This window comes from Rattus norvegicus, chromosome 1 (assembly GCF_036323735.1).
Source record: "Rattus norvegicus strain BN/NHsdMcwi chromosome 1, GRCr8, whole genome shotgun sequence".
In the NCBI taxonomy this organism is placed as follows: domain Eukaryota; kingdom Metazoa; phylum Chordata; class Mammalia; order Rodentia; family Muridae; genus Rattus; species Rattus norvegicus.
Window position 1 is genome coordinate 80,082,265 of NC_086019.1, and position 72,089 is coordinate 80,154,353.

Sequence of the window (72,089 nt, forward strand, 5' to 3'; positions counted from 1 at the left end):
AGACCCCATATAAACAACAATGCCAACCACCCAGAGCTTCCGGGGACTAATCCACTACCCAAAGATTATACATGGACTGGCCCTTGGCACCAACTGCATAGGGAACAATGAATAGCCTAGTAAGAGCAGCAGTGGAAAGGGAAGCCCTTGGTCCTGCCAAGACTGAACCCCCAGTGAATGTGATTGTTGCGGGGAGGGCGATAATGGGGGGAATATGGGGAGGGGAACACCCATATGGAAGAGGACGGGATGTTGGCCTGGAAACCAGGAAAGTGAATAACAATTGAAATGTAAAAAAGAAACACCCAAGTTAATAAAGATGGAGAAAAAAGTGTGTGTGTGTGTTTGTGTGTGTGTGTGTGTGTGTGTGTGTGTGTGTGCGCGCGCGCGCGCACAGTATGTTACAAGAGTGCTTGTATGTGTGTTCAAGTACAGCTGCAAGTGAGAGTCATACAGTGATTATGGAGTTAGACCGAGAGACAGGTTTGAAAAACCTAACATGGGTGTAGGAATAGATATCAGATAATCATCATGGACAGTACATTCTTTGCACAGTTGACACAAATGCTCAGGCCCATAAAAATATTAACTAGGCAGTTGAGATACCACTTGGACCTCAAGGGACCCAGTCAACAGTTCTCTGCCCCCAAATCCTGTGGGAAGGAGAGCTAAAGCTTCAGATGGACAGACATGCATGGGAAGCAAGAAGAGACTACACTCTACCCACATTTCTGACTCCAGAGGAAAACACCTAATGCTATCTGGGACCCTGGTGAATGGGGGCTCGGGGAAAAGGCAGCACAGACCCTACTGTTTGCTGCCCTCATGGAGAGCGAAAAAGCAGCGACCCATGAGCAACTTGAACCCCGGGACAACAGGTAAGACATATTTTTATGCTCCAAGCGACCTGCCTGGTGGACTCAGGACACAAAGATGCAAAATTCCTCTGGGACCAGACACTTCCGGATTTTAGATGGAGCCCCAACCTCGCTAATCCTGGTCCACAGCTCACTGCTCCCAAACACCTTGGGAGAGAGATCTCATCACCCAGACAGGTGGGCACTCCTGAGACTGCAGAGTGGGAGAGACCACAAATACTGCCAACCCAAGCCCACATCTCTGGCCCAAGAGGAAACTGTACAGGGCCTCAGGGAACCAGAAGATAGGGGCAGTAGAGCAGCAGGTCCCTTGCAGTCTAGACACTGCCGAGACCTGAAGGGACTTGGTCAACAGTTCTCTGCACCCAAATCCTGTGGTAGGGAGAGCTAAACCTTCAGAGGGGCAGACATGCCTGGGAATCCAGAAGAGACTATACTGTGCAAACATTTCTGACTCCAGAGGAAAACACCTAACGTCATCTGGGACCTTGGTGCATGGAGGTTCAGGGAAAAGGCAGCACAGGCCCTCCTGGTTGCCACCCTCACCGAGAGCATAAGGGCAGCCTCCCACAAGCAACTTGAGCCCCAGAACCACAGGTAAGACAAACTTTTATGCTCCAAGCGACCTGCATGGTGAACTCAGGACACAGGACCATAGGAACAGCTAAGACAAGTAGACAGGAAAGACTACACGCCTGAAAGCAGAGCACTCTGTTCCCCTAACTGGCTGAAAGGAAACATTAAAACTGGTCTACAGCACTCCTGACACACAGGCCTATAGGATGGTCTAGCCACTGTCAGAAATAGCAGATCAAGGTAACACCACAGACAAGCTGATGGCAAGAGGCAAGCGTAGGAACCCAAGCAACAGAAACCAAGACTACATGGAATCAGCAGAGCCCAATCCTCCCACCAAAGCAAACACTGAATATCCAAACACACCAGAAAAGCAAGATCTAGATTTAAAATCAAATTTGATCATGATGCTGGAGGACTTCAAGAAAGACATGAAGAACTCCCTTAGAGAAACGCAGGGAAACATAAATAAACAAGTAGAAGCCTATAGAGAGGAATCACAAAAATCCCTGAAAGAATTCCAGGAAAACAAAATCAAACAAGTGAAGGAATTTAAAATGGAAATAGAAGCAATAAAGAAAGCACAAAAGGAAACAACCCTGGATACAGAAAACCAAAGGAAGAGACAAGAAGCCATAGATACAAGCATCACAAACAGAATACAAGAGATAGAAAAGAGAATCTCAGAGCAGGAGATTTCATAGAAATCATCAACACAATGGTCAAAGATAATGTAAAAGGGAAAAAGATACTGGTCCACAACATACAGGAAATTCAGGACTCAATGAGAAGATCAAACCTAAGGATAATAGGTATAGAATAGAGTGAAGACTCCCAGCTAAAAGGACCAGTAAATATCTTCAACAAAATGATAGAAGAAACTTCCCTACCCTAAAGAAAGAGATGCCCCTTAACATAAAGAAGGCTAGAGATCTTCAAATACATTGAACCAGAAAAGAAAATCCTCCTGTCACATAATACTCAAAACACAAAATACACAAAACAAAGAAAGAATATTAAAAGCAGTAAGGGAAAAAGGTCAAGTAACATATAAAGGCAGACCTATAAAACTTATTCCAGACTTCTTACCAGAGACTGTGAAAGCCAGAAGATCCTGGACAGATGTCATAGAGACCCTAAGAGAACACAAATGCCCTCCTATGTTACTGTATCCAGCAAAACTCTCAATAAATGTAGATGGAGAAACCAAGATATTCCATGACAAAACCAAATTTATACAATATCTTTCTACAAATCCAGCCCTACAAGTATAATAAATGGTAAAGCCCAACATAAGGAGGCAAACTATACCCTAGAAAAAGCAAGAAACTAATCATCTTGGCAACAAAACAAAGAGAAGAAAAGCAAGCAAACATAACCTCACATCCAAATATGATTATAACAGGAAGCAATAATCACTATTCCTTAATATCTCTCAACATCAGTAGTCTCAACTCCGCAATAAAGAGACATAGATTAACAAACTGGATATGCAATGAGGACCCTGCATTCTGATGCCTCCAGGAAACACACCTCAGAGACAAAGACAGGCACTAGCGCAGTGTGAAAGGATGAAAAACAATTTTCCATGAAGATGGTCTGAAACAGCAAGCTGGAGTAGCCATTCTAATATCGAATAAAATCGATTTTCAACTAAAAGTCATCAAAAAATATGAGAAAGGACACTTCATATTCATCAAAGGAAAAACCCACCAAGATGAACTCTCAATCCTAAATATCTATGCTCCAAAGACAAGGGCACCTACACACATAAGTCAAAACACACATTGCACCTCACACGATAATAGTAGGATATTTCAACACCCCACTCTCATCAATGGACAGATCATGGGAACAGAAATTAAACAGAGAGGTAGACAGACTAAAAACAGTCATGGACCAAATGTACTTAACAGATATTTATAGAACATTCTATCCTAAAACAAAAGGATATACCTTCTTCTCACCACCTCATGGTACTTCCTCCAAAATTGACCATATAATTGGTCATAAAACAGGCCTCAACAGATACAGAAAAATAGAAATAATCCTATGCGTCCTATCAGACCCCCTCAGGCTAAAGTAGTTTTTCAATAACAATAAGGAAAGAACGCCCACATATACATTGAAGTTGAAAAATGCTCTACTCAATGATAACCTTGTCAAGGAAGAAATAAAGGAAGAAATTAAAGATTTCCTAGAATTTAATGAAAATGAATGTACAACATACCCAAACTTATGAGACACAATACAAGCTATGCTCATAGGAAAACTCATAGCTCTGAGTGGCAGCAGAAAGATACAGAAGAGAACATATATGAGCAACTTGACAGCACACCTAAAAGCACCAGAACAAAAAGAAGCAAATACACCCAGGAGGGTAGAAGGCAGGAAATAATCAAACTCAGAGATGAAATCAACCAAGTAGAAACAAAAAGGACCATCCGATGAATCAACAGAACCAAAAATTGTTCTTTGAGAAAATCAACAAAATAGATAAACCTATAACCAGACTAACGAGAGGACACAGAGTGTGTGTCCAAATTAACAAAGTCAGAAACATAAGGAAGACATAAACTACCAAATCAGAGGAAATTCAAAAAATCTTCAGATCCTACTACAAAAGCCTATATTCAACAAAACTTGAATATCTGCAGGAAATGGACAATTTCCTAGACAGATACCAGATACAAAAGTTAAATCAGGAACAGATAAACCATTTAAACAACCCCAGAACTCCTAAAGAAATAGAAGCAGTCATTAAAGATCTCTCAACAAAAATGAGCCCAGGTCCAGGTGGGTTCAGTGCAGAATTCTATCAGACCTTCATAGAAGACCTCATAGCAATACTATCCAAATTATTCCACAAAATTGTAATTGACTGAGTGCTACTGAAATCCTTCTCTGAAGCTACAATTACTCTTATACCTAAACCACGCAAAGACCCAACGAAGAAAGAGTACTTCAGACCAATTTCCCTTATGAATATTGACACAAAAATACTCTGTAAAATTCTGGCAAACAGAATCCAAGAGCACATCAAAACAATCATCCACCATGATCAAGTCGGCTTCATTCCAGGCATGCAGGGGTGGTTTAATACACGGAAAACCATCAATGTGATCCATTATATAAACAAACTGAAAGAACAAAACCACGTGATCATTCATTAGATGCTGAGAAAGCATTTGACAAAATTCAACACCCCTTCATGATAAAAGTCCTAGAAAAATTACAAATTCAAAGTCCATATCAAAACATAGTGAAAGCCATATACTGAAAATCAGTAGCTAACATTACACTGAATCGAGAGAAACTTGAAGCAATCCCACTAAAATCAGGGACTTGACAAGGCTGCACACTCTCTCCAACTTATTCAACACAGTCCTTGATGTTCTGGACAGAGCAATTGGAAAACAAAAGAAGATCAAAGGGATACAGATTGGAAAAGAAGAAGTCAAAATATAACTATTTCTAGATGATAGTATATTTAAGGGATCTCAAGAGATCCACCAGAAAACTACTAAACCTGATAAACACCTTCAGCAAAGTGGCTGGGTATAAAATTAGCTCAAATAAATCAGTAGCCTTCCTCTACATAAAAGATAAACAAGCCAAGAAGGAAATTAGGGAAACAACACCCTTCATAATAGTCCCAAATAATATAAAATTCCTCTGTGTGACTTTAACCAAGGAAGTATAAGATCTGTATGATAAGAACTTGAAGCCTGTCAAGAAAAATGAAGAAGACCTTTGAAGATAGAAAAATCTCCCATGCTCATGGATTGGCAAGAATAATATAATAAAAATGGATATTTTACCAAAAACAATCTATGGATTCAATGCATTCCCCATCAAAATACCAATCCAATTCTTCAGAGAGTTAGACATAACAATTTGCAAACACATCTAGAATAACAAAAAACCTAGGATAGCTTAAAATATCCTCAACAATAAAAGGACTTCCTGGGGAATCACTATCGCTGAACTCAAAGAGTATTACAAAGCAATAGTGATAAAAACTGCATGGTATTGGTACAGAGACAGATGGGTAGACCAGTGGAATAGAATTGAAAACCCAGAAATGAACCCACAAACCTATGGCCACTTGATTTTTGACAAAGAAGCCAAATCCAAACAATGGAAAAAAGATAGCATTTTCAGTAAATGGTGCTGGTTCAACTGGACGTCAGCATGTAGGAGAATGCAGATCGATCCATGCCTATCACCCTGTACAAAGCTTGAGTCTAAGTGGATCAAGGGCCTCCACATCAAACCAGATACACTCAAACTAATAGAAGAAAAGGTGAGGAAGCATCTTGAACACATGGGCACTGGAGAAAATTTCCTGAACAAAACATCAATGGCTTATACTCTAAGATCAAGAATCAACAATTAGGATCTCATAAAATTGCAAAGCTTAAATAAGGCAAAGGCCATTGTTGTTAGGACAAAATGACAACCAAAAAATTGGGAAAAAATCTTTACCAATCCTTCAACTGATAGAAGGCCTATATCAAAAATATACAAAGAACTCAAGAAGTTAGACCGCAGGGAGACAAATAACCCTACAAAATTGGGGTTCAAATCTAAACAAAGAATTCATAGCTGAGGAATGCCAAATTGCTGAGAAACAACTAAAGAAATGTTCAACATCTTTAGTCCTAGGGGAAATGCAAATTAAAACCAAATTGAGATTTCACCTCACATGAGGGAGAATGGCTAAGATCAAAAACTGAGGTGACAGCAAATGCTGGAGAGGATGTGGATAAAGAGGAACACTTCTCCATTTTTGTTGGGATTGCAGACTGGTACAACCATTCTGGAAAACAGTCTGGAGGTTCCTCAGTAAATTGGACATTGAACTACCTGAGGACCCATCTTGGGCATATACCTAAAAGATGCCCCAACATATAACAAAGACATGTGCCTCACTATGTTCATAGCAGCCTTATTTATAATAGCCAGAAGCTGGAAAGAACCCAGATGCCCTTCAACAGAGGAATGGATACAGAAAATATGGAACATCTACACAATGGAATATTACTCAGCTATCAAAACAGTGACTTTATGAAATTCATAGGCACATGAATGGAACTGGAAAATATCATCCTGAGTGAGGTATTCCAATCACAGAAAAAAACACATTGTATGGACTCATTGATAAATGGCTTTTAGCCCAAATGCTTGAATTACCCTAGATGCACAGAACACATGAAACTCAAGAAGGATGACCAAAATGTGAATGTTTCACTCCTTATTTAGAAGGGGAACAAGAATACCCTTGGGAGGGTATAGGGAAGAAAAGTTTAGAACAGAGGCAGAAGGAACACCCATTCAGAGCCTGCGCGACATGCAGCCCATACATGCACAGCCACCCAGTTAGATAAGATGTATGAAGCAAAAAGTGCAGGCCAGATCGATCCATGCTTGTCACCCTGTACAAAGCTTAAGTCCAAGTGGATCAAGGACCTCCACATCAAACCAGATACACTCAAACTAATAAAAGAAAAACTAGGGAAGCATCTGCAACACATGGGCACTGGAAAAAATTTCCTGAACAAAACACCAATGGCCTATGCTCTAAGATCAAGAATCGACAAATGGGATCTCATAAAACTGCAAAGCTTCTGTAAGGCAAAGGACACTGTGATTAGGACAAAATAACAACCAACAGATTGGGAAAAGATCTTTACCAATCCTACAACAGATAGAGGCCTTATATCCAAAATATACAAAGAACTCAAGAAGTTAGACCTCAGGGAGACAAATAACCCTATTAAAAATGGGGTTCAGAGCTAAACAAAGAATTCACAGCTGAGGAATGCCGAATGGCTGAGAAACACCTAAAGAAATGTTCAACATCTTTAGTCATAAGGGAAATGCAAATCAAAACAACCCTGAGATTTCACCTCACACCAGTGAGAATGGCTAAGATCAAAAACTCAGGTTACAGCAGATGCTGGCGAGGATGCGGAGAAAGAGGAACATTCCTCCATTGTTGGTGGGATTGCAGACTGGTACAACCATTCTGGAAATCAGTCTGGAGGTTCCTCAGAAAATTGGACATTGAACTGCCTGAGGATCCAGCTATACCTCTCTTGGGCATATACCCAAAAGATGCCCCAACATATAAAAAGACACATGCTCCACTATGTTCATCGCAGCCTTATTTATAATAGCCAGAAGCTGGAAAGAACCCAGATGCCCTTCAACAGAGCAATGGATACAGAAATGTGGTACATCTACACAATGGAATATTACTCAGCTATCAAAAACAATGAATTTATGAAATTCATAGGCAAATGATTGGAACTGGAAAATATCATCCTGAGTGAGGTAACCCAATCACAGAAAAACACACATGGTATGCACTCATTGATAAGTGGCTATTAGCCCAAATGCTTGAGTTACCCTAGATGGGTAGAACAAATGAAACTCAAGACGGATGATCAAAATGTGAATGCTTCACTCCTTCTTTAAAAGGGGAACAAGAATACCCTTTTGAGAGAATAGAGAGGGAAAGATTAAAACAGACACAGAAGGAACACCCATTCAGAGCCTGCCCCACATGTGGCCCATACATATACAGCCATCCAATTAGACAAGATGGATGAAGCAAAGAAGTGCAGACCGACAGGAGCTGGATGTAGATCGCTCCTGAGAGACACAGCCAGAATACAGCAAACACAGAGGCAAATGCCAGCAGCAAACCACTGAACTGAGAATAGGACCCCCGTTGAAGGAATCAGAGAAAGAACTGGAAGAGGTTGAAGGGGCTCAAGGCCCCATATATACAACAATGCCAAGCATCCAGAGCTGCCAGTGACTAAGCCACTACCTAAAGACTATATATAAATGGACTGACCCTGGACTCTGACCTCATAGGTAGCAATGAATATCCTAGTAAGAGCACCAGTGGAAGGGGAAGCCCTGGGTCCTGCTAAGACTGAACCCCCAGTGAACTTGATTTTTGGGGGGAGGGCAGCAATGGAGGGAGGTTGTGGAGGGGAACACCCATAAGGAAGGGGAGGGGAGAGGGGGATGTTTGCCCTGAAACCGGGAAAGGGAATAACACTTGAAATGTATGTAAGACATACTCAAGTTAATAATAATAATAATAAAATAGTGCAGGCCAACAGGAACCGGATGTAGATCTCTCCTGAGAGACACAGCCAGAATACAGCAAATACATAGGCGAATGCCAGCAGCAAACCACTGAACTGAGAACGTGACCCCCATTGAAGGAATCTTAGAAAGGACTGAAAGAGCTTGAAAGGGCTTGAGACAGCATGTGAACAACAATGCCAAGCAACCATAGCTTCCAGGACTAAGCCACTACCCGTAGAGTATACATGGACTGACCCTGGGCTCCAACCTCAGAGGTAGCAATGAATAGTGTAGTAAGAGTACCAGTGGAAGGGGAAGCCCATGGTCCTGCCAAAACTGAACCCCCAGTGAATGTGATTATTGGGGGGAGGGTGGTAATGAGGGTATGATGGCAAGGGGAACACCCATATAGAAGAGGAGGGGAGGGTTTAGGTTGATGCTGGCCTGGAAACCGGGAAGGGGTATAACAATCAAAATGTAAATAAGAAATACTCAAGTTAATAAAGATGGAAAAAAGAACAACAACAACAACAACAAAAAGAACATTCATAACAGCCTGTAAAGGTGCATTGTGGCATCGTAACATCAGCTTCCATGTTCTCTTTTGTCGGTGGCTTCTCCTGTCCCTGCTTTCTTTTCATCATTTCTGTTCCAGTCTCCTTCCCTTCCCTCAAACTTTTCTCCTATCCATCTTTCCTTCTCATCCAATGACCGCCTCATTCTATCTTATACCTGCCTTACCTTTGACATCATTTCACATAGATGTTCATTCAGTTATTGCCCTAGAACATGCCACCAGTAATCATACTAATTCAAACCTTCAGCCCATACCTTGTTTTCTACATAATGTACCTTATATACTGCTCCTATTCTGTATTGTACGTATACCTGCATTTTGCATTGAGTAGTCTGAAATAAATTGTATATCATATGCCAAAAAAACCCCAAAAACAAAAAAACATTAACTAATAATTGCTTTCCATAAATGCATTTTGACAGATAAACCTAAATAAAACCTGGAAGTACGTTATCATTCTCTCCAAATGTTCCAAGATTCAGTGAAATTGAAGTATTGTTTTGCTTATTATCTTTCTTTATGTAATTTATTAAAGTTATTTTAATCTCTTTTTACATTCCTGATATTATTCCCATTCCAGTCCATCTTCTAACTCTTCCACATCCCATATCTCCTGACCATTCTCAAGGACCTCCCCACCCCACCCACATCCCACCCCTCACCAGACTTCCCCATTCCTAGGGGCCTTGAGTTACTTGAGGGTAAGGCTCATCAGCTCAGACTGAGTCAGCCCCAGAAGTTCTCTGCTGTATATGACCTCTTCTCAGCTGTCTACTCTGTATAGTTGGTGGTTCTTTGTCTGAGAGGTCTCAGGATCCAGATAAATTGAGACTGCTCTTTCTCCTGTATCATTGCCCTCCCCTCCTCAAGTTCTTTCATTTTTTTTCACTAACTAATATAACCACAGGTGTCAGTAGCTTTTGTCCATTGGTTGAGTATAAATATCTGAATCTGACTGCTTATTGTGTCTTTCAGCAGGCCGTCCTGATAGGCCCCTTTTTTTTCAGAACACCATGTCCTCAGTAATAGTGTAAAGCGTTGGGGTTCCCTCTTGAACAGGATAGTACTTTTGACCTGTGACTGGATCAAGTTTTCCTCAGGGTCCTCTCCATATTTGTCACTGCAATTCTTTCAGACGACAATAATTATGAGCCAGAGTTTTTGAATGTGGAGTTTTTATATTTTTGCCTTCTTTGTCAAAGATCTACTGTCTCTAAGTATTGGTTTCATTTCTGGGTCTTCAATTCTATTCCATTGATCAGTGAGTTCATCTCTCTACCAATACCATGAAGCTTTTATAACTATTGCTCCATGGTATAGTTTGAGGACAGGGATGGTGATTCCCCACCAGTTCTTTTATTGTAAGGAATTGTTTTGACTATTCTGGAATTTTTGCATTTCCAGATGAATTTGAGAATTGCTTTTTGATTTCTTTGAAAAATATTGTTTGGATTTTTGATGGAGATTACAATTATCTATAAATTGCACTTGGGAGGGGCACCCTTTTTTTACTGCTAATTCTGCTGATTCACAAGCATGGGAGATCTCCCCATTTTCTGACACCTTCTTCAATTTCCTTCTTGAGATACTTGAAGTTATTGTCATACAGATCTTTCACTTGTTTGTTTCAAGTTACCCACAATTTCCAGAGCACTTAGTGTTATAATACTTTTTTTCTCTTAACTGCTTGCCCAGTGCCCCATTGGTTGTATTTTACCATCATTTTCCTCGAATTCCTGTAAGTCTTTAATTTTGTTCTTTATTTTTTCCTAACTATGCTATCATTGAGTAGAGCATTTTATAGTTTCCACTTGTAGGTAGGATTTCTGTTGTTTTTGTTCTTATTGAAGACCAGCCCTAATCCATGGTGATCTGATAGGATGCATGGGATTATTTCTATCTTATTGTATCTATTGTGTTTGGTAAGTGGACCATTAAATGGTCAATTGTAGAGATGGTACCACGAGTTGCTGAGAGGAAGGAATATTCTTCTGTTTTGTAGATAACTTTTAAATCCATTTGGTTTATAACCACTCTTAGTTTCACACTGTCTCTGTTTAGTTTCTGTTTCAAAAACCTGTGTTAATAGCAATGGGTTGTTGAAGTCCACCTCCATACATGTTTGGTGTTCAATGTGTGTTTTGAGCTTTAGTAAAGTTTCTTTATGAATGTGGTTGCCCTTGCATTTGTGGCATAAATGTTCAGTATTAAGATATTCTTTTGGTAGATTTTCCTGTGATGAATATGTAGTGTCTCTTCTGATCTCACTTGACAACTTTTGGTAGAAATACTATTTTAGTGGATATTAAGATAGCAACTCCAGCCCATTCCATGGAAGCATTTCCTTGGAAGATATTTTTCTAGGCTTTTACTTTGAGATACTGACTCCCTTTGCTATTGAGGTGTGTTTTTTGTATGCATCAAAATGATGGAGTCTGTTTGTATATCCAGTCTGTTATCTTATAACTTCTGATAGGTGAGTTGAATTCATTAATATTGAGAGATATTAAAGATAGGTAATTGTTAGTTCCTGTTATGTTTCTTTTGTAGATGGCATTATTTGCATGTTACAAAAATTATTTTAACTTAATTAACTTAAATCCTTCTCACTGACCTTCTCCCAGTTAACCCCTACAAAAATATTTTTTGCTTTTTCTATCTGATACTTAGTGATTGTGTGTCTTCCCCTGGGTATCCCTCTACCCTAACACTTTAAGTCTCTAATTCTAGGGCTCTGTTCTCCCAGTGAGACGTGAAAAGTTTCCCTAACCATAAGAAAATATCCCAGGCAATACTTTTTGTCTCACTTACTTACAACAATAGCATAAAGGATTATGATGGCCAATTCTGACTTCCAAAGAGCGATACCTCCATTATTGCACATAGCATAAAACTGCAAAATCAATAATACACCTACCAGGAATTAAAAAGAAAATATTTCCATTGAATTATACAAGGCACAGAAAACAACTGACTTTCTTTTCTTTCTTTCTTCTTTTTTTCCTTTTTCTATTTAGATAAAATACTTGTTTTTTAATTAAATAGCCTGATTAAACTTTTTTCCTACCTCTTGTTTTCCCAGGTCCTTCACACATCCTTCCTCAAAACTATAATGCTATCTACCATTAGAAAACTCTCTTCAATGGGACATCTCTAGAATATTGTATATTAATGTAAAATATGTTAAAATAAAACAGATATAACACATATGTATTGGACAAAATAAGTAAAGGAGCCCAAAATAAGCCATGAATTCCAGAGATTCATATGTTCAAACACTTACAAATATCATTAAAAAATTTAACTTATAACAAATAATACATTTGCAAAGAATTTTAGGTTAATATATATAGAATGTAATTTATTTTCACTCAAGAATATGGGGGGAAAGATCTTGGGGTTGATAGCTTAGAAGAGGGGACAATTAGTAGAATTTAAATTGAATAAGTAAAAAAAAAATAAATTATTACAAAAATAGAAATTGTTACTCTATTAGTGATGGGACAAGAGTCTACATCAACTTTCAGATTTTGCTCTCCAATTATAACAAACTCATGAATTATTTTTCCTGTTGCCTTGATATCTTTCTTGCTCTCTCCCTCTCTCCCTCTCTTCCTCCCTCCATCTCTCTCTCTCTCTCTCTCTCTCTCTCTCTCTCTCTCTCTCTTGTGTGTTTGTGTTTGTGTGTGTGTGTGTGTGTGTGTGTGTATTTCTATTTATTTAGAAATCCAGGCTTTCTTGGTGTCCTAAATCAACTCTAGCTCTCGCATTTTTCTATTTCCTTTCTATGGTGTTTCCTGAAGCCTGAATAAAATGTTATGCCCATACACCCATCCCCCATCTCCCTTCTTCATGCTTCTGTGAGACTCTCCCACTACCACTTACCCAATTTCACAACAAAACTTTGGCTTTCCCCTATACTGTGGAAATGAGCATTCATAGGACCAAAAATGTCTCCTTCTATTGAGGCCACACAGTGCCCTCCTCTGCTACATACGTGACTATAGCATGGTTCCCTCAGTGTGTACTCTTTGGTTTGTGGTTTAGACCCTGAGAGCTCCAGGGAGGTCTGGTTGGTTTATATTGTTGTTCTTCCTATCAGGGTGCAAACCCCTCCAGCTCCTTCAGTCTTTTCTCTAACTACTGCACTGGGGTCCCATGCTCAGTTCAAAGTTGGATGAAAGCATCCAACTCTGTATTTATCAGGCTCCAGCAGAACATCTCAGGAAACAGCCATCAGGCTCCCCTCAGCATGCAAATTTGACATCTACGAAAATAACTGGATTTGGTGGCTGCATATGGGATGGATTTCCAGGTGGAGCAGTCTTTGAATGACCTTTTCTTCAGCATCTGCTTCATTCTTTGTTGCTGTATTTCCTCCTGTGAATATTTGCTTCTCCCTTTTAAGGACTGAAGCATCCACATTTTATTCTTTCTTCCTCCCAAGCTTCATATAGTATGTTAATTGTTTTTTGGGTGTTCCGATCTTTTGGGCTAATAGCCACTTATCAGTTAATGCATACCACCTCCTTTTTCTTTCTTTCTTTTTTTTTGTGTGTGACTGAGTTACCTAACTGAGAATGATATTTGCTCATTCCATGCACTTGCCTAATAATTCCATGAAGTCATTGTTTTTAATAGCTGAGTAGTATTCCATTTTGTATATGTAACAAATTTTCTCTATCCATCCCTATTTGAAGAAAATATGGGAGCTTTCCAGCTTCTGATTATTATAAATAAGGCTGCTATAAAAACAGTGGAGCATGTGTCCTTGTTATACATTGGAACATTTTTGGGTATATGCCCAGGAGAACATTTTGGGTATATCTGGGTTCTCAGATAGTACTATGTCACATATTCTGATGAACAGAAAACTGATTTCCAGAGTGGTTGTACCAACTTGCTATACCACCAACAATGGAGGAGTGTACCTCTTTCTCCACATACTTGTCAGTATCTACTGTCACTTGAGTTTTTGATCTCAGCCATTCTGACTGGTGTTAGCTGGTATCAGGTTTGTTTGTATTTGCATTTCCCTGATTACTATGGATACTGAACATTTCTTTAGGTACTTCTCAGCCTTTTGATATTCCTCAGTTGAGAGTTCTTTGTTAAGCTCTATAACCTCTTTTAATAGGATTATTAGGTTATCTGGTATCTAACTTCTTGAGTTATTTGAATATATTAGACATTAGCCCTCTATGAGATGTAGGATCTTTTCACAATCTGTTCATTGCTGTTTTGTCCTATTAACAGTGTTCTTTGCCTTGCAGAAGCTTTGCAAATTTATAATGTTCCATTTGTTGATACTTTATCTTAAAGTATAAGTCACTGGTGTTCTGCTCAGGAACTTTTTCCCCTGAATATATGCTGTGAGTATAATCTGAAGAACAAAATTTTGAAATTTGCCATTTTAAACATATTAATATACAGACTCAGTGTTAACTGTAACAGAAACTAAATGCCATTCCTTGTACAGAGAAACCATTCTCAAAATGAATGTTAGTACAAATTACACTGCATAATCAAAGCAATCCTGAATAAAAATAGTAATGAAGAGGATATCACATATCTGTTTCCTGTGACATACTGAACAAAATGACCAAAACTAGGAAAATACTAGCACAAACATGGTTTTAAGTATATTGAATAAAAATCTTCAAATGAAAATCTAAAATATGGTCTAGAATTTAAGTTGCCCTGCTTTATAGAACTGCTGGGATATGCCTGTGCTCCAGAAGCAGAGACACACTGTACCATGATAACTCATATAACATAGTTGTTATATGTCTACTTCATTTTACTTCCAGGGGTATGGAATGAGAACATGTAGAATAACTGAAAGCATAACTAAATAGCCAAATGAATACAGCTCTCCCAAAATTGCTGTGACTCAAGCATAAACTAGAAGTTGTGTAATGATATAAGCAACATCAGAATGCCTAGAAGAAGTTCTGTATGTCCCTCATCTGTATTGATCCTAATATAGCAATATAGTATCCTATAATATAGGACAAACTACATCATAATGACACATGTGATGAGAAAATTCATGTTTGATGACTCAAAGTATAGATTACTGTTTTCATTCAGCTTTCACCCTTGTAATATTAACATAAGGAAAAATAAAATAATAAATACTAATATTAAAAGAAAAATAAATGAACATTTTTAAAAGTATAAAAAAGTGAAAAAAGTAAAATATTATATATACAGTTTGAAAGTGGAATAAGTGTTAACATTAAAATTAAAATATCCATTGTTTTGGTTCTTGGTCATGAGGTTGAAAGAACATGAATAAAATTCAGCATTCTCTGCCCACTTGTAGTTACTGTATTCATTTTTCACAATAAAATAGACAAAGAATTACTAATATAACTATGAGATGTCTATAATAAATTTAAATCCATTTTTGAAGAGCTGTAAAGCACACATTTTACTATGAATCATTTTCACTCTACAATTTATATCATTCTCCAACATCACTCTTGTTGAAATTCAACATGAAGTACAGGATGTTCAAGAGAAAGATTAAAAAAAACTACAGTGAGCTTCTTCACATGAATACAAAATCTAAAACCTTGGAGAGTATATTGGGTATGGAGATCATTATATCAAATGGACAATATATATATATATATATATATATATATATATATATATATATATATATATATATATATATATCCCCTTCCACTGGAGTATTCACTTGAGTGATAGTTTTCTTAAAGTTTGTTATATTTTCTGAAGAATGCCTGTTACCCTCTGTATTTGGGATCTGTCCCCAAAGTCCAAATAAAGGTGAAACTTTGGAGTTTGGAAAATATATTTGAAGAAATATAAATAAACTTTTTATTCTTGTGCCATCATTTATACACCAATAAATTGAGGCCCCTAGGAAGAAGAGGCTTCACTGGACAACTGGTTACCAGGTCAGAGTCAACAAGTTGTGGGTTTGTAAAATCCTTTGGAAATTATGTGAGTAGATTGTATCAGAGTATCCAGTGCTACAAAAGAAATTATAACTGTCAACTAAAGTATGAAAACAAGAGCTCATGTGGATTCACAGTGTGTTCTATTCACAAATATAAATGAGGTAGCATTAGCAGGGTATGTATAGCATCCAAGCAATACTGTTCACTCTACTTTCTTCTTCAGATTCTGTAAGTTTATTTATGATTTTCTAAGTTGATTTGCAGGTCCATATTCTCTTGACGATGTCCTTACACTCTGACACATAAGCTTTTTCTCTTCCGTGTGCTGTAGGGAACATGAAGTGAAGAATGTAACCGAGACCTCACATTTAAAGTTATTTGTTCCAAGATCTAGTTCCCTTTGTAATGTCTGCTTTCTGAATGTGTTCCTTTCTAATCAAGGGTAAGCTTACCTGATCATTGTTCAATAATTCACTGACCGATGAATTTAGCAGAATGTCATCTGATTTAGTTTATATCACCAATGTATTTGTGAAAGTCCACAAATATTTTATTTTCTTTTAGGTCTCTTGTCTATCAAGTTTCTCATAGTCTCTAAAGCAGTATCAAACAAATGTTCCATTGATGAAATGGAATTAAGACTATTCACATATCATTTTATTTCCATCCCCCAAACACTTTATCACCATTATAAAATATTTTGTAGGCAACACAATAATATCTTGGTAAAAAAAGGAGACAAATCAATCAATTAAATAAAATTAAAGACCAAGACATAAAATATATAACCTATGCAAACTTCATTTTTGAAAAAACAATTCAAAAGTGTACAGTGGGTAAAAAAGCTCCTTCAACATATGGTGCCAATCTAACTGGGGATATCCATGTAGAATAATGAAAATAAATCCATGTTTATCACCTTTTATAGAGGTCAAGAAAAATAGATCAAGGACCTCAAGATGAAACCAGTTAATCTAATAGACAAGAAAATGGTAGAGGACCTTGAATAAATTGGCATAGGGGACATTTTCTTGTACAGAACACAATGGTACAAGCTTTATGATGAAATATTGACAACTAGCACAACATGAAAGTGACAGTCTTTGGAAAAGCAGAGGAAATTGACAATAGTACAGAGCAGCAGATTATAGATTGGGAAATGATCTTCCCTATCCAGAAATCTGACACAGGGTTATTATCCAATATATAGAAAGAACTCAAGATGATAGACTGCACAAAAAAATAGTCTAATTTAAAGACAGATATTTTCCAACAGAGTATTCTCTAATGTCCTAGAAGATCTTAACTACAGTCGATGCCAAGAAGAGAATGCTGACAAGAGCCTGTTATAACTGTCTCCTGAGAGCTTCTGATAGAGCCTAATAATTGCAGAGTCACATTCTCCCAAACAAACAATGGACTCAGCATGGGGTCCCCAATGCAGAACTCAGAGAAAGGACTGAGGGAGCTGAAGAGGTTTTCAAAACCATAGGAAAAAAGGCAATATCAACCTATCATTCCCCTTGGAGTTCCCATAAACTAAACCACCAAACAAATAATATATATAGAGGACCCATGGCTCCACCTGCATATGGAGCAGAGAATGGCCTTGTTGGAATTCAATGAGAGGATAGATCCTTGGACCTGTGAAGGTTTGTTGCCCTATAGTAGGGAAATGCCAAAGCATGGAAGTGGGAGTAGATATGTGCCTGGGGGGCACCCTCATAAGCAGGGGTAAGGATAAGATATAGGGTGTCCAGAAACGAATCTTGGAAAGAGGATATCATTTAAAATGTAAGTAAATAAAATATAAAATAAAAAAGAAATATTCAACATCATTATTTACCAGGGAAAGGCAAATCAAAATGGTGACATCAGATTATAACTTTTGTTCCTAGGAAGGGTTAATATCAAAAACACATATTACAGTACATTCTGGGAAGAATGTGGTAAAAGAGGAACACTGCTCCATTGCTGTTGCAATTGCAAAATGTTATAAGCACACTAGAAATCAATCTTCTTCTTCGTTAGAAATAGTTCCACCTTGACACCCTAGGTACAGTTTTATATGTACACATATATACATATAACACATATATATATATGCATATACATATATGTATACACATATACATATGTGTGTGTGTATGTGTGTGTTTCTACCTATAACACTCCTGGACATACACCCAAATGATGTTGCACTATAGAAAAAGTATACATCCTGTATGTTCATACCAGCCTTGTTTGTAAAATTTAGAAACTGGAAACATCCCAAATGTTAATTGACTGATGGACAAAAAAATGCTATTCACTGACAAAATGGACATTATTGAGCTTTTAAATATGATAGCATCATTAATATTTTAGTAAATATATGAAACTAGAAAATATTACCATGAGTGTTTTAACACAGGCAAAAAAGTACATCCCTGGTGTGTACTCACTGAGAAGTGGGTATTAGCAAAAGTTACAAAACACACATGGTTCAACATTAGAGCTTTTGAAGATTAACAAGGAGGAAGGTCAAAGTATGGAGACTTCAATAAACCTTACAAGGAGAGACAAAATAATCATGTGAGGGAGAGGAATGAATGACCTTGAGAGAAGAAGGGGAAAAGGATCAAAGTTGGAAAGAAAGGAAGCCCAGAAAGCCAGAAAAACTAGTGGAAATCTGCAGCACTTTGGAGTAGAATAGGGGGATTCCTATTTGTTAGAAACCCCCAGGACTCAATGAAGATGACCTTAGCTGAAATAACCAACTGTGCAGATGGAATCTGAAGAGACTACTTCCAGTAAAGAGACATGGCTCCCAGTTGATGCATGAACCTCCTCAGTAATCTTCTAAATTTTTGACCAAGAAATGATTCATTCTAAAAGAAATGCAGGGAAAAACTGGTGTAAAAATTAAAGGACAGGTCTTTTTTGATCACTTGTCCTATTTGGGATTAATCACCTGGGCACTAAACGCTGATGCTATTACTGATCCCAAGTAGTGCTTGCAGAAAGGAGCCTAGTGAAGCTGTCCTTTGAGAAGCTCTACCAGAAGGTCACTGGGACAGACACAAATTCTTAGAGCTCAGCATTGAACTGAGGTCAGAGACCCCTGTGGAAGAGTTATGGTTAGGACTGAAGAGACTGAAGGGGATTGTCACCCCAGAGGAAAAGCTACATATGGTATCAACTAACCAGTATCTCTGAGATTTCCTAGAGACTAAGACACCAACAAGAGAGTATACTTGCACTGGACTATGGACACTAGCAAATTTTAATCAGGACTGCCTTATCTTGGATCAGTAGGACAGATTTGCCTAATCTTGAAGAAACTTGATGTCCCACCAAAGGTAGATGCTTGTGTGTATGAGGTGGGTAGATGGTTGGGAGAGTTTCCTCTCCAAAGACAGGTAAAGATGGTGAGCGGAAGTATTGGGAAGGGGAGAAATATTAAGAATGTAAGTATATAAAAATTTTTTAAAACATTTATTTTCTTCAATGCTTTTTAAAAATAATTTTCTTGATGTTTGAATATATGGGGATATCTGTAGTAGAATTTCTGTACTCTACAAGAGATATTTGGTCCTTCTTTTTTATTTTGCTTTAATGCTTTGTGTCTAGACATAGAGGATGAAAATGATTAAAATTCTATTTGCTGACATCTGTTTCTTTCAGTGTTGAATGGGTGTTATATTTCTTCATTTATGCTTTTGCCCTTGATTCTTGGAGAGCTTTAACAACGTGCTAAGTCTGATAAGAAATTGTTTACTGACCTGAGAGGTTTGGATACTGCACAGGCCATTTAAAAACAAGTTTTGAGGCATTAGAATGTGACACTTAAGTGTGGCAATAGACTAAGTATCTGAAATTGTTCCAAAGCAGAAGGAGAAAATCCTGTTGCAGTAGGATTTTTTATTTATTCACTGTTGTTTGAATAATGTAAAAAAGTGCATGGAAGTCTTCCACCCATGAATGTCAACTATTTCAATGGGTAAAAAAAGGAGTTTTGATTTATCCTATCATTTTCTCAGCACAGGCCCTTTGTTTTCATAATAATCTGTGTCAGATGACATTGAGGTGTTACATTAGCCAAAACCATCCAATGTAATAAAATGGTGCTGGTTCAAATGGAGGTCAGCATGTAGAAGAATGAAGATCAATCCATTCTTATCACCCTATATAAAGAAAAAGTCCAAGTGGATCAAGGACCTCCACATCAAAACAGATACACTCAAACTAATAGAAGAAAATGGGAGGAAGAATCTCAAACACATGGGCACTGGAGAAAATTTCCTGAAGAAAACACCAATAGCTTATGCTCTAAGATCAAGAATCGACAAATGGGATCTCATAAAACTACAAAGCTTCTGGAACACAAAGGACACTGTCATTAGGACAAAACAGCAACCAACAGATTGGGAAAAGATACTTAACAATCCTACAACTGATAGAGGACTTATATCAAAAATATACAAAGAACTCATGAAGTTAGACTGCAGGGAGACAAATAAGTCTATTAAAAATGGGGTTCAGAGCTAAACAAAGAATTCACAGCTGAGGAATACCAAATGGCTGAGAAGCACCTAAAGAAATGTTCAACATCTTTAGTCATAAGGGAAATGCAAATCAAAACAACCCTGAGATTCTACCACACACCAGTGAGAATGACTAAGATCAAAAACTAAGGTGACAGTAAATGCTGTCGAGGATGTGGAGAAAGAGGAACACTCCACCATTGTTGGTGGGATTGCTGACAGGTACAATCATTCTGGAAATCAGTCTTGACGTTCCTCAGAAAATTGGACATTGAACTACCTGAGGACCCAGCTATACCTTTCTTAGGCATATACCCAAAACATGCCCGAACTTATAACAAAGACACATGCTCCAATATGTTCATAGCAGCCTTACTTATAATAGCCAGAAGCTGGAAAGAACCCAGATGCCCTTCAACAGAGAAATAGAAAGAAAAAATGTGGTACATCTACACAGAGGAATACTACTCCGCTATCAAAAACAATGACTTTATGAAATTCATAGGCAAATGGATGTAACTGGAAAATATCATCCTGAGTGAGGTAACCCAATCACAGAAAAGCACACATGGTATGCACTCATTGATAAGTGGCTATTTGCCCACATGCTTCAGTTACCCTAAATGCACAGAACACATGAAACTCAAGAATGACCAAAATGCAAATGCTTCACTCCTTCTTTGAAGGGGAACAAGAATACCCTTGGCAGGGAATAGGCAGGCAAAGTTTAGAACACAGGCAGAAGGAACGACAATTCACACTCTGCCCCATGTGTGGCCCATACAGATACAGTCACCCGATTAAATAAGATAGATGAAGCAAAGGAGTGCACGCTGATAGGAACCGGATGTAGATATCGCCTGAGAGACACAGCCCCAAAATGGCAAATACATAGGCAAATGCCAGCCGAAAATCACATAACTGAGAACCGGACACCTGTTGAAGGATTAAGAGAAAGAACTGAAAGAGCTTGAAGGAGTTCGAGACCCCATATGAACAACAATGCCAACCAACCAGAGCTTCCAGGGACTAAGCTACTACCCAAAGACTATACATGGACTGACCCTGGGCTCCAACCTCATAGGTAGCAATGAATAGACTAGTAAGAGCACCAGTGGAAGGGGAAGCCCTTGGCCCTGGGAAGACTGAACCCCCAGTGAATGTGACTGCTGGGGGTAGGGCAGTAATGGGGTGAGGATGGGGAGGGGAACACACATATAGAAGGGGATGTGTAGGGTTTAGGGTGTTTTTGCCTGGAAACCAGGAAAGGGAATAACAATGGAAATATAAATAAGAAAGACCCAATTTAATAATTATGGAGGGGAAACAAAAGAAATATTCAACATCTTTAGTCATAAGGGAAATGCAAATCAAAACAACCCTGAGATTCACTTCACACCAGTCAGAATGGCTAAGATCAAAAACTCCAGCGACATCAGATGCTGGCGAGGATGTGGATAAAGAGGAACACTCCTCCATTGTTGATGGGATTGCAGATTGGTACAACCATTCTGGAAATCAGTCCGGAGGTTCCTCAGAAAATTGGACATTGAACTACCTGAGGACCCAGCTATACCACTCTTGGGCATATACCCAAAACATGCCCGAACATATAACAAAGTCACATGCTCCACTATGTTCATAGCAGCCTTACTTATAATAACCTGAAGCTGGAAAGAACCCAAATGCCCTTCAACAGAGAAATAGACACAGAAAATGTGGTACATCTATGCAGTGGAATATTACTCAGCTATCAAAAACAATGACTTGATGAAATCCATAGGCAAATGGATGGAACTGGAAAATATCATCCTGAGTGTGGTAACAGATACACAAGTAACATTTGACAGCATTTTTAAGAATAGTGAAAACTGTTATGTATGTATTAATGTATGTATGTATGTATATATGTATGTATGTATGTATGTATGTATGTATGTATGTATGTGTGCATGCATGAATGAATAGGCTCTGGTCATCCCTTACTGCTTTAAAATAGTTTGATAATGATATCCAACAGGACAGGCAACATCACTATAAATATACTAATTCCAAAGATAGGGAATAATTATGTATGCAATATCACATGCACAATTTGAGTGTTTCTGGCCACAGAAAATTTTTGCACTGAGTGCTCAGGCTTCATGTCTGCCTGTGCATTCTCTTCAGTTCATGAAATTTTTTTTCATGTTGGCACAAGAAACTCTAATCACATAAAGAAAACCATAATTTTGCATGTTTTAGAATGTGGTACTGTGGGCTGAGATACATAAAGGTAAAATGGGAGTGAGGGATAAAATTGGACAGATAATGGTAAGAGAGTGATAATGAGGGGAAAGAAAGAGAGAGAGAGAGAGAGAGAGAGAGAAAAGAGAAGAGAAGAGAGAGAAGAGGGAGGGAGAGAGAGAGACCTGATAAATATCATTTGGAAAATTACTGCCGTATTACCAGCTTGTTCACTGCAGAGAATCTGATCACCACTTTTTCTTGACCTTGATTTAATACAAAATATAATTATCCTCATGTATCCAGGACTAAAGACGACATCCTAATTCCAAAATCACTAAACTTTCATAGCTAATACAACTCATCCATGGGTGAGGCGATAAGTTCTTACATATTAAACATTCACCTGAAATGGTAAGGAAGTTAGTGGAATGTGTTTTGCAGTTTATTTTTGCTTTATGTTTTTTAAGTTTAAGGGAAATATGTGCAATTTTCTTTCTAATATATATGTTTTTAAAGAAACACGCCATCCTTTGTTTGTCAAGAAAATTAATTCAACGTCTCGTGTAAAAGAAAAAAAAGGTTTTCCTAATGACAAACTTCCTTAATGCTTATTCAGTGGTGGTGGTCCACATAGGAGAATAAAATATCCAAGGGTTTTTTTTAATTATTTATCTTTAAGTATTTTTTACAGTCCACTATTCTCCTCCTGGTCTACCCTCCGTCAGTTCCTGCCCCCTGTATCCAAGAGACTCTCCCTCCCACCCTGTTTACCCCATATCACTTTACTCACTCACCCCATCCCACTCAACACAATCCCATTTCTTCCCCAATTTCCTCCTATAACCTGGACTCTTCCTCAACATACTAGTCCTCCCCATTCTTGGTGAACTCAATATTCAAGGGATAGGTGCATCTTCTCACGGTGACAAAACCAGGCAGTCTTCTGCTGTGTATGTGTCTGGGGCAAAATGTGAGTTAGTGTATGTTGCTTGCTTGGTGACTCACTGACTGAGGAATTTCTAGGGTCCCAGTTAGTTGAGAGTGCTGGGGTCACGCTCCTCCTCTTCTTTCAGACTTTTCCTACTGGCTTCCCCAAATTCAGTTCATTCAGTTGAGATAAGTATCTGCTTCCAGTGCTTGTTCTGCCTCTTTGAGGAGAGATATGTTAGGAATTTTAGTCTTTTCTAGAGTTAACAATCATATGCTTTTAACCAGGTTTAGGCACTGTTGTGGTATTCTCTTTCTACTATAAGCATTCTTCTTAGCTCTTCCAGAACTTTTTTCATAAAAATATAATATTTAAACCTAAGTTTGTAAGGAGTAAGTTACAATGCTTTGATGAAGTTCAGGGACCTGGTCACTCATCACTTCTTGATATCCATAGATTCCTGTAATGTGCAGAAATTCTAAATCCTTTAACATGTGAATTTTTGCATGGAATCATAAGCAGAGTGAATCAAATGTCGAACTTAACTCCTCAGGTTTATGTTTGGGAAGACGCTTAACAAAAATATGGAAATTTCAAATTCCTATCCTTGGCCTGTAGTTTTTATTCATCTTCAATTCAGAGTTTGAGTCAACACATGTCCCATTATTTTCCCTTACCTTGTGTTCACTTCTCTGCATTTTTTATTTCATGTAAAGTCATTTCCTCTCCAACCTATAATTAACTTTTTCAAATCTGAGTGATATTACAAACTGATAAACTGTACTGCACACGAACTGAACATTTCTAATGAGAGTGTATAAATACAACTGTACATGTGAATGTGCTGTCCTGCTATACTAAATCTGGGGTTAATGAATCTCAGGAATCAAAATTGGGATAAACAAGACCTACAGAATTCCAAAATTCTTAGGTATGGAAATACTTTAGGACTGTTTTGGGCAAGTTTCATATCTTTTCATGTGTACAATCTTTACCACATTAGTAAAAGAAGACATCTGGGTGTTATTCTCTCAGTAATAGACAGATATGAGATTTTTTTCTAAAGGATTGCAATGTTAATGTCACCTACAATGGGAAACACAGAAGTAGATTCAGGGTTCCACATTATCTATTAATATTGTCCAGTTGATAACTAATAAAAATATGTAAGAGATTACTATGGAGATTTACAAAGATAAGGTGTTTTGAGTAGCCCCAAGATTTCCCTGAAATCAGGTCAGGTGTCCTGTGGAAGATGATAAAAACATTGAGACACATCTATGAGATAGTGGGAGAGGTCTTAATGTCTCCCTCTTACCATGTTTTAATGACTATTTCAAACAAAAACAAACTATGTTCTTTTATATGAACCAGTTAGAACATTTAATACTTAATTATTTCTTAGATTATTTTATATTATTTTATTTTACTAAAGTTCAATTTCAATTTTTACTTTCCCAATCTCTAGTTCCCTACCACTATTCCCTTCAAATTTCATGGGTTCCAAGAAGTAAATAGCACTTCTTCTAGTAAGTGTACCAAAATGAATTATTATTAGTGTTGAGACATAAACTGAAGTATGAGTAGAAATCTTGGCTTATAGATCTTCTGGCAGTTGTGGAAGTTCCTGATGTCTTCTTCTCCACTCAGATTTTTCTAGGTTAATTCTGGGAAAGTTTTGTCATAAACAAATGAATTTATGAGGAGAGTATCCTATTCTGTATGGGAAAAAATCCTGCTTCCTGGGAGTTATATATCACATTTGCTTTTACATATCTTCTGACTCATCTTGCACAATGATTCTGGAATCTTGGAATGAAATGTTTGACACAGAAGTATGATTTTAGCTGGAAACACCAAAGTTTATTACTCTCACCAATTTGAATTACTGGAGCCCATAAGTTAATCACAATAAGTTGTGAAAAATAAATCACATGATGAGGATAGAGGCATATACTAATTCTTAATATAATAATAATAGTCAGGGGAAATATTATTAATATAAAATTTAGTTGAATATTACTGTTAGGTTCTTCTTGTGAAGTGGACCTTCAACTCAATGATGAACCCCTTGGTTGCTCCTAGGATTTTTATGCCACTGTTTCAACAGCCTTATTGTTGCTATACCTCCCAGAGCTCACATTTTGTCATATTTATGATTACTTCTAGGACTATAAAATACCCAGTATAGTTGAAACCTCCATCTTGATTACCTCATGGTCTTTGACTCAAATATAGGGTATCTTCAGAAAAGGGTAAATATATTATGATTACCATTACTGCTAAACCTTATAAGCATCATCCTAGTTTGTTTTCAATATATTTCCTAAACTTGAAACATCTAATCTGCTTCATTTTAGAATACTCATAAAAGGAACATAGTACCTCATATCAGAAAGAATTTCTATTGAATTAGGAGTAAAAGGAAAAACTTGCTTTCCCGTGAAGCAATAGAGATCAGTAGGACACAGTATAGTCTAATATATGTTGTAATAATAACAAAATATTATGGGAAAATATTTTCCTTTTGGAACATTTTTAATTATAACAATATTTGCCACACCCACTCCAGTGGAGTCTGTGTGACATGAAGCTGTTTTGCGTCATTTCTATCCAGAACATAAGCATGTGCCTGGCATGGCTAGGCCTCCTGGAGGTCCCTGGCAGTCTCCCTACAAAAAGATGATGACTACTGTCTATGCTTGTGATGAAGGTGCTTTCTGTTTTCTACACTTGGTGATCTTAGCAACTTTAAGCCTGTCAACAATATCTGATTTTAAGAATATAGCAGTGTGGGAAGATGGTCATGTACCTTTAGATGTTTTAGGAACTGAAGGTTCAGAGACGGAAACCTCTCACACCATCATGAGCCTGATGAACTCAACAACTGTGATGAATTCAGCTGCTGCACCCATTAGTTCCCAGCAAATAGGAGAGAAATTAATTGCAGCTATTAAAAATATGACTGCTCTAGAAAAGCCTTTCCCCCATTTTGGGAAAGTTTTGTTTAGCATGACTCAGAATAGTAGTGACTCTTTTAGAAAGATCATGGATAAGTTCCAACAAGTTGAAGAAACTTAACAAGAGCTAACTAGAAGGAAAAGAGAAGTGAATATTGAGCAAGAAATGAAAGAAATTATAGAATGGTTACAAGAGTTTCCACATCATCTTGAGCGGTCATAAACATAGAGTTTAAACTTTATTAAAATAAAGGTAAATGTTGAATGTATATCTGGTGCACACAAGTCTGGCAATATAACTGCAGTTTTCCAAACTATTGTCTGTGGCTGAGAATTGTTTCTTGGAGTGGACGTTCAGCTTTCCTCTTTACAAGGGACATTTGGTGGGGTGATGAATATGAGCTGGATGATTGCCAAATATGATGTACCTGTTCTAACTGCATACATCTATGCCAAGAAGTAAAGCTTTTTGCAGCAGCACAAACATCGAGTTTGTGTCTGTCTGTCGAAACGAATCTGTTCTCTACCTGAAATCCAAGCCTTGGTCCCTCTGCTGATACACTCCCCTTGGTGGTCTGCAGCAAATATTTTTAAATTATATTTAAATAAGATTTAAATATAATTACATCAATTCTCCTTTTCATTTAATCCTTCAACCCTTCCAGTGCATAATCCTCAAACACTCTCATATCCATAGTGTCCATTAATGAATGTTTTAAAAATATCAATAGAACTGAATTACTCCATTGGGCATAACCTGTATTTATAATATTTCATGGCAGACTCTGGGTGTTAGATTACCTACTGGAAATCTCTTCCCTTGGGTTGATTTTTCTCTCCCAATTTCAGCATTCCTTGGTTATCTGTAGTTTTCTGCATATGGTTGAATCTTCATGAAGTTCAACACTTCCATGTTCAAATGTGTACCAATATCATGTTTTCCATTTTGTTTCAGATACCGCATTTATGAGACATCAAGGATGACATCTCTCTAGCATTTCTAGGAAAGTATCTCATAACAAACTTCCTTTTCCGCTGACTCTAGCCACATTTTCACCCTGTCCTCCACTTTCATCCATGAGATTTGTGTGCTATTGTACTGCAGATGAATCAGATTGGGATAGGGACACATGGTCTTTTATTCTTTAAATTTTTTTTCTTTGGTTCTCAGTAATGGTATCTTCTTCAATGTACTAGTTTGCTGTACATAGCTTTTACTATGTTTAGGTATCAGCACTGAATTCCTAATCTTTCCAAGAGTTTTAACATGAAGGGATGTTGATTTTTAGCAAATGCTTTCTCAGCATCTAATAAGATGATCTTTTTTCTTTGAGTTTACATAGTGAATTACGTTGATGGATTTCTGTATATTGAGCACTCCCTGCATCCCTGTGATGAAGCCTACTTGATCATGATGGATGATCATTTTGATGTGTTCTTGGATTTATTTTGCAAGAATTTTATTGAGTGTTTTTGCGCAGATATTCATGAGGGAAATTGGTCAGAAATTCTCATTCTTTGTTGGGTGTTTATGTAGTTTATGTATAAGCATAATTGTGGCATCATAGAAAGAATTAGGGAGTGCTACTTCTGTTTCTATTTTGTAATATAGCTTGGAAAGTGTCAGTATTAGGTCTTCTATGAAGGTCTGATAGAGTTCTGAACTAAATGCGTCTGGTCCTGGTCTTTTTTTGGTTGGGAGATTTTAATAACTGCTTCTATTTCTTTAGGAGTTATGGGACTGTTTAGATGGTTAACATGATCCTGTTTTAATTTTGGTACCTTGTATATGTCTATTATATTGGCTATTTCTTCCAGATTTCCCAATTTTGTTGAATATAGGCTTTTGTAGTAGGATCTGATGATTTTTTGAATTTTCTCAATTCTTTTGCTTTGTCTCCATTTTCCCTTCTTTCTTTCTTCCTTCTCTTCTTTCTTTCTTTCTTTCTTTCTTTCTTTCTTTCTTTCTTCCTTTCTTTCTTTCTTTCTTTTTAATTTGGATATACTCTCTGTGCCCTCTGGTTAGTCTGGCTAAGTGTTAATCTATCTTGTTGATTTTCTCAAAGAATCAGCTCCTGGTTTTCTTGATTTCTTGTGTAGTTCTTATTTCTGTTTGGTTGATTTCATCCCTGAGTTTGCTTCCTCTGGGGTGAATTTGATTCTTTCCATTCCTGAGCTTTTAGGTGTCATGCCAAGTTGCCAATGTGTGCTCTCTCTAGTTCCTTTTTTTTTTTTTTTTGAGGCACTCAGAGCTATGAATTTTCCTCTTAGCACTGCTTTCACTGTGTCCTGTAAGTTTCAGAATATTGTTCTGTAATATTCATTGACTTCTAAAATGTCTTTAATTTTTTCTTTGTTTTCTTGACCAAGTTATCATTGAGTAGGATATTGTTCAACTTCCACGTATATGTGAGTTTTCTGTCGTTTTTGATTCTATTGAAGACCAGTCTTAGTCCATGGTGTTCTGATAGGACGCACGGGGTTATTTCAATCTTCTTTTACATTTTGAGACCAGTTTTGTGATCAATTATATGGTCAGTTTTATAGAAGGCAACATGAGGTGCTGAAAAGAAGGTATATTCTTTTGTTTTAGGATGAAATATTTTATAAATGTCTGTTCAACTCATTTGATTCATTACTTGTCAGGTTCTCTGTGTCTCTGTTTATTTTCTGTTTCCATGATCTGTCCATTGAGGAGAGTGGGGTGTTGAAATCTACCACCATCATTGTGTGAAGTGCAATGTGTGCTTTGAGATTTATTGAGGTTCTGTTTATGAATGTAGGTGTCCTTGCATTAGGAGCATAGATATTCAGAATTGAGAGATAATTGTGGTGGATTTTTCCCTTGATGATTATGAAGTGTGTTTCCTTATCTTTTTTGATAATCTTTGGTTGAAAGACAATTTTATTCAATATTGGAATTGCTGGAGAGCTTGTTTTGGGGATCATTTGCTTGCAAATTTTTTTCCAGCCTTTTACTCTGAGGACATGTCTGTCTTTATTACTGTGATATGTTTCCGGTAGCCCTCCTTAGGTATCCAGTCTGTTAGTCTATGTCTTTTTATTTGGGAATTGAGTCTTTTGATGTTAAGAAGTATTAAGAAATAGTGACTGTTATTTCCTGTTATTTTTCTTGTTAGAGGTGGAATTATGTTTGTGTGGCTTACCTCTTATGGTTTCCTTGTAGAAAGATTACTTCCTTGCATTTTCTATGTTGTAGTTTCATTCCCTGTGTTGGAATTTTCTACCTATTATCCTTTGTAGGCCTAGATATGTAGTAAGATATTGTGTGAATTTAGTATTGTCATAGAATATCTTGGTTTCTCCATTTATTAATTGAGAGTTTTGAAAATGCTGTCTTTTTTTCCATTGGACGGTTTTGGCTTAATTGAGAGTTTAGATGGAGATAGTACCCTGGCCTGGCATCTGTGTTTTCTTAGGGTGACATCTGCACAGGGACTTCTGGCCTTCATGGTTTCTTGTGAGAAATCTTGTATAATTCTCATAGGTCTGCTTTTATATACCACTCTAGAATTTTCCCTTTCTGATTTTAATAGTCTTTATTTGCTTTGTGCATTTGGTGTTTTGACTATTATGTGACAGGAGGAAATTCTTTTCTAGTCCAATCTATTTGGAGTTCTGTAGGCTTCTTGTATGTTTATGAGCATCTATTTCTCTAGGTTAGGGAAGTTTTCTTCTATAATTTTTTGAAGATATTTATTGGCCTATTAAATTGGAAGTCCTCACACTCTTCTATACTTACTATCTTAGGTTTGATGTTCTCATTGTGTCCTGGAATTCCTGGATGTTTTGGGCTAAGAGCTTTTTGTGTTTTACATTATCTTTGATGGTTGTGTCGATGTTTTCTATGGGATCTTCTGTCTCAGAGATTCTCTATTCTATCATTTGTATTCTTTTGGTGATAGTTGCATCTATAACTCCTGATCTTTATTTCAGGTTTTTTATTTCCTAAGTTGTCTCCCTTTTTGTTTTCTTTATTGTTTCTATTTCCATTTCCATGTCCTGGATGGCTTTGTTCAGTTTCTTCACCTGTAGGTTGGGTTTTCCTGTAACTCTTTCAGGGCCTTTTTATTTCCTCTTTAAGGGCTTCTACGTGGCTTATATTTATTTAAGGGAGTTATTTATGTCTTTCTTAAAGTTCTCTATCATCATCATAAAATGTGTTTTTTAAATCCAAATCTTGCTTTCCTCATGTTTTTGAATATTCAGTATTTTCTTTCTTTGGGAGAACTGGGCTCTGATGATGCCAAGTATTCTTGGTTTCTGTTGCTTAGTTTCCCGCACTAGATTCTTGCCATCAGATTGTCTCCATTGTTACCTTGTCTTGCTGTCTCTAACAGTAGCTTGACCCTCCTATAACCCTGTGTGTCAGCAATCCTATAGGCCTGTTTTCTTTCTGCCCGATCTGGGAACAGAGTGCTGCTCCTGAGTTTCTGTGATCTGAAGCCTTCAGGCAGATCACTTGGAGCAGAAAAGTAGGTCTTACCTCTGCTGTCATATGTGTCAGAGCTCCAGTCGAATGGTTTTCAGGTTTCAACACAGACAGAAACAAGAAGTTTTCTGCTACTGACTGTTCCTAGGTTCCTATATCCAGTGGTTACTAGGCAGGTTCCTCTTCAGGCAGGAATATGAGCAGAAGTGGTGGTCTTCCCTGAATTCTCAGAATTGTCTACATTTCTGAGAGTCTAGGTATCTCCCCAATGGGATTTTGTTATACAGCCCTGTGGGAGCAGTTCAGCTCCATGTACTGGCATACACTCAAAATGTCCTGTCCCAGACTGATCCTGCCTTTGTGTGTCCTGAGACCAACAGGCAGGTCACTTGGAGCCCAAGAGTTGGTGTTCCACCTGCTCTCAGATCTGTAGGCACTACTGGTGGTTGGCTTTCAGCTCTGGGGGCAGGTAGAAACCAGAAAGGCCCTGCCCTTGACTAGACCTAGACTCTGGTCACAGAGAGCACTAGGTGGGTTCCTCTTGGGTCAGGAACGTGAGCAGATGTAGTTGTCTCCTCAAAGCTTTCAGGATTGTTTATACTTCTGAGAGTTCAGCTCTGTCTTCCATGGGATTTGGGTACAGAGAACTGTGGGACTGGCTCAGTTCTGAGGAAGAGACTTTTGTTCTCAACTGCTGCTAAAACATTTAGGCTGCCAAACCTTGTATACATTTTTAAATTTACATTGTTCTCTTTATCAGTTTCCTGGGAAAGCACAGAGTCAGATGTTGCCAGATTATTTTGTAGCCTGATAAAAGAGAGAGAGAGAGAGAGAGAGAGAGAGAGAGAGAGAGAGATCTGGCAACTTTATGTGAGTCCCAACCTCATTTACAGGGAATAACTTCAAGTAGTGCAAGATAAGTATAGTACTCTTAAAGCCTAAAGCAGTATTATATATAGTGCTTTCCTGTTAAATGACAGAAAAATATTTCTGCATGAAGGCATAACTGTATTAAAAATATTAATCAATTATCCCCAAGTGGTAAATATATTGAAACATTTCCAAGCATAGAAAATACCAATATCAAGACTAAAATAGAAAGACAAAATGAGAGATAATATAACCTGTGATTATATTCTGTTAAAATTTTCAAAAGGCTGTCCAGGATATTCACATTAGAAATGGATTTACCAGGCTTCCACATATGGTCATTTGAATCTATGATGAGAGAAAAAGTCACAGGTACTCAATTGCTTGCAATTAAATATGATTATAAGTTTTTTTCACAACACCTCATGCTGCTCTCTTTGTTGTAGCTCCTTTGGTTTACTAATGACCTTTCCATCCTATCTTCAATGATGATGAACACTATTCTTATCTTAACAAATGCCCACCCCAAAAACACATCTCTACCAATGGCAATGGTCTCCTTGGTAATTTACTAGAACTCTGTTAGATTTGTAATACTAGATGATGATCAAGGTATTCAATTTCTCTCAGAGATAAGAAGAAAGTTTGAAAAAAATGAAATCTGCTTTACCATTGTAAACATAATCTCTATCTATGAACATGTATTCAATTCAAAAGATGAAATGAACAGCAACCAAATAGAGATGACATCCACAAATCCATAGATTTTGTTATCATTTCTGGGGAAACAGACAGCACTATTGCTTTCAGATTCAGAATGTTGGATTCTCCATGTATAAAGAGACTATGGGTCACGACATCACAGTGGGATTTCCCTACCAGGAAGAGAGACATAACTCATGAAAAATTCAAAGGGACTCTTACTTTTCTACATCACCATAGTGGGGTTTATGGCTTTAAAATTCATTGTAATGCCTAATGGAACAGAAATTTGACTTGGTCTTTCTCTTAAAGAAATACAGTAAAACCCAATTTAGCAGGTGAAGGAATAGCATAAAGTGGTACAAGACTTAAAAGTGTAAATAGAAACAATAAAAAACCACAAATGTAGACAAACCAGAAAATGGAAAGCCTAGGAAATTGGTCAGGAATTACAGATGTAAGTATCACCACCAGAATCCAGGAGAAAGAAGAGTCTCAGGTGTAGAAAATACCTTAGAAGAGACTGAAACAACTGTCAAAGAAAATGTAAAACACACAGAAAAAAAAATACCAAACACAAAATATCCAGGAAATTCAGTTCAGAATGAAAACTCCAAATCTAAGAAAAATTGCAGTAGAGGAGAAGGAATATTCCCAGCTCACAGAACATGAGAATGTCGTCAACAAAGTCATAGATGAAAACTTGACCAACCTAAATAAAGAGATGGCCATGAATTTGAAAGAAGTTTATAGAACACTAAACAGATGGAACTGGAAGCGAAAATCCTGTTACACAATAATCAAAACAATAAACTCACAGAACTAAGAATATTAAAAGTTGCAAGGGAAAAGGGCCAGGTAACAAACAACAGTAAACCTATTAGAATTGTATCAGACTACACAACATAGTCTAAGAAAGCAAAAAGAGATTGGTCTGAGGTCATTCGGACCTTCAGAGAACACAAATGCCAGCCCAGGCTACTATACCCAGCAAATTTCTCAATACACATAGAGAAAGCCAGGAAAAAGTCAATTCAAACAGAATCTATCTATAAATCTAGACATACAGAGGGTCCTAGAAGGATCCAACACAAGGAAGATAGCTATAGAAATAAATTACAAGATATTACGCACCTCACTAAGAAGCCAGCATCCTAATATCCAGTAAAATAGACTTTCAACCAAAAGTTATGATACATGATGAGGAAGGACATTCATAAAAAGAAAAATCCAACAAGAGAAAGTCTCAATTCTGAAGATCTATGCCCCAAATGCAAGGACAGCCAGATTCATAAGAGTAACTTTACTAAATCTCAAAACACCCACTGAACCCCACACAATAATAGTTGGAGACATTATTGACACCACACTCCCATTAATGGACAGATCATTGAAAGAAAAACTAACCAGAGACACAGGAAAACTAAAGGAGGTTATGAACCAAATGGACTTAAAAGATATCTACAGAACATTTTACCCTAAAACAAAAGAATGCACCTTCTTCTCAGCACCTCATGGTACAGTCTGCCAAATCAACCATATCATTAGTTACAAAATCCTGCTCAATTGATACAAGAAGTATAAAATAATTCCATGTAGCCTATCAGAACACCATAACCTAAAGCTGGCCTTCCATAACAGCATAAACAATAAAATCCACACATACATGAGGAAACTGAACAACTCTCTATTCAATGATAGTTTTGTCAGGAAAGAAAGAAAGGAAGAAAGAAAGAAAGAAAGAAAGAAAGAAAGAAAGAAAGAAAGAAAGGAAGAAGTTAAAGACTGCCTGGAATTAAATGAAATTGTTGACATATAATACCCAAATTGATGGAACACAATGAAAATGGTGCTAAGAGGAAAATTCATAACACTAAGTGCCCTTACTAAGAAACTGGAGCGATCTTACACTCCACACTTAACTCCACATCTGAGAGTTGTAGAAGGAAAGGAAGCAAACTCATCAAAGGGAAGAATGCAGGAAATAGTCAAGCACAGGGCTAAATTAATCAAATAGAAATAAAGAGAACAAAACAAATAAACAACAAAAAAGTTGGTACGATGAGAGAACCAACAAGATAGATAAACCCTGAGTCAAATTACCTAAAGGGACCACAGACATTATTCAAATTAAGAAAATCAGAAATGAAAAGGGAAAGAAAATAACAGAAACAGGAATCAAGAAATCATCAGTGCCTATTAAAAAAAAACCCTATACTAAACAAAACTGGAAAATATAGGTGAAACGGATTGTATTCTAAACAGAAATCACTTACCAAATTTAAATCAAAGCAGGTAAACTATCTAAATAAGCCCATATCCCAAAAAGAAAATTAAGTCATTAAAAACCTTCTAAACAAAAATTCCCATGTCCAGATGGATTTAATGCAGAATTCTACTAGACCTTCGAAGAAGACCTGATACCAATATACCTCAAATTAATCCATAAAATAGAAGCAGAGAGAACACTGATTCATTCTCTGAAGCCACAATTACTCTGATACCTAAACCATTCAAGGAACCAACCAAAAGAAAGAATCTCAGACCAATCTTTCATGTAAATATTGGTGCAAAAATACTCCTTAAAATTCTTACAATCAGAACCCAAGAACACATAAAAAGCATCATACACTTCGAGCAAATAGGCTGAATAGCAGAAATAGAAGGTTGGTTCAATATACAAAAATCCTTAGTGTATGTCGTTAGGACAAAACAGCAACCAACAGATTGGGAAAAGATCTTTACCAATCCTACAACTGATAGTGGGCTTATATCCAAAATATAAAAAGAACCCAAGAAGTTAGACCGCAAGGAGATAAATAACCCTATTATAAAATGCATTCAGAGCTAAACAAAAACTTCACAGCTGAGGAATGCCGAATGGCTGAGAAACACCTAAAGAAATGTTCGACATCTTTAGTCATAAGGGAATGCAAATTAAAACAACCCTGAGATTTCACCTCACACCAGTGAGAATGACTAAGATCAAAAATTCAGGTGACAGGAAATGCTGGCGAGGATGTGGAGAAAGAGGAACACTCCACCATTGTTGGTGGGATTGCAGACTGGTACAACCATTCTGGAAATCAGTCTGGAGGTTCCTCAGAAAATTGGACATTGAACTACCTGAGGACCCAGCTATAACTCTTCTGGGCATATATCCAAAACATGCCCCAACATATAACAAAGACACATGTCCCACTATGTTCATAGCAGCCTTATTTATAATAGCCTGAATCTGGAAAGAACCCAGATGCCCTTCAACAGAGGAATGAATACAGAAAATGTGGTATATCTACACAATTGAATATTACTCAGCTATCAAAAAGAATGATAAATGAAATTCATTTGATGAAATTCATAGGCAAATGAATGGAACTGGAAAATATCATCCTGAGTGAGGTAACCCAGTTACAGAAAAACACACATGGTATGCATTCATTAATAAGTGCCTATTAGCCCAAATGCTTGAATTACCCTAGATGCACAGAACACATGAAACTCAAGAAATATGACCAAAATGCAAATGCTACACTACTTCTTTAGAAGGGGAACAAGAATACCCTTGGGAGGGAATAGGGAGGCACAGTTTAGAATAGAGGGAGAAGGAACTCCCATTCAGAGCCTGCCCCACATGTGGCCCATACATATACAGCCACCCAATTAGATAAGATGAATGAAGCCAAGAAGTGCAGGCTGACAGGAACTGGATGTAGATCTTTCCTGAGAGGCACAGCCAGAATATAGCAAATACATAGGCGAGTGCCAGCACCAAACCACTGAACCGAGAACGGGACCCCCGTTGAAGGAATCAGAGAAATGACTGGAAGAGCTTGAAGGGGATTGACACCCCACATGAACAACAATGCCAGCAAATCAGAGCTTCCAGGGACTAAGCCACTACCCAAAGACTATACATGGACTGACCCTGGGCTCCAACCTCATAGGTAGCAATGCATAGCCTAGTAAGAGCACCAGTGGAAGGGGAAGCCTTTGGTCCTGCAAAGACTGAACCCCCAGTGAACGCGATTGTTGGGGGGAGGGTTGAAATGGGGGATGGATAGGGAAGGGAACACCCATATAGAAAGGGGAGAGGGAGGGGCTAGGGGGATGTTGGCCCAGAAACTGGGAAGGGAAATAACAATAGAAATATAAATAAGATATACTCAAGTTAATAAAGATGGAAAAAAAACCCTTAGTGTAATCTACCATATAACAAATCTCAAAGGAAAAAAAAAAACAAAAAATATGATCATTTATTTAGATGCAGAAAATTATTTGTCAAAATAATACATACCTTCTGGGTAAATTATTGGAGAGATCAGGAACTCAAGACCCTTAACTGAACATAATAAAAGTAACATACAGCAGTCCAGTAAAAAACAATGAAAACCTTAAGCAATACCACTAAAATTGCGGACAAGTCAAGCATTTTAACTCTCCCAATACTGATTCAATATAGTACTCAAACTGCTAGTAAGAAACATAAAACAACAAAAAGAGAGCAAGTGGATACAAATTGGCAAAGGAGAAATAAAGGTATCCCTATTTGCAAAGGACATTATAGTATATATTAACAATCCCAGAAACTCTATCAGAGAACTTCTCCAGTTGACAAACCACTTCAGCGAAGTGTCCCAATATAAAATAACCTCAAATAAATTAGTAGCTTTCCATCATAAAAATGATAAACAGGCTGAGAAAGAAGGGAAAAACTCCCTTCACACTAGCCACAAATAATATATTTTTGGGAAATTCTGACCCACAAATTAAAGACCTGTATGACAATAACTTCAAGTTTCACAAGCAAGAAATTGAAAAAAAATCTCAGAAAATTAAGACATCTCTCAAACTCATGGACTGTCAGAATTAACATAATAAAAATGACCATCTGAACAAAGGCAATCTACAGATTCAATTCCATCTCCATTATTTCCCAACAAGGTTCTTCAAAGACATGGAAAAAGAAATTACGAAATTTATTTGGAAAGGCAAAAAAAGAAACACAGAATAGTGTAAATAATTCTTAACAATAAAAGAAGAGTTGGCAAATTACCATCCCTGACATTAAGCTCTAATACAGAGCAATAGTGATAAACACTGAATGGTACAGAGACGTACAGGTTGATCAACAGAATAGAATTGACAACCCAGAAATAAAACCACATACTTATACATACTTGATCTTTGAAACAGAAGCCAAAAATATAAATTGATAAAAGAAAGCACCTTCAATAAATGGTGCTGGTCTAACTGGCCAGCTATATGTATAAAATTGAATATAAACATACATTTGTTACCTTGCACAAAACTCAATTCCAAGTGGATCAAGGCCTCAACCTAAAACCAAATACCCTCAATCTAATAAAAAAAAGATAGTGGAAAAGAGCCTTGAACTCATTGGTACAGGGGGAAATTTCCTAAACAGAACTCCAGTGGCCCATGCTCTAAGGTCAATAATTGTTAAATGGGACCTCAGGAAACTGGAAAGTTTCTGTAACAAAAAGGACATTTTCAGAAAGATGAATCTGAAAACTACAGTTTGGGTAAAATTATTCACTAACTCTGCAACTGAAACAGGTCTAATATAAAAAATATATAAAGAACTAAAGAATCTAGCCAACAAAAAAACCAAACAACCAAATAAAAAAAATGAAGTATAGAAGTAAAATGAAATTTCACAACAGAGTAATCTCGATTGCCTGAGAAACACTTAAAGAAATGAGGAAAGTCCTTAATGATCAGAGAAATGCAAATCAATATGATCCTAAATTCCACCTTACTACAATCAGAATTGCTAATATCAAAACCTCACTGAACACCACATGTTGGCGAGGACGTAAGAATGAGGAACACTGCACCATTGCAAACTGTTACAACTCCGGAAAACAATTTGTAGGTTCTTCAGATAATTGGAAATAGATCTAACTCAAGATGCAAGTTGCAATGCAACTCTTGGGAATATATCCAAAAGATGCTCCACCTTGCCATAAGGACACATGTTCTACTATGTTCATAGTAGCCTTATTTGTGATAGGCAGAAGCTGATAACATCCCAGTGTCACACAACAGAAGAATGGATATATAGCATATTGCTCATTCACACAATAGAATAAAACTCAGCTATTAAGAACAAGGATATCCTGTGTTTGGCCTGAAAGTGGATTGAACTAGAAGATACCATCAATAGTGAGGTAACTGAGACCCCAAAGGACATGTATGGTATGTACTCATTAATAAGTGGATATTAGCCAAAAAAGTCAGTAGAGAATACTCAAGATACAATCCACAGGACTCAAAAACTTCAACAAGCTAAAGGCGCCAAGTGAAGATACCTTAGTCATACTTGGAAGGGAGAGAAGAGCAGTGACAAGTGGGGAGAGAAGGAGGGAACTGGAAGGGAAAGGGGATGGGGGCAGGGAAGAGGGAAACAAGATCTGACATTGGGTGGGGAAAAAGGACCCAAGCCTCGAAAGAATCGAAACAGGAGAGGAAGAGACAGTGGCAGGTCCCTCCAGCTCTATTCTGCACCTGGAACTGGACTGTCAAACAGATTCATGGCATGGATCCAATTCCCCCACAATCACCATTGCAGAGAGACCTGGACCCTCAGAATTCAGGTAATCCTGCGAAATCAGAGAAGACTACACTTTGCCCACATTCCTGACAGAAGAGGTATCTACCTAGTGCCATCTGTGCCCCCCCCCCCTGGGAGCAGGGAACTAGGAGAAGTCACGTGCAGGACCCTTCTGATTCCTGCCTGCGCCATGACTGAAAGACAGTCACCAAGAGTGCCTGCACACCTGAGAGCAGAGGTAAAACCAAATTTTCTGCTCCAAGTGACCTGCCTGGTTGACTCAGGACACAGAAAGACAGAAGTTCTCTGGGACAGGACTCTTCTGGTTTCTGGATGTGCCTGGAACTGAACTGATCCCATCTCACAGCTCCCTGCTTTCATATCATGTGGCAGAGAGAGCAGAACACCCAGAAGTGCGGAACATCCTGAGACCACAGGACAGACACCACTTCTGCCCATCTTTGCCCACACCCCTGACACAAAAGGAAAGTGCATAGTTCCTCAGGACACAGAAATAGAGGATCAGTCAGCAGCAGGTACCTACCATTCAGGGCTGATCCCACAACTGAACTGAACCAGCCAAACTGCTTCCAGCACCCAAATCCCATTGTGGAGAGAGTTGGCCCCTAAGAAATGCAGACACTCATGAGAAATCATAGGAGACTACCCTCTGCCCACATTCCCAACCCATGAGGGAATCAACTAGTACCATTTGCGGCCCCTGGGCACAGGGACCTAGGAGCCGTCAGCAGCAAGACCCTTCCAATTTCTGTCCATGCTTACAGTTGAAAGATATTCACCAGAAGCAGCTACTCTCGAGACCAGAGCACTGGGTTAACAGAAATGCCTGAAAGAAAACAGGAAAACAGGTTTACAGGAGTGCTGACTAGAGGCCTACAGGAGGGTAAAACTACTGTCAGAAACAGCAAGAATGGCTAACCACAGAGACAACCTGATGACTAGAAGCAAGCACAGGAACCTAAGCAACAGAAACCAACACTACTTGGCATCATCAGAACTCAGTTCTCCCACCAAAGCAAATAATGGATATCCAAAACACACTGGGAAAGGAATATTACAATTAAAATCACATTTTATGATAATAATGGAGGACTTTAAGAAGGACATAAATAACTCTCTTAAAGAAATACAGGACAACACAAGTAAACAAGCAGAAACCCTTAAAGAGGAATGGCAAATATCCCTTAAAGAAATACAGGAAAATAAAAACAAATACATGAAGGAATTCAACAAAACCATCCAGGTTTTAATAATGGAAATAAAATCAATAAAGAAAGAACAAAGGGAGACAACCTCAGAGATAGAAAACTTAGTGAAGAGATCAGGAGTGATAGATGCAAGCATAACCAACAGAATACAAGAGAGAATTTTAGGGAAAGAACATACCATAGAAAACATTGACACAACTGTCAAAGAGTGTGAAACACAAAAAGGTCCTAGTCTAAAGTATCCATGAATTTCAGGACACAATTAGAAGATCAAACCTAAGGATAATAGGTATAGAAGAGAGTGAAGACTTTCAACTTAAAGGGCCAGTAAATATCTACAGCAAAATTTTAGAAGAAAACTTTCCTAACCAAAAGAAAGAGATTCCCATAAACGTACAAGAAGCCTACACAACTCCAAATAGATTGAACCAGAAGAGAAATTCCTCACGTCACATAAGAGTCAAAATGCCAAATGCAAAAAATAAAGAATGACTATTAAAAGCAGTAAGGGAAAAACTGACATATACAGTCAGAAATAAAAGAATTACACCAGACTTCTCACCGGAGATTATGAAAGACAATAGATCCTGGGCAGGTGTCATACAGACCCTAAGAGAACACAATGCCAGTCCAGACTACTATATCCAGCAGAACTCTCAATTAACATAGATGGAGAAACCAAGATATTCCATGAAAGAACAAAATTTACACAATTATCTTTTCACAAATACAGCCCTACGAAGGATAATGGAAAATTCCAACATAAGGAGGGAAACTGCATGGTATAAAAAGCAAGAAAGAAATTGCTTTGCAATGAAACCAAAAGAGAGACACACAAACACAATTCCAACTCTAACAATGAAAATAATAAGCGGCAATCACTATTCCTTACAATCGCTCAACATCAATGGACTCAATTCTGCAATAAAAAGGTATAGACTAAGAGATTGAATATGAAAATAGGACCCAGGATTTTGCTGCATATAGGAAACACACCTCGGAGACAAAGACAGATACTACCAGAGTAAAAGCCTGGAAACAAATTTCCAAGCAAAGAGTCTGGAGAAACAAGCTGGAGTAAACATTCTAATATCAAATAAAATTGACGTAAAACCAAATGTCATCAAAAAAGATAAGGAAGGACACTTCTTAATCATCAATGTAAAAATCTCCCATATGAACTGTCAAATCTAAATATCTATGCTCCAAATGCAACAGTACCTACATTTATAAAAGAACCCTTACTAAAGCTTAAATCACACATTGTGCCTCACACAATAATAGTAGGAGATTTCAGCACCCCACTCTCATCAATGGACAGATCATAAAAACAAAAATTAAACAGAGACATAGAGAAGCTAAGAAAGTTTTGAGCCAAATAGATTTAACAGATATTTATAGAACTTTCCATTCTAAAACAAAAAAGATATACCTTCTTCTCAGCACCTTATGATACCTTCTCTAATATTGACTATGTATAATCAGTCACAAAACAGGCCTCAACAGATACAGGAACGTAGAGATAATACTATTCAGTATATCAGATCACCTGGAGCTATGGCTGGTCTTCAATTACAACAATAACAAAGAATGCCCACATACACATGGAAGTTGAACGACGCTCTACTTAATGATTACTTAGTCAAGGAAGAAATGAAGAAAGAGATTAAAGACTTCTTAGAATTTAATGAAAGTGAAGATACAAAATACTGAATCTTATGGAACACAATAAAAGTAATGTTAAGTGGAAAATCCATAGCTCTGGGTGTCTGCAAAAAGAAACAGGAGAGAACATACATCAGCAGTATGACAGCACACCTAAATGCTCTAAAACAAAAATAAACAAATACACTCAAGAGGAGTAGAAGGCAAAAATAATATAACTCAGGGCTGGACCAAGTAGAAACAAAAAGGACTATACAAAGAATCAACAAAACCAGGAGCTGATTTTTGGAAAAATCAACAACATAGATAAACCCCTAGCCAGACTAAGCAGAGGATACAGAGAGTGTATCTAAATTAACAAAATCAGAAATGAAAGGGAAACATAACAACAGAATCTGATCATACTACAAAAGCCTATATTCAAAAAACTGGAGAACCTGGAGGAAATGGGCAATTTTCTAGACAAATAGCAGGTACCAAGTTTAAATCAGGAACAATAAACTATCAGATAAACAACCCCATAACTCCCAAAGAAATAGAAGCAGTTATTAAAAGTCTCCCAACCAAAAAGAGCCCAGGACCAGATTGGTTTAGTGCTGACCTAGGTTCTATCAGACCTTCATAACAGACCTCATAAAAATACTGTTCAGATTATTTTACAGAGTAGAAGCCGACAGAATACTATCAAATTCCTTCTATGAAGCCATAATTACCAAAACCACCAAATAAATACCAAAACCACACAAAGACCAAAGAAAGAGAACTTCAGACCAATTGCCCTTATGAATATTTATGCAAAAGTAGTCAATACAATTCTTGCATACTGAATGCAAGAACACATCATTGTGATCATCCATTATGATCCAGTAGGCTTCATCCCAAGGATTCAGGGATGATTCAATATAGGGAATCCATCAACTTAATCCTGAGTTCAATTCCCAGCACCCATGTGGTCCACTTCATGGAGAGCTGTAATTCAGCTCTGTGTATACTGAACACCTCTGAACTGTACAGGAACCGAACCCACCAACACATTATTAAGGATAAAAATATGTTTAAGGGTACATTTTGTAAGTTAAAATAATGAGATAAGACTATATATGGGCAAATGTTTAACTTAATTTAGATATATCCCTTCACCCTCTGACTCAGTGAACCAACAACATATCAAGTTCATTTAAAAAAGAAGCTGAGCCAGGATTAGTCTAGAGAGTTCAACATCTTTATTCAGAATTTCGTCCAAGATGAATATGATCGTCTTGAGAACATTTTCCTAATAAAGAAAATTGAAAAGAAGTCACAAATGGTGTTCCTAAAAGGTATAGCTGGAATTGGCCAGACTATTCTGTTCAAAAATTTAATGCTTGTCTGGTCAGAAGGCCTGCTTGGTGTTTCAGAACAAATACTTCTATATCTTCTACTTCTGTTTCAAAATATGAAACAATTGAAAATAACAAGACTGTCTGAACTAATCTCCAGACAGTGGCCCAGTCCCTCAGCTCCCAAGGAGGAGATCCTATCCCAAGCTAAGAAAATCATATTTTCTGGGACAGCATACCATGACAGGGACTTCCAGGGGTAGACCAGGATGGAGACATCTCAGAAGTCTGTGACAGCTCCTTGCAAAAAAAGGATGGTGTCTGGGCAGCTGAGAATCAGGAGACAAGTCAGCCCAGGGGAACTTCCATCTGAAATAAGGGACCACCTAAAGTAGGCCAGGATGGGGACATCTCAGTAGCTCATGGCAGCTCTAAGTAAAAAACAGTCATTCCCGTTTCTCCTAACCTTAGCCCTGGACAATGTCTGTATAGATTTTATTTGTGCATGACTGCCTTTCAGTTGGCCTTGGTGTACATAATTATTCAATTATATATGACTTTCCTATTTCTCCTTTTACTCTGGTGAATTTTGTGAAACTAAAAGTTCCTTGATATGATTGTTAAACAATTAAATTTCAGGCACAGCACATCACAGACTTAATGACTGAGGTGCATGCTATGTGTTCTCATCTTGGAAAAACTGTACTAACTGCACAATGGTAGTTCTAGGTTACTTCACTTGCAAAGAAAGTTTGAAGAAATTCTTTGAAAATGAATTGGAGCCAAGGAAAGAAAAACTATTGATGTTATGAAATAAGACTTGAACACTTGAGAGTGGTTCCTGAATAAGCAAGTATAGAATACATAAAATCTTATACTAGTAAAACTAATTCCAAACACTGGGACGCTAAGGAAAGCCATTGTGTGCAATGAACACAAGAAGACAGCTAACAGGATTACTGGATTAAGGGTTAGCTTGATTCCTTCTGGCCATTGCCTGATACTTTTGTCTATGTCATTTATCATTAGAGTTTGTCAAGAAAATGCAAGTAGCTGACCTAAAACTCTGAGCTCTGAAGTATAATAAGTTAAAAGTTAAAGTTTAAATAATGCTAAGTTTACAGTTATTATCATTTTGACCACAGGTGTAGGAATACGAGAAGCTTGAAACTTTGGTGAACAATTATATTTCTTGATTCTTTTTGGGAAGTGGTTATTCTTTTGAATTTGATTTGGCAATGATTATACAATATCTTTTTTCTACCTGCTGGTGGAGTATCAATAATAGGCTGGGACAAGAAAAAGGTGGGAGAGTATGATAAGAACATGAGAAGAGTGAGTGAAGAAAAATGTGACGTGTGAGGAAAAGTGTGTGTGAGGAAAAGGACAGAATGTGAGGTGTGTGGAGAAGTGTGTGGGAGAGTAAAAGGAGACTGCATGTGGTATGTGTGAGATGGGTATGAAGAGTGAGCATGAGAGTGAAAGGGGAATGTATAGAGGTATGTAGAAGTGTGGGAGATTAAAAAAATAGAGTGCACAGAAGAAAAGCAAAATGCACAAGAGAATGCAGAGTGTATGCAGCCTCCAGCTGTGAGTGAGTGAGCAGGAGAGAAAAAAAGCAGAGTGTGAGAGAAGAGAGAAATTTAATACTTGAAAAATTGCCTGTCAGTGTGTACCCAAAAAGTAATGTGTGTATATTTATTGTGTACCTTTCAGATATCCCTGCTTCCAGTTGAGAACTCTCATCTTGTGTCCAGGCTAGACACAGATATTTATTTATTATACACAGTTAAGGAAAGATCTAATGGGATTTCACCAAATAGGAGAACTGTGTAACAATTGCATGGAAGTATATCCAGTAAAAGTATTGTTGAGCAGTTTGCTCAGGAAGAAGAAACTCCACAAATCCTTTCTCCTCATCTCTGCTGCTTTTGAAACTTTTCAGAACTTTAAGGACAGGATTGAGTGCACAAATTTGAAAAAAAAATTTAAGTGTTTAAAGAGAGAAATATTAAGATATATTTCAACAGATTGTTTCAAACAGGAAAATAGTCCAAGAGATCTTCAGTTTGGTAAGAGAAAACAGATAGCTCTTTGCTGTAAATCCGGCCCTATGGTCTGCTGCAGGGTGCCTTAAAAATGAGATAGAGCAGGAAAAAAACCCAGTCCTTATTTGCCAGTGTACCACCTCCCTGTATATGACTCACATCTTCAATTTGTTCATTTTCCAAAATGCCCAATATCGAAGTAAGAAAAGCATGGCTTGTGTTTTCTAGCTGCCAAAGGAATGTGAACTGACATATTTTGTTTTGTGCAGAGGCTCTCAAGAAAAATAGGCTCATGGACTCTGACATCCCCTAAAATGTTGAACATTGGAATACTTGAAAAGAGCAGGGAATCTAAAAGTTCTTACATATTCTTGCACCTGTCTGTCCAGGATTTTTGTGATGCTCTGTTTTATCTTCTATAGACCCGGTGGGATCAGCCTAGTCAGTATGTTCACTGTATAGACATAATTCTGTTTACTTTTCTAAATTAGGTCAAAATACAGTGGATTTTTGGGGTTGTTTCGTTTTAGCCATGTATTGTAACAAGAAAAACTAGAGGCATTTTTTGGCTACCAGTTGTCTCAGCAATTAAGGAAAGAATTATTTGACTGGCTGGAAATCCTATGTGACACCAAAGACCCTAAATTAAAAATAAATAGCATGAAGTTCTTTTACTGTCTGTGTGAGATGGAAGAGAATGTCTTTGTACAGTCAGCAATAAACTCTGTTGAACAGATTGACATTGTGGCTAAGGATTATTCTGATCTTTTTTTGCCACCTACTGGTGAAACTATGGTTCTGTACTGAACGACATCCATTTCAATCCAAAATGAATGAAGAGCTAGACCAGATTGTACATGTAACTTTTTACTATTGTAACTTTTGGCCTCGTTTTCAAAATTTGTCCCTGTGTATTTGTGACTTATAAAAACAGATTCAAAACTCACCCTTACTGGTTCACAATGGCAAGTGTTAAGCCTAGAAACCACAAACACACAAACACACAACAACAACAACAAAAACAGACTCAAGATGTTGTCTGTGTGCATATTTTTGTATATGTGTGTGTGTGTGCATGAGTGTAAACACACACATAGAAGTGAAAAAACAAATTCAAATATTTTGATGATAGTTTCCACTTCTTTAAGATTCATTTTTATTATGTATGTATGTGACTACAACTTAAATATTGATACATGTGGAAATGTCCTCAGTGGTGAAAGGAGTCAGCAGATCCCCCGGATGTATAAATAAATAGCTGTATGTTCTGAGATCCAAATTTTTCATATCATGAGTACTCTAAAACTAACTACTAAACTATCTCCACTCTGATAGATGCCATCTGGTGCCCAAATTGACCCTTTAAAAAATATGCTATTCGATCTTATTAATACTTAATTTGTTAATGGTTTCGAGACAGGATCTCACTATATAGCTGTGGTAAGTCTAAAATTCTGATATTCATCTGCTGGTCTCCAGAGTACTGAAATTAAAGACACTTGCTCCATGCCTGAATATGTTTCTTAATTGTTAGTTATGCACATGTATTAATAGTATCACATCAATTCATATATACAGAGGCCCAGAAAGTAGTTCAGTTCACAGAGTATTGTCTACTAGAAACATCCTGAATTCATTCCAAAGCATCCTATACAATCGAGTATAGTTGTGCATGCCTGTAATTCAACTTCCCAGATAGTGGAACCAGATCAGAAACTGAGGATCATCATTGTCTATATAGCAATTGTAGAACAGGCCTGCACTTTATAACACAGTGTATATAAGGAGTATAAAATATTACATAAATGGTGCCATGTATGGAGGTATCATGCTTACAACACCAGCCCTCAGGGAACTGAGGATAGAAGTTCTCTGAGAATGTTAAATTAGTCAGGGCTGAGTAGTAAGTGGCTTCCAGGTGAATCTGGTATAAAGAATGAGATTATATCAAAAAAATACTTGAACAACAAAAATGTGGATAATTTATGTTCACTTGATTGTTTTCCAATTGTGAGGATATAGTACAGGTCCTCATCTATACTAGGCTACTATGTTACAGAAATTGCAACCCACAATTTCTCCCCCATCCTTTGGGGACAGGCAGAATCCCACTAACTTGCCACATATCTCGCATTGAACCTCAAATATGAATTGACCTTAGCTGGCTAACCTTTTTCAGTATGAAGAGTCAGATTGCTAGATTTATGTGCTGTGAATGGCTTGACTTAACTTTATGTAAATGAGTAGAATCTGAAAGTGCTGGTGGGATTTATCACCTATTTAGTTTTATTTCATGGGATTAAATGCTTTTGTCCACATGTTTTCATGTACTTGTTCTGCATACAGTGACCATGGCAGAGATATAGGGATGTCAGATATCTGTGAAATTGGAGTTGAGGATGGTTGTGAGCCTGCATATTCATGGTGGAAATGAACTCAGGTCTTCTGGGAGATGAGCAAATGATCTTAACCAGTGAGGAATCTCTCCAGCTTGAATTAATTTTCTAACAGTGGAATGAATTCATTTCTCTTCTGTTACAGGGATAAGCTCCTCTCTTCTTGCATCTTATGTGCACTGCATTTGTAGTAAATGAGGGCATACACACACTCCAAATGAAAGGCACTAATTTTAATGAACCAGTCTTTCCAATCTTATATAAATATCGGAAGAACTCCAGGTGCATCCTTAAAATATTGTGTAAGTTAAAATTCAACTTTGATTTACTCATACCATGGAAGTAACAGACTAGTCTTCCCATCATTTTTGAGCTAACTCCATGACGTCTTATATAGTCTAAAGTAGATTTTCACTGCTTTGTAACACTAATGTCTGTTATCAACTGTTTTTCATTTTGAAAAACATTATGCATTACCATATGTATATAATTTATCACATGCATTATAGGATGAAAAGAGCATGTATAGGTCTCTGCTTTCTAGGAGCTAATAGCTTCCTCATATCACAGGCAACCTTGCCTCCACAAATTTCTCAAAGTTCTACATGGAAGAGAAGAACCACCCACTTTGAGAACCAGTGAGCTGTGTCACTGGGTTACAAAATGAGAGTCATTATGGAGTATAGAATTCTGCCAGGGAGGAGAGCTTAGGTTGATAGTAAACAGATGGATATCTCTTTGTTCTGCAGGGTAAATAATGTGTTTATTTTATGTGATAAGCACCAATTGTTTGAGTTGATTCAAAGCTACAATTTGGAGTGACACATTTCTTTCCCATAGTGATGTGGAAATGTTGTGTGATAACTTGGACAAGAGAGAGCACAACGTACAAAAACTGGAGTAAGTCTTTCTGTTCTTCAAGGTCATTACTTCCCCTCAAATGGGACATCTTAATTTTGGTTCACTTTCTGAGATGAAAATGACCTGACCTAAGCAATAATAGAAAAAATGATTACAGGATACAAAATTTCAGCTTATGAGCCATCTCTGTGGCTAGTCAGAGGAGCAAAAAACTAGAAGCATAGTCAGATTACATGCACAATTAAGAGGATTAATTAGTGCATTCAGGATAGTAATCAACTAACTTCCTCCACTCCTATATAAGAAAGGATCTTGCTTTCTGACAAATGGTACCACCCACAATAGATGAGTCTTACACCTCAGTTAACTTCATCAAGATATCAACCATAAACTTGGCCACAAGTCATCTCTATCTAAAGAAGCCCTCACTGAGATGCCCTTTCTAGATGATTTTAGATTGTGTCAAAATTAGCATTAAAACTATAACAGGACTACAGTTCTAAATTTGTGCTCTTGTGTTCTATTTTTCTATTATTCATGTGTTGAGTTCCTCACTTTAAAACCTGATCACATCTGGTCAATGAAATGGAACTGTTGGTAAAGGCAGTTTTTGACAACATTACAACCTTTTATCCAAGGACCCACATGGATAAAGGAAAGAACAGACTTCTACAAGTTGTCCTCTTTTGCTACACATCTCCATATAATTTTTGCATGCTGTAGCATATGTACTCAGGCACTCATATACAATGTAAATAAATAAAAGAATGTAATGTATAGTAAGTTAAAACACTGGTTTGTTATAAGCACTTTTTAGTTCCCTAAATATCCAGAGTTCAATTCTCATCCCTCATGTGGTGGTTCACACAAATCTCTAACTCTAGATCCACAGGATCTTATACCTTCTTATGTGGCAGGCACTAGGTAAGCATTTGGTGCACACACAAATGCAGGCAAAACACACATGAAATAAAAAAATGGTCTAATTTCATTTTATCATAAAATGATCTGATTAGGGAATGTAAACATTCAGGTTTCATGGCTTCCTACCTGGCTTAGAACTCAGAAATCTCACTCGTGATTGTAAGGTCTATGAACACATAACTCAGTTTACTGAAAGATGGGAGCTTTCTGAATCACTGGGGGTTAGGGGAACCCTAACCTGTTCCTCCTTGAAAACCTGAAATTCTGACTAAAAGTAAGCTTCGTGATACTCCCATGATTCTAAATATTATATCTAGGTGACTCTCAGATATTGTTGGTGGCAGGAATTTGAAGACAAAAGGTGTCTTTTGTTTTACAGCTAAAGTTTAGTAATAGTTCAATTCAAGGCTGTGGTATTAGAGGCAAAAATGTGGTTTCTTGGTTTGTGGCTAGTGACAGAAAAGGTGGGTGGAAATAAATATCGAGAAATACAGTTCTTGATATGTACACTTTTATCGCGTTTTTCAGCCCTGGGTACTGTTAATCTGTATGCTCCTATTGTAACTGTGCTTTTGATTTACAATGGTTGAGTTTATTGAGTGATGTAGAAAGAAAAACTAAAAAAAAACCCTAAAAAGAAGAAGAGGAAGAAGAAGAAGAAGAAGAAGAAGAAGAAGAAGAAGAAGAAGAAGAAGAAGAAGAAGAAGAAGAAGAAGAAGAAGAAGAAGAAATATCCAGTAGAAGTAGACTGAAAAAAAAACACAGAAACAGAGGGAAACCCTGATTTCCTGTTTTGGGAAGAGAAACAGGAGGGACATTTTGCAACTCTAAGGTGACAGACATACAATAGCTGATGCATAATGTCTTTAAATATGAGCAAGACAGATGCTTCAGCTTATCTAGCCAAAATAACTGGAGAAGTCTTGACACAGTCTTGCTGGAGTTCCCCATAGAGAGTTCCAGAATGAGTAGAGCATTCTGTCAACACATGTTTTCTCTCTGGCCTGTTCTCTCATGATGGATGTCATTATTTTATTGTGACTTAAATGATAGTTACTTTGGTTCATTCTGGCTTTCCTTCCAGCCATTCTCTAGAACACAATGGTTTTATTCTTGGGCTGTGTACCTGTTCCCCCCACTCTTTATTACAGATCCAGAGGTGCAATTCATTCTCTAGAAAGAAACAGTCTATTCAAACTAGTGAGTTTCAGAGCAATAAATACCTCACCTCAAAAATCAAGAATGATTCCTGAAGTTTGACTCTGACTTCTAACTGTTTACACACACATATCCAGAATGCAAGTAGATGCAATAAAGTGGTTTTTCACACCAATAATAATCCTGCTACTGCAGCACCAGAAAGCACATGTTGTTGAGAATCTCCACCTCTCACTGAGGGAGTTATTGCTTTTTGGGAAGGGATAATATAAAATATTTTTTAATTAAAGTCAAAATGAATACAAGTAATCTTCTCTCATTGGACAGAGGGAAGGGAGTAGATTGTTCCATGATTAGTGATTAGTAGTGGTGATGCTTGGTACTTTATAGTGATTATGCATAAATATGCTTGTAAATATAACTTTATTTATCCAGAGTGTCCTGACTTACAATTGTTTGGATGTACAATATGAAAGCATACCCAGTCATTTATGTTTATCTTCCAACACACTAGTAATTAATTAAATGAATTAAATTTTAACATTTAAACATTTTAATATAAAATGGTCTTTATGTTAAACAATTTGATTTTTGCCCACCTGAAAACAAATGTGAATTCTCTCAGAATTTTTAAGATAGGCTAAGTAAGTTAGGGTGGTCTTCTTGTAGATAAAGGTTTATATTATGCATTTCTATATAGATATATGATTCAGAATATTTTATGTAAGCATAATATATTTTATAAGTATGATATACACCAAATAATATTATTTTTAAAATTCTCAGCATTTATCTCAGCATTTATCTCTGTCTTCAAACCCACATGTGATTAAGAGAATTTTTATGAAAGTATATGTGTTCAGTTGCACACGTGTGATTGGATTGTGTACACAAGATGAGAGGACAATCTCTCATGGTCATCCATCATCAGATGCAATCCATCTCATTATTTTTGAGAAGAAATAACTCTTTGGAACCTGTTTAATTTTATTTGGGCAAACAAAGGGGTGAACCAAAGGGGAATTCTGATTGCTAGACTGAAATACTTTAATAATTGCTAATCTAAATATATTAGACAAATAATTATACTTTAAATACTTTAATGTATTATTTGGAAGGAGGAAGTTGCCAAATAAGGGAATAAATCTTGGTGCATAGCTTTGAGAATGTAACCTAATGATTTTAAACAAGGGAAAAGGAATAGGGGAGAAAGACAAGGCCTGTAGAGCCATTCTTGCCATACCACGCTCCAGCTGGCCTGACTCCCCCCATTTTCTACCTTTTTGTTATATTACTGGATTGCTGAGTGTTGGATAAGTGTCTTTCATTCTATCTGGCTACTTCCTGATGATACTGGGGCATTATAGTTAGTTGACCTAAAGAATCTGGCTTTTTTTCAAAGCCAGGAAGGACAGACAGTGTCATTTTATCTTGATGTCTCTGGGACCATCTGATAATAGTGAAGTTTTGTCTGTGAAGCATGTCGATTCTAATGAAACAGGGTTTTTTTCCTGATGAAGTAGATGGGGCTGAATTTATTGTTGCCAGACCAGTCTGTACTTGATTGAAATGTATTGGGACAGATTTCCTGAGGCAGAGTTGAAGTTAAGGAGTTAAGAACAAAATGTTCTTGGATGTACAATTGGAAATGTAAGGTTCATGGTCCTTGGAACCGGGAAGAGGAGTCCTAAGACTAGGGAAAGAGGTGGGAGGACAGGAAAAAGGGAGAGATTCCACCCTTCATTATTTTCAACAGATAGCAAATCTTAGGCTGTTGCTTGGCAGAAGTGCCTGTCTAGACATGGAGAGTCCTTGAGAGAAGCACCAAAATTTAGATTGGTTGTATAGGTTAATTCCGGAACAACTGTTATCATAAAGCATTATCTGTTTGTGTTAGGGAGAATAAGGTTTGAGAAGCTTTGCTACCTCTGTACAGTGTTTTTAGAGTGTTCAGGTGGTTTCTGAAATTGAAATATTTTAATAACATGGATGATGATGAAGTTCTTGACAGAGATTGACAAGGACAGTCTGTAACCTACTTTTGGACTTGCTATGAAAATAGAGAGAATTTAGCTTTGGTTTCCTATTAGTATTCTGGTTTACTCAGGATGAATGACAGAGAAAAGGAGAGCCTCTGCATGATGAATCTACCCTTCTCAGCAGCATGGAATTATCCATTTAAGGCCTGAACTCTGACAACCTCCTAGAAACTCTTTATTGTTTCCTCACAAAGCATCTTTAGCAATTCAGGTTCTGCATACCGAAAACTTGTTATGTGACCTAAGAGTTATCTTGAAAGATCTATCACCTAAGCAGTTCTCAGCAGCAGGAGACTTCCTAGTTTGCCAGTCATGTTTTCAGACTAATGTTTGAAAAGTCTCTGAGAATCCTTCAAATGATTAACCCCATAAAATCTCTGAAAACAATCACTGATTAAAGACTGCTTCAAAGCTTAAATGTGACCATTCCATATTTATGACTAGGTACATGGGTTCTCCCAAAATTGTACTACTTTCAAGAAAGATAAAGAACCATTGACTTTCATTACTATTCATTTCACAATAGCCATGAAATAGGAATATGCTAAGTGTCTATCAGCTGATGAATATATGATGATAATGTGGAATAAATACATAATGGAATATTTTCAGCTATTAAACAATATTAGGAAATTCATAGCTATACTGGTGGACTTGTATACACTCTGACGTTAGTAGTGGAGATGTAGTAAAACAATTTTTTGCTAGTTTACTCTCATTTCTTGATGTTAGCTATGATTCCTCAGATTTGTGCTTTGAATGGAACACCCTTAGAAGTCACGAATTTTGTATAAGATAATTTGGGGGGTAGATTTTCAGGAGAGTAGAGAAAGAATACATTGTTTAAAATATTAAAGGTAATAATGAAAAATAGTTAAATTGGGTGTAGTGGTAAGTTAGGGCAGTGTAGGGACTATGTAGAGGGATAACTCTCTAGACTACTTTTGAAACACTATATAGATACTTGATTGTATGGAAACTTCCAGCATATATTCATTAACATGTGGAAATTAAAAAGGATTTAATGGAGTTGGATAGGCTACATTATCAGATGATACTCCCATTAGAAACCTTATGCTTACAACCAATTTTAATTGCAAGAATGAGTTACTTAATTTTCAGCTCTTTCTCAGTAGACTCACAAAGATTCCCAACAATTACAAGCTCAATAAGTCTAGGGTAGCAATTCTTTCTTTTGATATGGGACTATTGGAAAAGATTAGGAACATCTTAAAAAGATTTTTTTTATCTCTTCTGGATAGCGTCTTATGCTATAGCAGATGGAATAAATAATTATTAATAATAATAATATAAATAATGCTTAAGTGTCGTTTACAGCACTTCTTTTAGTATCACTCTGTCAACCAATCTATCTTTCAAGTACTCATGATTCTTAACCATCTAGACCTCCAGCAGTGCAGAAACATAATTAGAGCTTGGCTCATAGAAGTTGAAAAGGCCATTGTTTATGCTCCTTCCTTATACTCTGTTATGCCTGCAGTAGTGGCTGTCCTTTGAGGGCCAGTAGTCAGTGACAGATAGCCATCTTGGTAAGTCAAACTAAAACAGGCACTGTTGACTATACTAGAGCTTCCCCTGAGGTGGGGTAAACAAGATCTGAGCAAAGAGCTGCAATTTCCGTTAGACTTTCAAAATTAAAAACAAATAGGTACAAATGTAGGAGGAGCATAAGCAAGTAGGCCAAGCTACAATGCTGGCATACATGCCTTAAAACTTCTTCTGTGGGGTTGGGGATTTAGCTCAGCGATAGAGCACTTGCCTAGCAAGCACAAGGCCCTGGGCTCAGTCCCCAGCTCCGGGAAAAAACAAAACAAAACAAAACAAAACAAACAAACAAACAAACAAAAAAACCTTCTTCTGCAAGCCAATGTGAAATTTGTATCATAGCAACATAGCAATAGACAGCTGAGGTTAAATCCAGAAATAGAGTGAAATACTGAGAAAAGGACAGAAATATATGTGGCTACTTGATAGCTAATGAGAAGCTGGGAGTGGGTTATAAATATCTGCCCTATTCCTGTAGTAAGCAAGTTTGCTTTTGCCAGTTGGCCAACTTCCAGAGACTGTGTCTTGCACTGTGTGCTCCTTCTTACTCCTGTTCAAAAGGGTCTTGGTGAAGTTGCAAAACACACTTGAGATTATTCTTTCTCTTGCTGTCTGACTTGTATTTTTTTCCTTAATATGTCCATGATTTCTCTAACAACACCTCTATAGTCTGCATATTCACAGCATTCTTCTGTAAGACTCACAGATTTTTCTATAGTTGTCCTTGACTTTTCTAATATTTGGATGTCCTCATTAATAGCTTTTTGTAAAGAGTGTGTAATGGGAGCTCTGTATAAGAAGGTAGAGAGAACAATGGCTGTAATGGGCTCTTTGTTGGCATCAAAATCTCTGCTCAATTCAAGATAAAGCACACCAAGCCAGCATAGTTACATCTGGAGAGGTTTAATGAGAGAAGAAGAATAGAAAAGGGGCAAAGTAAAGGCCAGCCATGAACATGTTGAGGGGAGAGGAAGGTGAAAGGACAGAGAAAGGACAAAGTGGTAGAGGGCAAGAGAGCAGAGAAGAGAAGAAAGAGAAAAAGGAGGGGGCAAGCAGCCACTTTATAGTGAAGCTTGCCTGCCTATTGTCAGGTAACTGTGGGGCAGAGCATACCTGGCCATTGCCAGGTAAGTGTGTTGCTGGAGCTTAGACAAAATACCAAAAGGCTCTCTTTTTAATATTTTTATGATGGCCTAATATAAGGTGGTTGAGAACATCTTTCACTGAATGGTAAGTCTCTGTAGGAACATGGAAGTCAGCAAAGGAATTCATTGCTTCCATATGGATTCATGGGATTAGGCTAATTGAGCAGTCCTAACAAGCCTTCTCTGACATGATTAAATTGTACCCATTGTGATAAACCCAAGGAATGGTCTGAATCCAAAGGCAGGAATATTCCTGGAGTACTTTTTGGCTTAATCATAATCCCATGTCTTTAAGTGGTTGCAAAGTAATTCTACCAGGGCCTTTTTGCTGACATCTGCAGTTATTTGCTTCTGTAGATTCAGCAACTGAGTCATTATAAGTGATGACATTATAGTAAAGGGTTTAACATTTAAACAAAGCTAACAATCAAATTATTATGAGTGATATTTAGGACTTCATACATAGCTTTTAATAAGCAACAAAGATAAATGTACTCTTCAATCTTGAAGTTCTTTTCTGTCTGGTATACATGGGTGATAATGCCATTAGAGTTTTAGGCTTGGCCTTATAGAAATGGTGTTTGCTAGAGCATGGGGTGCTTGTGTTCTAGGTGGAACCAAACTAGGTTAGACCACGGGGAAAGACTCATCCCATCCTGAAAAGTATCTACAAATGGTAATAATGTGAATGCACAAGCATTCACATGCACACACACACACACACACACACACACACACACACACACACATTTTTAAATTGAGTACTGATGCTCAATTGAAGTTCACAAGTACATGTATGCTGAACTTTGTGTGTGTGGAGTGCATGACCACCCATTTATTTCAGTCTCAAATGTCAATTCAAAGGAACAGAACACAATTACTTTTGGACTCAGAATTTTCCAAGGAAATGGAATTTGGAAGGAATGTCTATCTGGATGGTGTTGACACATGCCTTTAATCAGGAAAAACCTGAGGATCTCAGTGCATTTTAGACTGATATGGTCTAAAGGGTGAAATCCAAGATAGTCAGGGCTAAATACTGAAACTATGTCTCAAAATACAAAACAAAATAAATAATAAATAAAAAATAAGGAGGTATATCTGTCCATATCAAGGTGCTAGGTGATAAGCTTCAGCTTGTAAAATACCTCTTCTCCTTGCATTCTGGGAAATAAACTGAGATTTCATATGTGACACAGATAACTGTAATTATGGATGAGGGGACAAGGAACAGCAGGTTTTCTATGCAATTTGCTCAAGGCACATTCCACAACAGATAAGATATGAAAGATATTTTGTTTCTTTATTGTGGTGTGCATGAGAAAAAGAAAGGATAAAATCATATTAGTCAGTGTATCACGGCATGCTCCCTTGACCCTTGTTGCTATGTATTGAAGGAGGAATCCAAGTAAACAGGTGACCTGATAGGGTTTTACTATAGAACCACCTCAATGGGGCAGGGAAACATCAGTTTCTGACAAGGCCATCAGTCTTCCTGCATTCCTCTATGGTCAATGTTAGGGTCCTCAGGCCCTCTAAAACTTCCTCCCTATTTCCTCCCAAGAGTCTATTAGGGTACACTGACTACTCAGTTCTCCAGTGCCTCCCATAGGACCAGATGGAATCCAAGGATGCACAGTTCCTCACTGCCTCCAAGGAGACCAGCATGGAACACTAGATACAGAACTCAATGCCTCCCACAGGGCCAGCAGGAAATAATTACTTCACAGCTCCCCACTTCTGTGCACAAGGGATTAATTCAATACTCAGTCCAATTCCACATATGAATCACAGGAAATCATTATTGTCAATATCAATGCTGAGTTTTCTTCTCAGCAACAAAGGACACATCTGATTCACAGGGTATATGTGGTTGTTATGAGCCGCCAAGTCACTTTTCTTAGATTTGGTCATTAAGGTTTGGGGGATGATGGTGTTTGTTTTTAAAGTAAGTATCACACATTCTAGACTGGCCTTAAAATCTCTATGTTGGAAGATGACCTTGGGTATCTGGTCCTCTTGTCTGCAACTCCCAGTCTTGGAATTCTGACCATGAACGCTTTGATTTAATTTGATGATGGCCACGAACCCAGAAATCCCTGTGTGCTACACACTCTCAGCTATCACAATACCCCTGCTTCTGTTATTTTCAGGACTCACACAGCTGCTAAAGCAAGACTACTGCTCTATATATAATTCAGGATGGCCTTACATTTAAGGGTACTCTCTTGTCTATTAAGCCTCCAGAGTCATGAGATTATAGGCATATACATCACTATATATCTGACAGTTTGTTTTAAGAAAAATCCACAATGTCCCTAGAACTGGCTAAATGTTAGTCAGGTTCACGCATTGGCATGAGGCTCCATCTCCTATTTTCCTTAGCTGCGTGATTGGGCTTAGGATTGTAGTGCTTTGAGCCTTCTCTTCTGTCCAAATAGATCTTAGATGAGGTCAGCTTTGAGAGCCGCTAGTTAGAACATACCAGCAAAACTACCCGGCTACACAGAGATAGTTCTGAAAAGTACTACAGACTGGACAAAGCTTTCTTTATATGGCATAGAACTGAGGCAAACTCCTTTCCATCCCTCTAACCGTCTCATAGTTCACCAGCTTCAGAAGAGGGCAGTCAAGCTAAAGCTCATGTTGGACATACATGGAAATATTCTCAATAGGGAAAATAAGTAATCCAAAAAGAAAGGAAGGAAGGAAGGAAAGTAGGAATGAAGGGATAGAGGGAGGGAGAAAGATAGTCAGACAAAGAGACAAACAGACAGACAAAAAGAAAGAAAGGAAGAGAGAGAGAGAGAGAGAGAGAGAGAGAGAGAGAGAGAGAGAGCAACTGATCAAACCCAGGATAAGTGGTTCAGTCATAAAAGTCCATAAAAGGAGAGGCAGGAGGATCTACAATTCAAGGTCTTCCTTAATAAGAGTGAATTTTAGAATAACCACGTGTACAGGTGTGACTCCTTAGTTGGAGCAGCCCTTGCCCAGCATGCCAGAAGCCCTGAGGTTCTTTCCTAGAACCAAGTGAACCACAGTTGTTGGGTAAAACCTGTAATCCCCTTAGCTGGCACCCAAACCTTGCTGATTCCGGCCCACAGCTCCCTGCTCCCAAACCCTGTGTGAGAGAGAGCTGATTGCCCAGAATTGCAGGCAATCCTGAGACTGCAGGGCAGGCGAGACCACCACTTCTGCCCACCTTTGCCCACATCCCTGGCCCGAGAGGAAACTGTGTAGTGCCTCTGCACACAGGAAGATAAAAACAGTCAAGCTGCATGAACACTGCAGTCCAGACTGTGCCCAGATCTGAACTGAGTGGATATAACAGCTCACTGCACCAAAATCCCATGGGAGGGAGAGCTAGACCTTCAGAGGGGCAGACACTCCTGGGAGTCCAGAGGCACTACACAGTTTCTGCTCAGGCCAAGGAGAAGTAGGGGCAGGCCCTTCTGATTCCTGTCCACAGGGACAGCTGAAAGCTAGCAGACAGGAATGACTACACGCCTGAGAGCAGAACACTCTGTTCCCATAACTGGCTGAAAGAAAAAAGAAAAACAGCTCTACAGCACTCCTAACACACAGGCCTATAGGACGGTCAAGCCACAGAAACTGCAAGAAAAGGTAACACCAGAGACAACCTGATGGCGAGAGGCAAGTGCAGGAACCCAAGAAACAGAAAGCAAGACTACATGGCATCATCAGAGCCCAATTCTCCCACCACAGCAAACATTGAATATCCAAACACACAAGAAAACAATATTTAGATTTAAAATAACATTTTATCATGAAGATGGAGGACTTAAGAAGGTCATAAATAACTTCCTTAAAGAAATACAGGACAACACGAGTAAACAAATAGAAGACCTTAAAGAGGAAGCACAAAATCCCTTAAAGAACTACTGGAAAAAAACAACAAAACAAGAGAAGGAAATGAACAAAACCATCCAGGAGTTAAAAATGGAAATAGATACAATAAAGAAAGCACAAAGGGAGACAACCCTGGAGACAGAAAGCTTAGGGAAGATATCAGGAGTCACAGATGCGAGGATCACCAATAGAATACAAGAGATAGAAGAGAGAATCTAAGGAGCAGCAGATTCCATAGAAAACATCAACATAATTGTCAAAGATAATGTAAAATGAAAAAAGGTACTAGCCAAAACATACATGAAATCCAGGACAAAATGAGCAGATCAAGCCTAAGGATAATATGTATAGAAGAGTGTAAAGACTCCCAACTCTAAGGACCAGTAAATATCGTCAATGAAATCATAGAAGAAAACTTCCCTAACCTAAAGAAAGAGATGCCCATAAACATAAAAGAAGTCTACAAAACTCCAAATAGATTGGACCCGAAAGAAACTCCTGTCACATAATAGTCAAAACCCCAAATGAACAAAACAAAGAAATATTAAAAGCAGTAAGGGAAAAAGGTCAAGTAACATATAAAGACAGACCTATCTGAATAACAGCAGACTTCTCAACAGAGACTATGAAAGCCAGGAGATCCTGTACAAATATCATACAGACACTAAGAAAACACAAATGCTAGGCTAGGTTGCTATATTCAGGAAAACTCTCAATTTTGATTGAGAACCCAAGCTATTACATGACAAAACCAAATTTGCACAATATCTTTCTAAAAGTCCAGCTCTACAAAGGATAATAGATGGCAAAACACAACAAAAGGATGTAAGCTATACCCTAGAAAAAGCAAGAAACAAAACCTTTAGCAACAAAAACAAGAGAAGCACACAAACATAATCTCACCTCCAAATACAAAGATAACAGGAATAAACAATCAGTATTCCTTAATATCTCTCCACATCAATGGACTCAGTTCCTCAATAAAAACATAGATTAACAAAGTGGGTACACAATGAGGAGTCAGCATTTTGCTGCCAGCAGGAAACACACCTCAGAGACAAAAACAGATATTACCTCAGGGTAAAAGGCTGGAAAAAAAACTTTCTAAGCAAATGTTCTGAAAAAGCAAGCTGGAGTAAACATTCTGATATCGAATAAAAATAGATTTTCAACCAAAAGTCATCAAAGAAGTTAAGGAAGGACACTTCATATTCATCAAAGGAAAAATTCACAAAGATGAACTCTCAATCCTAAATATCTAAGCTCCAAATACAAGGGAACCCCCATTCATAAAAGAAACCTTACTAAAGTTCAAAGCACACGTTGCGCCTCACACAATAATAGTAGGACACTTCAACACCGTATTCTCATCAATGGACAGATCATGGAAACACAAATTAAACAGAGTCATAGACAGACTAACAGAAGTTAGAAATCAAATGGACTTAACAGATATTTATAGAACATTTTATTCTAACGCAAAAGGATATACCTTCTTCTCACCACCTCATGGTACCTTCTCCAAAACTGACTATATAATCGGTCACAAAAAGGGTCTCAACAGATACAGAAAGATAGAAATAATCCCATGCATCCTATCAGACCACTATGGGCTAAGACTGGTCTTCAGTAACAATAAGGAAAGAATGCTCACATATACATTGAAGCTGAACAATGCTCTTCTGAATGATAACCTGGTCAAGGAAGAAAGAAAGAAAGAAAGAAAGAAAGAAAGAAAGAAAGAAAGAAAGAAAGAAAGAAAGAAAGAAATTAAAGACTTCTTAGAATTTAATGAAAATGATGTTTCAACATATCCAAACTTATGGGACAGAATGAAAGCTATGATAAGATGAAAACACATAACTCTGATTGCCTGCAGAAAGGAAAAGGAGAGAGTATATATCAGCAGCTTGACAGCACATATAAAAGCTCTACAACAAAAAGAAGCATTTACACATAGGAGGAGAAGAAGGCAGGAAATAATCAAACTCAGAGCTGAAATCAACCAGGTAGAAACAAAAAGGACAATACAAAGAATCAACAGAACCAAAAGCTGGTTCTTTGACAAAATCAACAAGATAAATAAACCCTTAGCCAGACTAATCAGAGGACACAGAGAGTGTGTCCAAATTAACAAAATCAGAAATGAACACGGAGACATAACAACAGGATCAGAGGAAATTCAAAACATCATCAGATCCTACTACAAAAGCCTGTATTCACCAGAACTTGAAAATCTAGGGTAAATGGACAATTTTCTAGACAAACACCAGGTACCAAAGTTAAATCAGGGACAGATAAAACATCTAAACAACCCCATAACTCCTAACGAAATAGAAACAGTCATTAAAAGTCTCCCAATCAAATAGAGCCCATGTCTGTATGGGTGCAGTGCAGAATTCTATCAGACCTCCATAGAAGACCTCATAACAATACTGTCCAAACTATTCCACAAAATTGAAACTGACAAACCGCTACCAAATTCCTTCTATGAAGCCACAATTACTCTTATACCTAAACCACACAAAGACCCAACAAAGAAAGAGACCTTATGAATATTGACGCAAACATACTCAATAAAATTCTTGCAAACTGATTCCAAGAACACATCAATACAGTCATCCATCATGATCAAGTAGGCTTCATCCCAGGAATGCAGGTATAGTTTAATATATGGAAAACCATGAACGTAATCCACTGTGTAAACAAACTGAAATATAAAAACCGCATGATCATTTCATTAGATGCTGAGAAAACATTTGACAAAATTCAACACCCCTTCATGATAAAAGTCCTGGAAAGAACAGGAATTCAAGGCCCATACCTAAACATATTAAAATCCATTTACAGCAAACAAATAGCTAACATTAAACTAAATGGAGAAAAACCTGAAGCAACTCCACTAAAATCAGGAACTAGACAAGGCTGCCCACTCTCTCCCTACTTACTCAATACAGTTCTCAAAGTCCTAGCCAGAGCAATCAGATAACAAAAGGACATCAAACGAATATAGATTGGGAAGGAAGAAGACAAAGTACCACTATTTGTAGATGATATGACTGTGTATTTAAGTGACCCCAAAAGTTCCAAAAGAAAAGTCCTAAACCTGACAAATACCAGTCTGGGTATAAAATTACCTCAAATAAATCAGTAGCCTTCTTCTACACAAAAGATAAACAAGCTGAGAAAGAAATTAGGGAAACAACAAACTTCATAATAATCCCAAATTATATAAAATACCTCAGTGAACTTTAACAAAGCAAGTGAAAGATCTGTAGTATAAGAACTTCAAGTAATTGTTTCTTTTACAAGTGTGAATGCCCTTGCATTTGAGGCATATATGTTCAGAATACAGATTTCAACTTCTTGGATCTTCCCTTTGATGTGTATGAAGTGTTCTTTCCCCTCTTTGTTGATAACTTATGGTTAAATTATATTTTGTTGGATATTAGAATGACTACTCCAGATTTTTTCTTAGAACCAACCACTTGCTTGAAAAAAAAGCTTTTCCATTCTTTTACTTTGAGGTAATGCCTTTCTTGGACTCTAATGTATGCTTCCTGTGTGCCACAAAATGCTAGACCTTTTATTTATTCATTCTGGTAGACAAAATATTTTTATTTGGCAACTGAATCCACTGATGTTCAGAGGTATTTGGGACCAATAATTGATACTTCCTGTTATTTTGGTTGTTACAAGTGGAATTATGTTTGTGTTTTCTCTTCTTTTCCTTTTGTTGTTAAAAGATTAACTTCTTGCTTTTTATTGGCTGTACGTTCCCTTCTTGTGTTGGGTTTTCTTACACAATTTGGATCACAGTATCACAATATCAGAGGATCATAGGCTCACAGGAAGAACAGGCTACAGTTAAATATAGGGAGTCCAGATAACACCAGAAATATCCAGATGGTGAGAGGCAAGCATAACAACAAAAGCAACAGAAACAAATTTGATTTGGCAACATAAGAACCCAATTTTCCTACCAAAGCAAGTTCTGGATACCCCAACACACTTATAAAGCAAAATTGTGTTTTAAACTCTCATTTCATGAAGATGAAAGAGAAATATAAGGACAAAAATAACTCCCTTAAAGAAATACAGGACAACATAAGTAAACATGTAGAATCACTTAAAGAGGAAACACATAAACCCATTAAAGAAGAATAGGAGAACACAAATGAGGGACACAATTGAATAAAACCATCTAGGATCTAAAAATGGAAACAGAATCATTAAAGAAAACTCAAAGTAGACAGCCACGGTGATAGAAAACCTAGGAAGAAGAGTTACAGATGGAAGCGTCATCAACAGAATATAAGAGGTAGAAGAGAGAATCTCAGTGGGAGGAAATAGAATAGAGGACATGGACACAACAGTCAAAGAAAACACAAAAAGCAAAAAGCTCCTATATCAAACTATTCAAGACATCCAGGACACAGTGAAAAGATTGAACCTCAGAATAATAGGTATAGAAGAAAGTGAAGATTCCCAACTCAAAGGACAAGCAATATCTTCAACAAAATTGTAGAAAAAAATTTCCTAACCTAAAGAATGTAATATCCATAAACATACAAGAAGCTTACAAAACACCAAACAGAAAAGGCTAGAAAAGAAATTTCTCTTGTAATGTAATAATAAATACATTAAACCCACATAATAAGAAAGAATATTGGCAGCAGTACAGTAAACATTTCCATTATTATATAAAGGTAGACCTATTAGAATTACACTAGACTTCTCAACTGTGACTCGGAAAGCCAGAAATTCTGCACAGATGTCATAGAGACCCTCTAAGAACAAAAATATCAGACACCCTACTATAACCAGCAATACTCCCAATTACCATAGATGGAGAAACAAAGATATTCCAAGACAAAATCAAATTTAAACAATTTCTTTCCAAAAAACCCAGCCCTAAGGAAGAAAATGGAAGGTAGGCAACTTTCTGATTGTGGTTTTGAAGGTTGATCTCTGAATAAACTGAGTCTAATATGGCAAGGTTGTCTTTATTTTAGAGACATGTGCCCTTGTACCCCAGGCTTTCCTCAAAATCTGTATTTAACAGTTGTTTTAAAAACAATTTTACAACAGAATACTGAATACTCTAATGTATAGTATAAAGACTCAGGTGCTAGATGCTGTGATGAAAGCCTACTAGTTCAGCAAGGAAGAGAAAGAACTCACCTGACCTTCATCCTCAATGAATGTCCCAGAAAGAAAAAAATATTTTCCCCCTTTCCTCACATCTTAACCACCCTTCCAACTGATTGTCCCTCCATTCTTCTTCCTGTTTGTCTCTTTATCCATTCTTTTGTCTTTCTCTCATTCTCACTTATCTTTTCCAAGTTTCACTTTTTGTATGTTGGTTGCTTGCTTCAACTCTTGACCTATGATTGGTTTTATGCAATGCTGTTTACAAGAAACAGGATGTGCTCCTATTAAAGGATGTACTAGGCAGAACCACAACACACCTAGAAACAGATTTTTCCACTACATAATATCCTTCAACACTCTTCGATTATATGTGTGTGCTAGGGCTGAACCACACCACAAACAGAGTTGTTTTCTAGTATACAATTTCATGTTTCACAGTGTGATCAAATAAATATCTTGCAATGTTTGACTGAGGATGATCTTGAACTCCTGATTTTCATGCATCTACCCCTCACATGTGGAGTTATAGGCATGTGTCACCATATATCATGGTATATTTAACTATCCCTATTTTATTTTTTTTTACTTTTATTTATTTACCTATTTAGTTTTGCTGTTGTGGAATCATATGTTCAGGGTATTGCACATATCTGAAAAAAATTATGTAATCTCAATGGTCTATACCTCCTTCTTACTTTTCACCCCTTAATCTACCACTGATTTTGTTGTTTTTGTTGTTTGATACGGAGTTTCCTTCTCTCTCTGTAGTCGTGGAGTATGAGACATAGACCAGTTTGGTCTTGAATTCACAAAGATCCTCTTGTCTCTGTTTTCTACATGCTGGGATTATAGGCATATGTGAACACATTCAGCTAATCCTTGGTGTTTTCTTGTGTTGTGTTATGTTGTTTTATTGATTCAATCTCTTTCTATATAATTCAGGTTGATTAGAGACTTAGTTCATAAGTCAGGCTGGCATTGAATTCATGATCTTATGATCCATTTCCCAATTTTGAGATTACAGGCATAGGACATCAAAGTAGGTTCTAGGCGCACATATCTATTATTTAAGATGATGTCTCTTATAATCCAGGCTGCCTTTCAACTGGAAATGTTCTTCCAACACTGTCTTAAAAGTTCTATACTGAATGTAGTATATTAGAATGAACAGGGAGGAGAATTGTTTATAATCATTCATATTACAGCAATGTGCTGCCATGCCTACCTTGATAACTTTATCTTATTTCATTATTTTATTATTTTTCTTTATTGGTAAATTCATGTATTCGTGCTCATTTCATGGTGTACACATAGAAGCTGAAGCTAAGTCAAAGGACGCCTCCCACAAGTTAGTGTAGGGGATTGTACTTGTATCCTCAGGATTGGGATAAAGTATATTCCCCTAAAGAGCTTTTATTCTGGCCTTCAAATAGACCCTTGCACATATCTTGTATAAAGCTGTGTGTGGTAATACATGAATAAGTTCCTACTCTTTAAATTCAGTGTATCACTAGACAGTGTGGACTGCCTTTTTTTTCTTTTTTGGAGCTGGGGACCGAACCCGGGGCCTTGCACTTGCTAGGCAAGTGCTCTACCACTGAGCCAAATCCCCAACCCCGTGGACTGCCTTTTTAATACTCTTGTCTCAACCTCGTAAATGATAGGTTATTTGTCTTATTATTTGACCTGTGGAGTTTATCTATAAAATGCTTTGTTATTTAGAAGCAACCTCAGACTTTTAAATCTTTGGAAGGAGATGTCAGTAAAATGGCTGTTATACAGTATGAAGTTCTGAGTTCAGATTCCTTTCACTCATGTAAACACTTAGTATAGTGGATCTATGGAATTTTACTGGCCAACCTAGCCAGTCTGTAAGTTTCAGATTCAGTGAGAATCCTTGTCACAAACAGTAGGGTGGAGATAAAAAACCAAAACCAAACCAAACAAAACAAAACAAAAAAAGAAAAACCAAACCAAAACAAAATAGAACAAACTGCGTTCGGTCCCCAGATCCGAAAAAAAAGAGAAAGAAAAAGAAAAAGGCAAAATAGAACAAACATAAACTGTGACCTTTAGATATTTGTGTATAATATGTGTGCTTACTTGTGCTATCATATGTGTGCGCATGTGCTCACAGCCACCTACATCTATACTCAAGAGATAGGCTGATGGCATATTTCCTGTAACCAAAATATTGAAGATGTGGGGGCAGGAATATCAGGAAATCAAAACCAGTCTCATTACATCGTGATTGTATGTCTAGCTTTGACTATGTGCAAAAACAAACAAAAAAAAAAAGAAAGAAAGAAATAGAATACAGAAAAAAAAGCCCCAATATATAGTCATTTACATTACCAAATATTTGCTTCTAATCTTCAGGGTAATATCCATCACTGAGTGAAGCTGATGTGATTTAAATAGGAATGGCCCCAAAGACACATGTGTTTGAATACTTGTCAACAGGGAGTTATTGTATTAGGAGATGTGGCCTTGTTGATGTAGGTGTGGCCTACTAATTGAACTCTGTCAATGAGGTAAGCTTTGATGTTTCAAAGGTTCAAAACTATTCCTATGTCTCTATCTTCTTGCTGCCTGCTGATGTAGTCATAGGACTCTCTATCACTTTCAAGTGCCTCCTTACCCTGACTGAGCCTCAGGCGACAGCACAAATTAAGTGCTCTCCTTTATACTATTTGCACTTGTCATGATTTCTCTCCACAGCAGTAAAACTGTGACTAAGATAGAAGCCAAGGCAACCTGGAGGAAGAGGTCATGGAGAAATATTTCTTATTGGCTTGCTTGGTTTGCTCTCCCTATGCTATTATAGAATCTAAGACCAAAACTCAGAAGTCGCTCCAGGCACAGCAGGTTGCATGCTCCCACATTAATCAAGAAATTCCTTCAGAGACTTGCCTAAATGTCAATTGAAAAGAGAAAATTCCTCATTTAAAGTTTATTTTACCCAATTCAACTCTAGTTGATGTTCATTTGAAAAATACTAATCAGCTTACACATTTTACATTTTGTGAGTTGTCTACTATTGTTCTTTGAGCCTTTAAATTTGATGCTGTCCATTGCTATGGAAGAAGTTCTTGAGCTTGTCTGTGCATGACCAATGAAAGAAGATAAGTTTTTTTCTTTCATCTTTATTAACTTGAGTAGTTCTTATTTACATTTCAATTGTTATTCCTTTTCACAGTTTCCAGGCTAACATCCCCCTTGCCCCTCACCCTCCCCTTCTCTATAGGTGTTCCCCTCTCCATCTTCTCCCCATTACCACCCTCCCCCTAACAATCAGGTTCACTGGGGGTTCAGTCTTGGCAGGACCAAGGGTTTCCCCTTCCACTGGTGCTCTTACTAGGCTATTCATTGCTACCTATGCAGTTGGAGTCCAGGTGGAAGCCATGGTTGCTTGCTATTTTTCATATGGGGTCTCAAGCCCCTTCAAGCTCTTTCAGTCCTTTCTAAGATTCCTTCAACCGGGGTCCCTTTCTCAGTTCAGTGGTTTAATGATGGCATTCGCCTATGTATTTGCTGTATTCTGGCTGTGTCTCTCAGGCGAGATCTACATCCGGTTCCTGTCAGCCTGTGCTTCTTTGCAGATGACTTTTTTGAGTTTGAAACTAGCTTGATCTACAGAGTAAGTTCCAGGACAGCCAGGGCTACACAGAGAAACCCTTACACAAGCAACGAAAAGAAACAAGAAAAAAGAAAAGCATTCCAACATCCTGTAAGTCTAGAAAAAACAGTCTTTTACGGGATTGTCACAGGTTAATTTTGAGGAAAGGCTAATGTTGCTCAGGCTGCCTTGTAACTTACTATGTAGCTGAAGCTGGTTACATCATCTCATGGTAAATCTGATCCAACTGCCTCAGCTTTCTAACAACTGGAATTTCAAGCAATATTCCTAAGCCCTATTATTTTGTTAAATCATTCAAATGATGTACAAGGAAGACTGGAAATACATAGGTGCAGTTAAGAAGAGCTGGCTGTACTTCCAGCACACTAGGATTCAATTCCCAGTACCCAAATAGAAACCCAAAACTCTTTCTGGGGAAGCAAAGGTCATCTTCTGGCATCCGCTATGCATAGCACACATGTAGTATGCATGGGTGTGTGTGTGTGTGTGTGTGTGTGTGTGTGTGTGTGTGTGTGTATGCAGGCCAAAAGAAGAAATAGATAAATAAATAAATATGATGTAAAAAGGAGACTTTAAAAAGAAGTATGGGGGCTGGAGAGATGACTCAGTGTTAAGATAACTGACTAGTCGTCCAAGTAGTACCAAACTAATTTTGCAGTAACCATGCTCAGAATGATGTGTAATGGGATCCAGTGTCCTATTGGCCCTATTCAGGTGTATCTGAAAAGATTCACGGTGTACTCATATACACAAAGTAAGTAAGTAGTTTTTGAGAAGTGATGCAAACAATACACTCTATGCTTACTTTCCTTTAAGAGATTTCCCTTTTCCTGGTTTTCTTTGTTTATATGTTAATGTGTGTGCCTATTGCTTTTTGAATGAGTGTGTTATGGGAGTTAGGGGTCAGAGGCCAGCAGATAAATGGATAAAATGTATAGTTTTTCATACCTGTCCCTATTTTTTTTTGAGACAGTTTTCTTTCTGTATAGCACTGGCTGTCATGGATCTCACTCTGTAGATTCAACTGGCCTGAATCTGAAAGAGTAGCTTGCCTCAGCATGCAATTGCTAGAATTAAAGGATTCACAGCTGCCTGGCTAAGGCAGGAATTCTCTCTGTGTAACCCTTGATCTCCTGGAACTGAGTTTATAAACCAGGATAGCCTGGAACTCACTGAAATCCACCTGCTTTTGCCTCTGGACTTCTAGAATTAAGGCAAATACCATCAGTGGTTTCTGGGGTTTACACTAAGCAAGACAAGCCTTTCATTGAGAGGGTATAGGCTATCTCTCTACCCCATCCCCTTTTGTCAGTATTGTGTGTTGTCTTGAGACAGGGTCTCATATAGCCCACTTGGCCTTGAACTCATTATTTCAGTTGAAGTTCCTTCAATACTTTTGGAAATAAATTAACAAATCAAGAGTCTTGTGATAGAACTAAGTTGTTTTAAACATGCAACTCTGCCGAAAGTCATATCTGGCATAGAGAAAAAGGTTTGGATGCCATGGTGATGAATTGGCACAAGACAATGTCAAAAATTACTTTCAGAGAGACATTCTAGTTCTCTTCTTTTATAGAACTCGATCGGACTTGCATGCCTCTATGTCTCTATTTCTTTTGTATAGGACAAAAGCCTCAGTCAGTAAACATATTAGGATTCTAGACTGGCAACTTCTGATTGCTGGCTTCCCTATACAGCCAGTCAAAGTAACTAGCCCTACCACCTGTAGTTTTTTGAAAGAATGAAAGGCTAGCCACTTGCTTGTTTGTCTGTAATTCTAATGGACTCTAGCTCACCTCATACTAAAAAGGGATCAAAGCAATTTATGTCTTATATTCCTTATCATCCTCTAACATTACCCAAGTTCTGGGAATTTTTCTTTATAATTTGAGAATATAAATGTGTTTCTCATGTGCATGAAACAGGTCTCAAGGAATCAAGATTTGTACTGAAGATGGGTTTTATTCAAGAGTTTGTTGTGACTCTCAGCCTTTCTTTTCCCGTGTGTGTTCTCTTCATTTTCTTGTTCTGTCTGCCCAGCATCTGGGGGAGATGGACTTTTCTGAAGAAGGCTTCTTTTAATGAGAGTGCAAGGGGACCACAAACTCTACACAGGCAAAGAATTCATCCAGGACATCACTGGTTGCTTCCTGGTATGTCCTGTATGGATGAAGACAAACTAAACTTACCAGAGAAAGATTAGTTTGGAAAAGGGTGTAAATAGGGCACACTTGTCTCAGAAAGGTGCTGACCTTATGTCAGTTGCCTAATGGAACCCTGAAGAGATGGCAAGGGGACTGGGATGTCCTGTGGAGGCATGCCTCCATGGCTATTTGTTAATCTTTTCTCACAAACACCAGTGAATCCTGGCGTGAACTTCTCTCCAAGGCCAAGGTTTTGCCCTGCCGCATGTGTCCCGCGCTACGTCTCGCCAGCAGGAACGACGCGGCACACACAGGATCCTACTGCAGAAAAGCTTTAATGCGTCTTGAGAGGGAGAGCATAAGCTTACAATGCGGAGACGCCGAGTGAGGAATAATCGTCCCTTATATAGGAAACTATCCTCGCCTAGGAAGTGTCACTCTCTGACTGGTCGCTGCGAATTATGCCAGATGACGTACCAAAACGTACGTGTCCCTTTGAGTAGGGAAGTTACCAGGCGCCTGCGTATTGCCCTTTTTACTAGGTGCGTTCTGCCGGATGCCGGTGCCATCTTGTAATGGAGTTTGTGAGGACAGCTCCTCACATATGTGAGGACAGCTCCTCGGACAGCTCCTCACATCTGTGAGGACAGCTCCTCGGACAGCTCCTCACATCTCCCCCTTTTCTGTTTTTTTAAGCAAACAGGACACCCAGATATAGGAGGGCGAAGTCAGAGGTCATATCCTCGTACAAAGTTGGCGAACCTGTACAAGAGAGATACCCTTAGGCTGTTGGGACCCAGGGCACTCCCGACCTGTCGCACTGCCATTTTTCGAGGGAGGGAAAACTGGGGCAGAAAACCTCATGTAATATGACATGCCTTCCAGGGAGCGTATTTGGTAGAACTTCCCTGTGCGATGCTAAGCTCGTCACCCTTCATGGGCTGCTCAAGCCGGACACTCTAATCCTGTGCAATGAACCGAGGTTCTAGGAGTGCAAGAGCTGTCCAGCCGGCGACCTGTTGCTTGAGCATGGTCAACCAGATATCGGCTGACGCTCCTTGTTCAAGGGCTACAAGCGCCTGGGCGATCACTACTTTGTCCTTTCCTGTTTGAGATCTCAATTTGCAAAGCAACCAGAGGAGTAACACTAATCCACAGCAGAGGATCACTCCAAAAAGTCCCACTCCCACCCATTCCTTGAAATAAGAGACTGCTGAGGTGATCCAGGACGACAATCCCTCCGTCAAAGACAGGTCCAGTCGGGTAGAATTTACTTGAATGATGGTCGCTCTCAGCTCTCGAAGTGGCTGTTCAAACTCCGAGGTCCAATTCTGTAACAGATGCTGTGAAAGACTCTTAGACAGATTAGCAGCTCGGGTAAATTTGTCATATTATATGGAGGTGACACAAAGGCCTGGGAGTTTTTGCTCACAGCCAAGCTGGGCCAGTTGCCATAGAATGTCTAATTGCTCTTGGACCAGATCTATACGTTGGTTGACAAGCATAAGGCCTCCCTATATCTGAGTATTGGCTGAGGCCTGTCTGTCCCGAGCCACAGAGATGGTGGTCGATAAATCATTGATAGTTTGAGTTGTCTGTACTGTATTTGA

The 72,089-nt window shown here is 37.8% G+C and overlaps 1 pseudogene; it reads left to right on the plus strand.

Annotated features, from left to right (window-relative positions):
* Nucleotides 1–825: 825 nt before the first annotated feature.
* On the plus strand, nucleotides 826–46,389 carry Nlrp4b-ps2 (NLR family, pyrin domain containing 4B, pseudogene 2; annotated as a pseudogene).
* Nucleotides 46,390–72,089: the final 25,700 nt, after the last annotated feature.